Source organism: Vitis vinifera, chromosome 11, assembly GCF_030704535.1.
Source record: "Vitis vinifera cultivar Pinot Noir 40024 chromosome 11, ASM3070453v1".
In the NCBI taxonomy this organism is placed as follows: Eukaryota; Viridiplantae; Streptophyta; class Magnoliopsida; order Vitales; family Vitaceae; genus Vitis; species Vitis vinifera.
Genome location: NC_081815.1, coordinates 2,472,998 through 2,529,371, shown reverse-complemented (window position 1 = coordinate 2,529,371; position 56,374 = coordinate 2,472,998). Strand labels below are relative to the sequence as shown.

The window sequence follows — 56,374 nt, the reverse complement described above, 5'->3', positions numbered from 1 at the left end:
CTCTCTTTATCACTCATCATCATCACAATCTTTGTTATCGCTACAGATAGAAAAACCTCGAAACTATCGCCCTTTCTTTGTTGCCATAAAAAAACTATCTTTTATCACCATCTAATTTTCCGCCATCCCTTATGAGTTCTCATTAGAACTCTATAAAGTGGGATCCTTACTCCCAATCTCTCCCATCTCTCTCTGAAATAGTGTGTGTGAGAGGCATGACAAAGGTTGAAGAAATCGCGAGATTGAGAAAGGGATTCTAGGGTTGTGTGTTAATGTTTTTTTTTGTTTGAATACTTTTATATTAGGGTTTTTGGTCTAAAGAACTGTTTGGTAGAGCATTTTTTTGCATAGGTCCTATGTTCTCTTATGTCTTATGTTCTTTAATTAGGGCAAGCCTAACGTAGTTCTTTTATTATTATTATTATTATAGGCTTTCTAAAAAATGTTGCAATATTTGATTTTATGGTTTGTATTAGGAAATATTTGGATACATTATTATTATTATTATTTTATTATAGTCCCCTAATTGTAGTTACATACATACATATATATGTAATATTTTTAAAGATTTTTTAGCCATTTCTTTATAATTTGAATTAGAAAAAAACAATCATGGACTAGTAGTTTGAAGTATTCTATAGTCAAAGACCACTTGTTTGATGTATTGTACTTAGAGATTGACAAATCAAGGTATTGCAGAAATCATGAAAAAACATAATAAAAGAATACAAAATTTGATTGGTTTTGAATCAAGTTGGTTGACAAAAGAAAACATACCAAGTCATGATTATAGATTTTGTCATAAGTGGGCTCACAAAGTAGAGTAACCACAACTATAAAAATTAAGACATCATAATTTAATCCTACTTTAAGGATCAAGATCTATGAGAAGTCAAGGATCACTAAAGTTGACTACCTAGAAGTTATAACAATTAGCATCACTAAGGTGGTTAAGCTTGAAGAATTGAAATTTCCTATCATGTTTGAAACAATCAAATGAAGGTTTTGAAAATAAGCCATAAGAGAAAGTCGGAGAGGAACCTCAAGGAAGTTAAGACATCAAGTACAAAAAACAATGAACCATCAAAAACTTCGACAAGAATGACAAATAAATGTTGAGATAAAGTCCTTAAAAACATGACATGATGTAACAATTGATGAAATTAATTAATATTTATATTATGATTTTGTTTTTCCTTTTACTATCCTATATTTAAGCATTAGCTATTTTAAGCATTCAGACCTAAATCACTTGCATTATACATGACTTAGGTGTATTAATAGTTATATAGAATATTCAAGTCATGGGTTCTTTGCAAGTTGATAACTTATTCACAATTGGTTTATGAACTTAAACAATCTATCCAGATTATAGCCTTCTAATTAGATACTTATCTTAATCATCATGATGAGTTTTTCATGATGAGTGTACTAGTGTGTATGGTTAGACATTGGACAAAAACTAAGATGAGTTATAATATTGACTATTGGGTAGTTATGACTTCATCAAACTATTATGTTGCATAAACTCTTAACTTTGAGAGAATATTAAGCTAGTGTTGAGGTTTTCGATAGTTTTGACCTATAATTAAGACCTTAAGATAGTTATATATTCCTTATTAATTAGGTCCTTATTGATTAAGGCATGTGGTAATAGATATTTTTAAGATAGACATCATGATATTTGAGATAGTGTATCCCTTTAAGTGATCCTAAAGACACGTAATCATGAAATTTATAGTCATAATAATTTCTTAAGTGGAATTTAACATATGCTCTTAAAGATATATAGTATGTAAGTTTCACATAATAAGAAAATCTGAAACTCAAGGATGGTAAAGGTAACTTTAAGAGACTGATATCATTCACCTAATTAAATTACAAATACTAATTCATGGGAAGCTTGTATGTAGCTTTTAATAGGTCACAAACCAGAATATTCTATCACAATCTAATATCATAGAATACTAAAGTGTAGTTAATTCTTTATAGTAAGATGTTAAATCAATTTTAAAATTGAATAATGAAAGAACTAGTATTTTTCTATGGGTCCTAGTGATTCCCATTTGAACTCATATTCCTTAATGACATGTTTATTAAGAGATTTGAATTATTTATTCACATGTGTGTATAAGGTCATTTTTGTAGATATGAAAGATTACAGAATGATCTCTCTAGATTTGGGTAGTTGATTAATTGAAATCTAATAAGTCTAATTAATCAATCATGACTCAAATGAGTTGGATTAAGTAACCTAAGCCCAAGATGGGCTCAAATCACTTAAGCTCAATGAAAGCTTATATAAACCCACCTTAAAGGGTTAAGACTTTAGCTTAGTCTTTCTATTTATTGTAAAGATAGAAAAACCCTATCCTCCATCCTTTTATGAGGCTTTCACTACCTCCAGTACTAAGAGTAAATGAAAGAGCGCTATTGGGTGAAAAATCATGAGGTATTCAAAATCTACACTGCACTCCTTACTGATTAGAATCAATTTAGGAACATCTGAATCACAAGTATGTTATTCTTGTCACTAGATCTAAGAATATTATTCATTTTAAATGCTTGTGTAGTATAAATCTAATATCCTAAGATAGTTTTGCATGCAACCTAATGATTCGAGCTTAGAATGGATTAATCCAGAGATTCCAACAAGAAAGTTAAAAGTCCATGATAGAGAGTAGTAAATCACAATACCATATTAGAGGACCAACCAAGTTACTAAGAAAAAGTTGAATTACAATGCAATTGGTCATCAAAGCAATAACATTTTGATATGATGCTAATGTTGTCTTACCATAAAAAGACAATATAAGAGAATTAATGATATTTTAAGAAGCATTTTTACTAATAATTGATTTGTCACTTGCATTCTTATATGTTTATATTTGTTAAAAATTGTTTTTTTTAATAAAGACAAAAACCAACACCTAATTCACACTCTCACATCTTTCTCTAGGGAGTTCAACTTAAATTAATTAACACATAAACCTAGCACATTTGTATTCAAGAATTGCAAGTTATATTCATAATAACATATGAGAATTACTTCAATTTTTTTTATTGAAATAAATCTGCTAAAACATTAATGACTAGTTATGGAAATGGTTGGCTACATGTGAGGAGAAAAGTTGATTTTCTTTTCATTAGTTCTTTGTTTCATGTGAGGAGGAAAAGGAGTAGCATACTTTATATTTGAGGACTTCAATTTCATATATAATTATTCAAAGAAATTCATAACTAGTAAAAAAAAACTTGATTTACGAATGAATGTTCTGCAATTATATTTTAATGATTTATTATAATACTTGAATTTATAGTTATCATCTAACATAATAAAGTAGTTTAAGAATTTCAATAAAAAAATTACTTTAAAAAACCTTATTCATAATTACCCTCCTCTTTTGGCCATGGCTAGAACATATATACAACTACATCAACATTTTTTGCTATGGCTAAGACATGTTGACAACTAAAAGGGCTTTTAGTCATGACCTAAACATAAGTAGCTATATCATCCCTTTTGGTCGCAATCAAAACATGTTTGAAGTTAAAAAAAAAAAGACCCCTTTAGTCATAGAAGAATTGATTGCGGCTATAGTCTTCTGCACTACTAATGTTATCCATTGTCATAATCTTTTGTATTTATTATCTATCTTATAGTCATGCTCCTTTTGCCTTTAGTCATGGTCTTTGACTAGAGCCATATACATGTTATGTTTTTAGTCCAAAGTGAGTTAAAGCATAAACAAAAAAGATTCCATAAGGATTATAAATCTACTATTACATTGACAAAGAATCTGGTGTTTATAGTTGAAACAAATATAACTGTCAAGTTTGAATGTATGAAAAATGGTAAAATCAAGCTTAAATTTTTAAACAAAAATAAAATAAAATTGCGTTATAGATATATCTAGAGAGCCACTAAAAATAAATGCATTTGAAAAGTTAACGATGGTACTTGGTATGATTGACTTTAAAGCTTGGCTTAAGGGAGACTTTAGAAAATATTAATCCAAATTAAAGTCAAATTAGAAAAATTTTAGGAAAATATGAGAAATATTAAAATTTATTATTGAAGTAGGTTTCTCATATCATTTAGAAGCCCTAATTTAATCATGAATCTCTACAATCTACATACGATTAGTATATATAAATATAGGATTGTTTTTTGTGTTTGTTAATGAGTTTATTAAACTATAATATTTTTTAATGAAAAATATTATCAGTATCCATAAATGTATGGGTTCCACCAAGTCCAAACGAGGTTATCCTAAAGAAGAGTGAAATTCATTTGCCTACCATAATTCCCCTCTTTTATTTGTTATTATGATTCAGTTGTATTATCATTCCCTTTCTTGTGTATAGACTAAATACAACCGTTAATTTTAACTAATCACCTTCTATCATAACCACATTGTTCAATGGAGATTCCCACGAGGCAAAAGCCAACTGATTGTATCATAGTGAATAAAATTTTATTGAGCCAGAGAGTTATTTGACATGGGTTTAAGCCCAAGTTTTTCAAGCTTTTCATTAAGCTGGTGTTTGCTTTTGGTTGAATAAAAATTTTGGTTTTTTTCTATTCAACTAAAAGTAAATCATTGACATCAATCAACATAATTAAATTAAACTTATTGGTAACAAGTTCACTTTAATTGTGTTGGTTAATATCAATAAAGTACTTTTAGCTGAATATTCCTGACTGATTTATTCAGTCAAAAAACAAACACTATCTAAGTGCTTATGTTGCTAATTGATCTCCACCTTTAGCCTCTTATAACTGATCCACTGGACTCTGAAATCAGAGGAACCAACAAGTTCTTTATTGAAGGGGTTTCATTGAGCTGCAATAAGCCACCTAATACTACAAGATATGTAATCCCTCAGGCAAGAAGGGCTTCTCATACTAAACTGAGGGGTCCCCCACCATCTTTCAGAGCTCAACATGCAGCCCAACACCATTACAAGACTTTTGAAGTATCTATATCTATAAGCTACTTCTGAAGGCTGGCAAGATTGAAGAAGGCACCTCGTTTGCTTTTTAGTTGAGCATAGGTTCCACGTTCCACCACCTTCCCTTCTGAGACAAAAGCAATTGAGTCCAACTTCTTTATTGTGTTGAGCCTGTGTGCCACCACAATTGTAGTTCTTCCAACCATGATTCTGTCCAATGCCTCCTGCACAACTTGCTCTGATTGTACATCCAGAGCACTTGTTGCCTCATCTAGTAATAGTACTATCGGGTTTCGGATTATCGCCCTTGCAATCGTTATTCTCTGCTTCTGCCCCCCTGATAACTGTACCCCTCTCTCCCCGCATTCAGTCTCGTATCCATCTTTTAGTGACCTACGCAAGAGTGAAAGAATCCATGTCAGGTAACCAAGTTCCCACTACTACATTGCAGTATCAAATTGTATGTACTTACGAGATAAATTCGTGAGCGTTGGCAGCTCTGGCAGCCTCCACCACCTCATTCTCTGATGCATCAAGCTTTCCAAACAGAATGTTGTCACGAATGCTGCCTGAATATATTACAGGTTCTTGGCTAACCAGGGCCATGTGCATTCTATACCATCCAAGATCAAGTTCCCTTATGTCAACTCCGTCCACCTTCACTGTCCCCTTATCAGCATCATAAAATCTCTGAATCAATCCAATCACGGTTGATTTCCCACACCCGCTTTTCCCGACGAGTCCGATGCTTGTGCCTGGTTTCACTTCCAAGCAAAATTGGCGCAGCACTAGGCTCTCCTTCCGGCTTGGGTATGCAAAATCAACCTTCTTTATCTCTATCCCACCAGACATCTTCTCTAACTTGGTTCCGGCCATGTTGTCCCCCGCCTAAATACAATTCAAACCAGTAAGTCCGGCATAGTCTAAGCTTTAAGTTTAAGCAAAAATAAACTAGAAACTGGAGAACCTCCATTTGAGAGTATTGATGAGAATCAACGAAGACACAACTTACATTGTAAGACCCTGGAATTAATGATTGCCGATCAAGAATCTCGAATACTGATGCAACAGCTGTTGAGCCCTTTGCTAGATCAGAAGTCATGCTCCCAGCATCAGCGATGACCTTGCCAGTACTTACCAACACGAAAAATGTCTTGAACACATCCCCAGCAGATATCTGCCCAGATTCCACAAGTTTTCCTCCATACCAAAAGTCCAGAGCCCAAGACATAAAAGTTAGGCAGAGTGCAGACCCCATGCCAATTCCTGCTAGCCATGATTTCTTCATTGCTTCCTTCCTCGGCTCCTCCTGGGCCTCATCAAAAAGCTGAAGGACCTTTCCCACACTTCCAAATGAAGTCACAATTCTATGATTATAGACGGCTTCTACCGCAATTTGTGTGCTTTGGTTCTGTGCTTCAACTACATTATTTGAAATATTAGAAAGCAGAACTTTCCTGGTATAAAAGCATAGAATTGTGAGAGGTTGGACAGCTATCATAACAAGCGCAAGCTTCCAAGCCACAGCCAGCCCCAGCACCATTGCAATGGTTACAGACGAAGTGGTTTGAACCAAAAGAGAGACTCTATCAGCAACAAGGGATTTAACAATGGATGCTTCATTACTCAGTCTGGAGCATAAGACCCCGCTCGAGTTCTGTTCTTCATCAAACCAAGCGGCCTCAAAGGTCAAGATTTTGTTGAGCATACTCAATCGGATTCTCTTTGTTAGATGAGCACCCATATAAGCAAAATTATAATGTTGTATCAGATTCAAAATGATGGAAATCAAGGTAAGTGAGGAGAAAATAAGAGAATATGTTTCAACTCGGGCACGAATTTCAGCATGACTTGGTAAGAAGAAAGCTGAAATCATTCCACCTATGGTTAAGGCATAGACAGGTTGCACTGCCCCAAAGGCTATAGCTGAGAGGCTTCCAATCAAACCTTGCTTCCATTCAGGAGAGTTTAAAGAGAGAAGACGGGAGAAGGAAGGAGGGTGGTGAGATATGGCTGGTTTTGGATTGTCATCAGGTAATGGTGAAGCAAAGAGTGCTGGACTTGATGTGGCTGTGCTTGGCCTGCCGGCACTGCTTCTTGCAACCGAAGAAATCCATGTTTCGGAATTCTGTTCTTGGTCATCACAGCTGAATTGTCTCTGCATTTTTGCAAGTTTTGCATAGTGACCATTTTTCTTGTTGATAAGATCATGATGTGAACCTATTTCAATGACGCAACCACCATTCATGACTGCTATGAGATCTGCATTTCTTACTGTGGCAAGCTTGTGGGCAACTACCTGATCATATTCAATGAGAAAAAGAGATAAAGTCAGCTGGTTCTTATTCTATTCTTGATTAAATCCTAAGAGGACTAATATTCACCAATAAGAAAGGTACTGTACCAGTGTGGTTCTTCCCATGGAAGCTTGATCAAGTGCATTTTGGACCAGTGTTTCAGATTCAGAATCAAGAGCACTAGTGGCTTCATCTAGTAGGAGAATCACAGGGTTCTTGATAATGGCTCTGGCTATGGCGATCCGCTGCTTTTGTCCTCCAGATAAAAGTGCCCCTCTCTCACCAACCTGTTCCATCTTTCTGATTAGATGATCAGGAGATTAAAGATAGAACCATGGTACTTCAATAAAAAAGATGTCATGAACCCACCTTGGTTTCATACCCTTCTGGGAGTTGCCGTATGAAATTATGAGCATTTGCAGCCATGGCTGCGGCCACGACTTCATCCATGGTGGCATTAGGCTTCCCAAAAATAATATTCTCCTTTATTGAGGTCCCAAAGAGTGCGTGTTCTTGACTGACAAGACCCATTTTCCCTCTTATCCATTTCAACTGTAATGTCCTTATATCCACACCATCAATCCGGATCACTCCATGGTCTGCATCATAAAAACGTTGCAGCAATGCAATTGCAGTGGATTTACCACTTCCACTTGCACCAACAAGAGCTACAGTTTTTCCTGCTTGGACTTTAAGATTGAAGTCTTTGAGGACTATGGAATCGGGGCGAGAAGGGTACGTGAAATTGACATGCTCGAATTCTAGTTCACCTAGAATTTTGTCTAATACAAGCCCCTTGTCATCTTCACCGTCAATTTCTGGAATTCGATCGATCCTATCAAATATTCGTGTTGCTGCAACTGAAGCTTCTGTGAAGTACTTCACATCCGGGAGTGCCATTCCAAGGGATCTGCATTGCGTTCATTGCATAAGGTTAGGAAGTTAATTTGGAAGCAAACATTCACTTCCATTACTTGTACTACATCCTCTCTTATACAGTTGATATCTTTTTCTTTCATTCCACTTGCTGCTTTCTCCTATCATTTGGCATATAGATTGATCAAGTTGTGGGTTGGTTTCATTGTTCATCGCCTTTAATTAACTATCCCAGTAAGAGTAAATTAAAGAAGACATGTAAAGCCCATGATGGGTAATGCAAAAGATCACATAAGCATAGCATGTGGAACCGGATTGATATCAACAGGAAAATGTTTATCTTCAACCATAACTTCTATCAAAAGCACACGGTTGCAGTAAGGTTTTGGTATATACCATTATTCTCTGCAAAGTTTTGAAGACAAATAGCAGCAAATGGAGCAGTACATACAATGAATTTGCAAATTCTTTGACAACTAATTCTCTAGGGGCACTAAGGAAATGGGAAACAACAAAAAAAAGGAATCCAAACCCAAGACCTCTAAAAGGTAAAAATCTGATACCATATTAAAGTAGGGCTCACCCAAAAGCTAAAGAGCTTGGATTGTTAAAGAAGTGAGCAAAATTGCTAATGCCATACTACTGATACTAGTAGTAACATTGAAAAACCCTAGTTTAGTTGAAGAGCCACTAGTACTTTCCAAACTCTTATTCTGCTTTATTTTCAGACAATGATATAACAATCAGAAATCAAAAGCTTAAAAAAGTAAAATATGAAAAGCAAATTTGATGAAAGGAAACCACATACAGTCCACCCAAGATGAAGGAAATGCCAGCTGCATAAATCCGCCCTCCGCTTTCGCCTTTGTACATAACCAACCGACTTCCATACCAAGAGAGGAAAGCCCATATTGCAAAGGAAAGCCCTGTACTTCCTACAGCAAGACCTTTGGCAATCCCTTGCTTGATTCCCAGACTAGTTGTTTTATCCAATATTGCTGAATATCTTTCAACAATTCTCCTCTCAGCAGTGAAGGAGTAAACTGTTTTTATGGAGCTTAGAGCCTGCTCAACAATGCTGTTTGCTTTGCCATATTCCTTGAAGCACTTCTTGGACAAATACAATAAGTACTTTCCATAAACCATGCCGGGAATAATCAGTAGAAGTAGCAGTGGGAAGGCTACTAAAGACAGCCTCCATGAGAAGTAAGTGGCAAATGCAAGTCCTGAGATGAATACTGATGCATGCATCAGAAATGTGGGAACCTGAAAGGAAAACAATGATGTTGAAATCAACAAGTTCAACTTATTGATTATGATGGAAAACTACACTCTCTGATCATAAGTAGATTTAGAACTTAAACTACTTGAAAACATGCATCCAGAAAAGAGAAGCCGACAAATCATGAATATTTCAGATCTGATGTAAGTACCTTCTCACTAAGAACTTCTTGTATAAGAGAAGTATCTTTCGATATGCTGTTGATGATCTCTGAAGTAGTTGCTTCTTGTGAATCAAAAAACCCTACTTCTTGTCTGAGAACAGCTTCCAAGTACTTGTATCGAATCCTTAGCACCTGGCGTTCACTTGTTCGACTCCAGCAATACCCTTCTGCAAGCATTAGTCCTTCGAAATTTAGTCTAAGACCCATCTCATTTTTGTCCAATTTATTCAAGGATTACTTCGGATGGAGGAGGAAATTGAATCAGTCCATTGTGTGCTTGATAGCATTAAATGACTATTTATTCTTCTTAAAACTTTCGAAAATAGAACACAGGATTTCATGAAAAAGGCCCCATCATCCTATTTTTGTCATTGTGATTGTGGTGATGTCCCCCCATTACACTACCAACTTATGTGTCTATACCTCACGGAAAACATCAGTAATAGACTGATTCCATTTCCTCGGAATGTCCAAACAATCCCCTTAAAACTAGACAGCGAGGGAAATGAAGAAAAGTGCTCATTAGAAATTACCCATAAAAGCGACCACCATGACTGCTAGAGCCAAGTACACAAAGTATAAACTGCACTGTAGAAGAAAACCCAAAAAACAAAATATGAGAGACAAGAGGGTAGAAAAAGAAAAACAGGCTAGACTGCGAGAGAGAGAGAGAGAGAGAGAGAGAGAGAGAGAAAGTGTGTTGAATGCCAACCTTTTCAACCTCATCCATGAAATTCCCATGATTCTTTTGGGTGTTACCATAGCCCAAGCTATTCATAAGACGGCTAACAAAGACCAGTAAGCAGTTTGTGGACATGCCATCTCCAATAGCTCCAACAGTACCCAGAAACATAAGCACAAGGTCTACCCAATCAGCATATCTGAAAATTACCACTATAGATTTGCTCTCCTTTCTTTCCATCCCTCTTTTCGCTAACTCACCCTTCTCTGGAGAACCCATTTATCCTCTTAAATAGCCTTAGTGCTGAGATCTAAGTAGCAGCAAGAGGAGATAGGAGCAAAGTAGAAGAGCTATTGTACACACAAAAGTTTATTGGCTACTTAGCTTAAAGAATAATGTGATACATATATGAATATATGTATAAAGGAAGTGACCGGTAATTTTCCATGAAGCAACCCGCATATGACATAATCTTTATGTGGGGGTTATTAAATAGTCTTTTATTTTTGGTGGTTTTTACTTTCAACACCACCACAACATGGCTATTCCATTTCTAGTGTTGATAAAAAGATGATTCTGACCACTGTCTATCAGCCCTTTTTCATTGTTCCCTTTTTCTTCTGGTTAGGGTTTCGTTATTGTGATGTGAGGTCACTTTGATCACATGTCGTTTATCGCAGACCCCATTTTTAATTATGGGAATAATTCTCTATGTTTCCCAATGCCTTGATCTCATTAGCACTAGTTGCATTTCTTCTTAGAAAATTAGGCCGCCCTCCTGCACAATACTAATGACTAATGAGCATCCATTCACACTAGTAGCTATAATATTTTTCATTCATTTACACCACATTTATGTTTACAATCATACTTCTCACATTTATATATACGATATTTATGTTCAGAATCATAACTTTGTTCTGCTGTATGTTGAGGAAACTATTTTAATATTTTCTATTGAACCATATTCCTCCATTGCTTAAATGGGGTTAGCTGTAGAGATCATGTTTGATATCCTTAGCTGTACTTGTTGGATAGCTTAGAATTTACAACCTCTTTCCCTCTTTGAATGAATATATTCATAGAATTGAGAATCTTGCCTAACACCCTCTTCCCAATTCTTGAATTACCATGAAGATCTTCTAATAGATCTTCTACAACCTAGCTCCCCAACCACATCAATTTTCTTTGTATAAATGATTAGACCAAAGAAAACCCAAATCAAATCCAATAATTGATCATTCAAAAAAAATAAAATTAATAGTTCTTCATGTACTCCTTAGAGACAGAAGTCCATCATAGGTAAAGCTCATTTCAGGAGATATGAAACCGATTTGGTAGGACCATCACACATGCACTACGACACCCTCATGAAATATTTCCCTTTTGGACTAATTGAAAAACTGTACAAGTGCACACTGATAAAGTCGAACTAAAAGATGTCAAGGGGTTGAGCCATCACTTTATATGCCTAGTGGGTGAGCCTACTTTGTTCAATAGCGCCCACCACTCCTAGTCTAACTTCATCTCTTGTCCCACTCCAAAGTTGTACGTTCTAAATACTCTCTAGCTCGGTAGTTTTTCTTTCAGAAAATATAATTGATGTATGAAATTTTTTCCCCATTTGGCATTATTTCAACTTTCAGTCGAAATCCTCTCAAAGTTAGACAATAATTTTACTTCAAATTGTTTTCATTTCAGTGTCATGTCGTAGCAATTCTTGCATAGGCTTAGGCCAAATTTGACGCAAAAGCTAATAATGTTATGGGCACAGAGCAATTTGTGTATCACGTGTTCTGGGAAAAAGTTAGAAAAAGAAATTAATTTTTTTTTTTTGGAATGACGTAGTTATTTTGCATAATATTGAATGACGTAGTTATTTTGCATAAGCATATAAAGACGTTACCTAAAAATAAAAAGTAAAATGTGAATCATGTGACAGAGTCGATCATGGAGACACATATAGAACTGACAGACAATTTAAAGCATCTAAGTTACAAAATCATGGATAAGCTTTAACCTGGCTGCAGTTTATCCACCAACTTCTAATTTTTCAATACATTAAGTTTAGCTAATTGGGTACCCTTTGGGATTGTTTGGACACCATGAAAGTGATTTTCTCAAGAAAAAAGAAAAAAAAAAAAAAACCAAATCAACCAAGATTTTGAAAGGGACACAGTATCAATTTCATGGTTAATTTAAAGGCTTAATTTGGGTAGGGTAGGTTAGGGCATGACTAATGCATCAAACAATACATTTAAATTAGTGGGCATATTAGAATATTGATATTTGTGAGACAATGTGGAGGTATGAGCGAGCTGAAGCCCCACTTACAATAGCAAAACTGCAGTCTTTATTATTTACATATCATTAAAAAAACAGACCCACATCAAAAGTGGTTGTGGCATTCATCCCCACAAAACTCATGCCAGCATGGTTCCTTTCGCTTCAAAAAATTAAAGAAATAAGAGTTCTTAGAAGATGTTTTTGGTATAACCTTGTGAACCATGTGTGCTATATATTTAATAAATAATATGGTTATGGAGCTTACTGGGTTTGGCACCCATGCTTAGAAGACAGCAGCCACAGCTTTTGCACAATCCCTAGAAAACATGTAGGTAAAATGGAGTGCCACAGTGTATAGGCCATGTCTAAAGTGGTATATTTGTTGGTTAGTTAGAAGTCCATCATTCAGAAATGGGAGCCTAACAAAAAGTTTAATGTCTTTAATGACATGTGAACTTTGAAAACCATTTTTTAAGGGTACCCAGATCATGATCTTCCCTGGTTTTGAGGGGGAAAAGAGAAAAAAATGAAGAGAGAAAGCAGGAGGTTTAACAGGGTTGGAGCCACATCCATTGTCTTGTTAGTAGACTAACTTATGTGATTGGCTTCATTAAAATGAAACCCTTGGATTCTTAAATGATGGTAGGTTTCCTTTTCTTTAAAAACTTAAATGATGAAAGTAAGAAGGATGTCATAGTAAGACAGCAGCAATGATATTTAAAAATAAACTAAGACATGGGATTATTTTCAAAACAAAACATAATCAATCAAGGAAAAGGAGAAAAAGAAGAAAAGATGGTGAGATTAGCTTTTCATATGCACAGAGCTGTTGATAGTAGAAGATAATGCAAGGGTGGGACTCCCCTGAGAAAGTAGAGAAGATGCAAATAAAAGAAGCTGGTTTTTATTTTTATTTTTATTATTCTTATTATTTTTTGACCTCCTTTCTATGTTGCTTCCACATCTTGAGTTGTTGGTCTTACATAAAAGAATTCCTATAAAGAAACACTTTTATCACAAAAGAAAGAAAGATAAAAAAATTTGTATTTCATTATATTTTTTGGATGAAAATTTTTCTGTCCCTCCTTCCTTTCTTCCTTTCTTCCTTTCTTTTGTGTTGAAAGCAACATGGATATTGTCATTGATCAAGCAAAAGGTTAAAGCAGGAAAATAATTGGGCATGGGGCATCACCTTTCTTGGTGAAAGTAGAAGCAGGGCCCAAGCTTTAATGCCTTGATCTGCACGCCATTTCTTTCCATTTTGTTTTTCCCAGGCCATGCAAAAGGCACAATGATCTGATTTCTTTATTTTTCTGGTATCTCCCAAAAGCCTTCTCTCATGGTAAAGGGGATTCATAGGAGCTAGGATTAATAAGCCTAGCTCCAACAACCCTACTTTGCCCACTCCATAATCTCTCAATGGAGTGAATGAATTGGAAAGAGATGGATGTGACATTCTACGCGTATTTAACCATTCAAAGGCTGGATTCCACCAAATTAATAATAGTCATAGGATGATGTATGCATAGAAGATCTCTTGTCCAAATTAATGAATAATAAAATAAATATTCTCAGATACCACTAAACAGATGATGGAGCTGCCATAACAAGAAAGGACAGTCAGTTTCTCATTGCACAATAAAGGAAATCCTTGTTAATCAATCCTCCTGTTGAGAAAAAGTGGATGCGAGATATGGTAGGTTTCTGGCCCTGATGAAATTACATTGAAATTAAAACAACACCCAAATGAAACCTGAAAATCTTGGCTTTGAACAAAATGCCAAACTAGGGCTGGGGAGAGGTCCACAGAGCTTTAAGGAATGCAGCTGTGGCTGTAGAATGTATGATGGAAGACACTTTGAAGAGAAGTGGTACAACATGGATAATTTGGCCTCTTGTCCAACAATGCAAGTCCAATGTGCTCTCAAGGTAGTGTAATGGCACATGAAAAAGGGAAGGGGAGCTCCAGATATAAAATATTTTCACGTTGAAAGTAATCTCTTAGTTTTTTATTTCTCAGGAGAGCTGATGAAATAGAGTTGCAAAGACTTCATTGTAAATCATCCATGGATTTTCACAGGCAGCTACTTCCATCAATTCTGCAGAGGTCTTGTGGTTTTTGTTGCCAACATGTCCTACAGGAGTAGAATCAAAAGGCTTCTCATGAAACAGAACTAACTCTTCCACCACTAAGAAAACTAAACACCTGCTTCAGATTTCCTCTAGATGGTCGGGCATTTACTGCATATTTGCAGATAAATACGAGTCGTCTTCTCATCTCCCACTTGGTAATACATGTTTCACTGAAGGACTTCCCATCATCAAAAGTACCTAGTCAAAGTTTGAAATATTAAAGAGAACTCCAGAACACAGAAGTGGAGAAACATTGTAGTTTCTGTTTTCATGATTACATAGAAGAAGCAAGCAAGATCGATGCAAACAACAAACCGACATGGATAGCAATTAAAATGTCAACTAACATTGGTTAAACTCCAAAAGTTTTTGAAGTCTTAACAATATTTTTGTTATGTGGCTGTTGGGAAAACAACAAAGGAAAATCTTAAGTTACATAACCAAAGCAGCATCATTTGCCCTATACACGCCCCAAAAGAAAAAAAATCATAATAATAATAAATTTTTCTATTTGTCCCTTCTTTGTCCTGGGCCATCAGAAACGAGTCTATTGACATATCAAAATTTTAGCTCTAAATGTACATCATATTTAAAGCTTGAAGAAGTGACAGAAATATGAAGAAGGTGCCAGATAAATACCTTCATCATTGAACAATGATGTCAAGATTGCTAGACATACACATATACTAATATCTTCACCTGGAAATAGAAATAAAGATATATTAGCTTCCTTTGGATGTAACTTGTACCCAGGGATTAAAAAATCGCCAAATTTCAGAGAAATTCCAGCTGAAATGTCAGATTCTGATGACCATTGAAATGAAAACAGTGGCAGAAACTCAACCAGGCAACTTTCAACGATTTTGGTGAAAAATCACTGAAAATTGGCAAAAAAATCAATAAAATATCATGTGGTAAGAAGATTGTCAAAATATCACAACAAATGACCATTATTTTGGCAATTTTATCGGCTGCTTAAACAAAATTGCACCAAGGAGGACTCGATCATAGCCTCCACTAAAAGGGTACAAGGACTTTACCACCAAGCCAATTTTCATTCATATATCGTTAGCACAAAAACTATATAACCCTCATTTTATCTCCTCTAAAATACTAATTTTAAATCCATACAGGAAATCAAATGTTAAAAATAAATCTTTTTATACTACAAAATAACAAATCAATAAATTTAATAATCTTTTTTTCAAATCCCATTAAATTGCTTGTTGGAAATATAAAAATTATCATGAAAATATTTTCAATGAGATTTCTTATATGTTTTTTGTATAGTAGTTAAATACAAGAGAAACATAAAATTGTAAATAAAATTATAAACACTTTTAAAAACTATCAAAGCAAAAGGAAAAAAATAAGAATAATCATACATATATCATCATTTCATTTATATGTTCAAATACATTCAAACTATATTGATCATAATTTTAGCATTAAATGCATTTTCAAGTATTGCATATTATTTGCCTCGTCATACATACCTATATTCTTTTTTAAAATAAAATAAAATAAAATAAAAACACTTCAACATGTGTATTATTGTTTATTTTAGAGTTTTTTAGAGTTTTTCCTAATATTTTTATGAGCTTTGAGTAATTTCCATCCCATTAAACTTTTTCCCAGTTATTTTTATCCAAGATTTTCATAAAATCCAACCATTGGTATTCCACGAATATTCAACATTTTCATCCTTTCTTGTAGTTTCCTTATATTCATTTTCCTTCTTATCTTGGCATAAAAAATAAATAAATGAATACTCGGCATGCATTCAAGGGGCATTTGAGCATCTCATGGAAATGAAACTATACCTTTTCATCTTTCATAGCTTTAAAAAGCACAATTTCTCAAGAATGAAGCTATCATAAAACAAGTGAATAGTAGACTAATTCAAACGCTATGAAATAAAAAAAAAAAAACAAAATACACTTAATTCAAAGCCCAGGTAACATGGAATAAATGATTTTATTATCCAAGGAATGTCCAAATGCTTGTAAAATACAAAACTATTATAGATAATAACTCTATTAAAAAGTGAAATTCAAGATTGCTACCCCTTACCATTATGACAGCACACTAAAAGACTCTTCCCCTTGCTTAGGTTCGACTTTGCAAAGTTGAATGCAGAAGGGAGGTTGCTTAGCAAGGAAAACCGGTCCAATTTTGAGTTCTGGCCAAAGAAAATTAAGTGAAACAAATATCAAAATGAAAGAGCTAAGAAGTTGTACATATGAACCAATCAAACCACTAATAGAAATTCAATTTCCTTTCATACACACCACAATAGGAAGATGCAGATATGCTATAGCATTCGGAAGACAAGCAGAGACCAACTCCGGATGACAGTTCAATATACAATCAACCTTAGGAACATTTGTGCCTGCACTAAGGAATACCAACTGAAAGGATGAGAAATGTAGAAGAGAATAGAAAATGAATTAATGGTCAAACTATGTGGCCAACAAAAGCAAGAGAGACAACAAAGCAAGTTCACTAAATGATGAATGAACATACAAGAAGAATAATGTCATTCATAAAACAAATGAGCAGATGAATGGATTCCTACATTTATATTCTATGGGAAGGAAATAATTTGAGAGTTGGAAGTCGATCGGGACTCTAAAATGCCATGTTAATCCTGTTGCCTACATGCCATGTCAGCACCAACTCCACAATGAACACTTCATCGCATGCCTATTTTAGCAATAGCTTTTCACTTTAAGCCTAATACATTGTAGTGAAAATAACATGCCATTAGATTGCTAATGTAATCAACTTCTCCTGTGGAATTTTTTCTTGGAAATCTTTCTAGAAAGAACTAAGGGAATTGAAAAAAACCAATAATACTTTTCCCTGCATTGATGCTCTACCCCACAAGAAAAACATCCACAATTTATAAAGAAATAACAGGAAAAAGCCTAAATCAGCTTACCAAACTGAGCTATGCCCACAGCAAGGTTAGTTGAACCCAGCCAAGATATTATGCAATCTTCATGGGCAGAGTTCATGTTTGAAATATCAAAGTATAATGGTGGTTCTTGTTCAGAAAGACGGCCAGTGCTTGCTAACTTTGAAAGCTTGACAGTGACTTGAGGAGTATTCTGTCCCCTATGAGCACGATATACTCTGTCATTTTCAACAATAGTAGCTACCTTCTGGTTACACAAATCAGGCCCCGAGTTTATAAGCTCACTGGCGTGATTCCAGAAAACTTTAGGTGATAAACCCCTTGCCCAGCTTTCTTCATCATCTCCAGCCCCAGGTATATACTTCCAGCTAAACTCTGAGGTAGTCCTATTCTGGAAAATGCCGGTTGAGGAAGATGCAGATACAAGTATCATGGGAGTGAAATCCCAAGAATCACAATCAGGAACTTCATTTAACCAGATGACAGTCTTTTGAGAAATCCATAGGGGGCGTAAGGGCTTTTTCAAAGACAATGCAAGAGATGCAATATCAGCTCCACTAGCTTCCAACTCTTTGGTCCATTCTTCTAAGCGGTCCTCAATGGCTGCTTTCTCTGTTTTTGAAACCCACAGTGGTAGGTGCAAGGAACAATCCCAATCATGAGAGATATGCCTTGTATTTTCACCATTTCTATTATAACTACTTGAATCCTGTTAAAATGAATGACCACAAAACCAAGAAATCTTTAAACATGTTCAAGAATTCTGGTCAACATAGATCCAAAGATACTGACATTTGAGAAACACGGAATATTTTATTAAATCTTATGAGAAAAGCATTTTCTAAAGCAATTTGCATTGAACTCATAATTATGAAGAACACTGAAAGTTACAACACAAAGACTGGATTCCAGAGATGTGTTTCATACAAGCAAGACTATTAGGACCAAACGTACCATGCCAAAGTGTATGAATTACATGTATAAGTTCAAAAAGAACTCAAAAGTTGTGTCTTTTCCAACTATGAGCTCATAAAACAAAGGAAGGTGCTCTCAGAATAGAGGGCCTTGTTGACTAGGTGGTGTTTGTTTTTTGGCTGAATAGAAAAAGCCAAATATTTTGGCTTTTTCTATTCAGCCAAATATTTTGGCTTTTTCTATTCAGCCAAAAAACAAACAATATTTGGCTTTTTCTATTCAGCCAAAAAACAAACACCTTAAGAATATTGTTTCACTCAACTATATTTCTTACATAACATAATATTCGTCCATTTTTGCTTTCTGCTCAAAACTTTCAATCAAAGTGTCAAAAGAGGACTGTAACGAACTGTATTTGATAATTAAACCACAAAACAAGCATTATCATTACTTACAGCATCAAAACCAGAACCGCTTTCTCCAATTCTGTTGAAATAATTGAAAATAGCCCGATTCAAAACACAAGTCCAAATTGGTATGGTTTTCGTCAAGCTATCAGGAAACCGCTTCCCTCTCCTTGTGGAATCCACAATAATGCACCCTCCCCTCTGTCCTACCCATTATAAACAAGGAAAATCAGAATTGAAACACATCAAATCACAAACCATAACCATCCGCCTCTACTGAGAAAACTGGAGAATAAACAAAAATTTAAATCATATGTTCAATAAACCCCTGTTGAGCTAAAAAGGGTCTTTAATTTTCCCCTATCCCAAACAAGGAAAAATGCAAAACCCAAAACTTTAATTTTAATTATTTTCCTTTCTCACGTTTTCCCAGCAGCTAAACAGGAAAAAGTTGCAATCTTTTCAGGATGGTTTAGCGGGAAACAAACCAGCGAGTAGGGCAACGTGGAAGTTGAGGCGAGAAGTGTTGAAAGAGCAGTTGTTGGTATGACCATCGGTGGATTTGAAGTAGCAGGTGTACTGGAAATTGGGGGAGTACCAGAGGCCACAACGGAGATTAGCGAGAAGGGGCAATTGAGGCCAGAGCTGAGAGATCTCCCCGACGAAGATGGAGTCCTCGTAGATGGACCGTAGGGCGTTGTAGAGACTGTTCTCTTTCCGCTTTATGCTTCTCGATACTCTGTATATGCTTAGTCTCTCTTCTGCCATGGTCTCTCTCCTTTTTCCTTTCTCTGCTCTCTGCTCTCTTCTAGGGCTGAGTTTGGGTCTGTTTGGTAATAACGGATACTAAATGTATTTTATTTTATTCTCTTTTTTTTTTCCGGGGAAATTTGGAAATTTGAAAACAACAAAATTGGGTTTGGAAAACAATTTCAAAGACGGTCGCTTAAGAATTTGCTACGCCTTTGGGTTTTAGAAAATCTGAACTCCAACGTAAGGGAAGAGAGAACTTCATACTGAGGATTCAATTTTGGTGTAATTTTTTATTTTTAAAAAATTAGTTTCTATTTTTGTTTGGTGTTTTATATTAATATTTTGCTCTTTCAAAGATACCAGGATTCTCTGTTTGGCAGTCAAGAAAATTTAAGATATCCAAAGAAATTAAATGTGAAGCAGAGTGAGTTGATTCAATTCAATTCAATTCCATGGCAGTGACATAAAAGTTGCAGGTCTTGATGATGCAGAGAACCATTAGAAATACTAGAAACAGATGAAATGGAGAGATGATCACAGTTTTTTAACTAATCTGTTACAAAAGCCCTTAAGAATTTCTTTTTCTATTCTTTGCTGCATTCTTCAATACCCCTGAAGTAACAGATGATGCTGGGTTGATGGCTTTTCTTATCTTGAAGATATTCCAAACTGTGCCAGCACAATGCCCCACTGTTGCAAATGCATCTTCTGTTGCCTCCCCTGCACTCTCCCCATATCTGTCATCAAGCATGATCGGTTGAAAAAACCAAGACCAAAGACCAAAACCAAAACTGAGAATCTACTGACACTGGAATAAATGCTTTGATTTGTATAGTCCAGTTTGTGTTTTTGGGGTCTTTACCTCTTACTGACCATTCTGGTGGCAGCACCAGAGGTGGCAGAAAAAGCTTGTTTTTCAGCTACTTCTGCTGCATCTAGAACAGTGTCTGTGGGATCAAAAGGGGAAATGTGGTCAGTTCATCTTCTTTCAATTCAATAATAAAAAAGGTATGGAGAGAGAGAGAGAAAGAGGGAGGGAGGGAGCTTCACATATTTGAGAGTTGGCTTTACTTACTGACTGCATCAAGTGAAGCCAAAAGGACCTCTCCAGGAACCATGGCTAGAAAGGCCTTTCCTGTCTGGGACTTGACCAAGGGGGCCATCACTGAACCAGTGGCGAGACCAACCCCATCCAGCATAGCTTTGCTGATCTTTTCTGTCATCTTGGACAGTTTTCTAACACTGTGACATAAACAAACAGCAAAAGCAACAATAATTTTCTTTGACTTTAGGGGAAAGAGTATGTCTATATTTCCATAATATTCTTAAGGAAAAGATAAGTCTTATTATTGAGTACCGTTTCAAGCTTTTATGGGCTCCACTCTTCTTTGTGGTTCCCACACCTTTGTTTTTATTCTCCCTTGCTGTGGCACCATTTTTCTCCTCTGCAGCTTTGGTTAATATCATTTCTCCTCCTTTTTGAACCTGCTTTGCCCCCAGTTTTTAGATTAAGAAAACCACAGAAGGTGAATTATTGCATACAGTATAACATGAAAAAGGTACAAGGCACCAAAGAAAAAGATGAAAAGGAGACTAGTTTACAGATGATGCTGTGCTGTGATTGACTGCAATCCTTGTATTGCAACTTTATTCTATTCCTGATGAAGAATCTCAAGATAAAGGTGTAGTGGCTAGAGTCTAGAACCTCGGATTAATTTCCATGTCATTGTATGTTTGATACCCTCTCCTAGTCATGTAAATATTATTCTCCTAGTAATGTAAATATTGTTCGCTCTGAACTCAAAGGAGGTTACAGAGTTAAGAGGAACCTGAGGGTCCTTTGAGGCCAACATCTACTCGGTTGAGAATGGACCGTTACATTATCAGTTTCATTTATAGTTTTTTCCACCATCAACTCAAGAAAAAACTAAGTTTGATTCCTTACCCATTGTTAAAATAACTAAAAACAAACCTGGTTGGTGTAAGCATTGCTACATTTGAAGATCCCCTTGACAATCTGACCAGTACCTCCTCCAATTGCCTTGGCCAGAACTCCATTATAGTCTTCAATCCTCGGAGCATACTCCTTCCAGTCAACACCTTTGTTTCGAGCGGATGACAAACCCGAAAAGCAAGAGTGTTCCTTCAGGAAAGAATCCAGCAAGCCCAGATTGCCACCATGCTGTTCTGAGAAAGTCACTCCATAGCTCAGAGGATCACCATCCTTCATCGGCAGGGAGAAGAGATAGTGAAGAGAATCAAGCTTCACTACTGGTTCATCCTTAGTTAGAGGCCACTGAAGATCATCCCCAACCTTGATGATGGTAGCAAGAAAAACATTCTCATCAGAAATCCTGAGAAGTGTGAACTCACCATTGGCAAGTTCCACAGCTTCTCCTTCCTCCATAAGATGGACAGTACATGCAGGAATTTGTAGCAGAAGTTCTTGCTTGAGACTCTTGGGTTCCAGGTTCCCTTGGTTGGCTGGAAAAGCAGCTTCTTCATAGTCGGAGGTTTGGGGAGGAGATGGGGTTTTAAACTTCTTTTGTCCAAAACAGCCCATTTCTATTGTTTTTGCTCTCTGTGTTTGGGCAACTGATTGTTATATAAAGGAAGGGAGAGGTGGATTGATTCCATGCTTGTTTAACTTTATTCTATTCCTAGAGAATAATTTCACTTGAGGGTAATGTAACTTTATGAGTGTTTGACAGACTGTGAACACCTCATAGCTCTGATAAACTCCTCCCCCTTTATCAAAATTTCAAAGTAGGAAGATCCTGGCCTACCATCAAATCAGGTGAGCTTGGTTTCAATCCCTAGGATCTAGGTAAGGGATAACAAACTTGTTTTATCAAATATTTTTCTTGTTATTCTTATTTTTAATTTTGAATCACCTCCCCTCACACTAAAAATAAAAAACTAGTATTTCATAACATTTCAAACCTATGAAACTAAATGTATTTAGCCAAAACTTTTATCATTTTAAAAAAAAAACCTTTTTTTTTATATTTATACGAAAATTTGAGTGATAAGTAAGATAATATTTTAAAATAATAACAAAAATAAATAAATAATCTATCCATGTTTCTAACAAGGTAAAAATAAATCGGTTTCCTTACAAATTAAAAAAAATAAAAAAATATATTATTAATGTATTATTATTATATATGATAATATAAATTATAAATATTATAAAAATATTTAATCGGTTCAGTCTCAAGTTACTTGGAACTTTGCTCAAGCCAATTTAAAATAAGTTTGAATTGAAAAAATTTAATACAAACTCAATTTAAGTATTAAAAATGATTGTTTAATCCATCTAAATATAAAATTAGGTTTAGATTAGATTAAGGCGGGTCCTCCCAAGTGATATCCCTAGTAATGATATTCCCCAAAATATTGTAACGAATTTTGGAGTAAAAAAAAAATGCTCAATTTACTATCAAATTAAATTTAAACTATATTTTAGTATACTAAAACACTTCTAATATTGATTTTGATATAATCTAATAATAAATTTGATTCTTTCAGATGGGATAATAGTAAGACAGTGGAATTTCACAACTATTAATCTTATTCATGGGTTTCAGAAAACCTAAAAGCCTAAATAAAACCATGAAAATAGGAATATAACTATGTAACTTATTAGACTTTTCTACAAAAATTAAAAAATAGAGACCTTTGTTTTTTAATTAGAAACCTAGGTATGTTTGGTTGTTATTTTTGAAAACTATCATGGAAAACAGTTTTTGAGAACAATTTTTTATGTTTTAAGGAAAAAATAAATTGTGTTTAGAAACTGAATTATAAGAAACAATTTTTATTCTCAAAAACAAAAATAAAAAATAAAAAAACATGTTTGGTTGAGTTAATAAAAAAGGTTTTTAGAATAAGTCAAACAAAAAACATATTTGAAAGTTATTTTTTAAATTAATAAAATGTTTTCTTCCATTAACTTGATATTATAAATATATAAATAATTTGCATATGCACAATTCATTTAAATTTTAAAAAAATTATTTCATTTTGAAATTTTTACACCAGTTATAATTTTTTTAAACAAATGATGACTTTGTCATCATATATAAGTAAATTAATTTCAATAATTTAAGGAAGAAGAAAGGGTTTGCGGGTAGTGATGTGGTGGTTAGATGGAGTTCACCTTTGTGAAAACACAAAAAAAATATCTAAGAAAACACAAAAAGAAGGAAGAGAAAACACGAAAAACAATTAATTATTTGAACAGTAAATAATCAATAAAAACATCTTTTTATTATTCTCAAAAAAATAGTTTTAAGAACACAAAACACACAAAAAACAAAAACACACCCCCTTCCTCAAACAAGCTTTTTGTGTTTTTTGTTTTCAAGAACAAAAAATAGTTCTTGAAAACATGAACCAAACATACCCCTAGATTTTATAGAAAATTATTGTAATAAGAGTTTCTAATAAAGAATTGTAAATTCTGAGGGTTTAAGATCAAAACTTAAAAAAAAATGATTTAAAAATAAAAAGCTTGAAAACTTCTCTTTAAAAAAAATTCTAAGCTTTCTAAACTCTAAATAAAATTACTACTAATTATAACCATGGGGAACTAAAAATACTCTTGATAAAATAATTTAACATTTTTTATTTGCCCTTTTTTGGGGGGCAGATTTGGTACATTCAACCCTATCACAAATACCATCCATTGTAGGGGTAGAGAGAAAATGAGACAAAACAGAAAGCCTAAAATTACAGGATTGATACAACTGAAATCTTAAGTCAGATTCCAAGAGAGCAGGAATTCCACAAATTCAATGTCTACATTGGCATTTAAATCCCCTATAAGAATTTAAGGAATTACAGAAGAACATGACAGGCACAAATTACAAAATCAGCCCATACATGTAGGGTGGGGCTGAAGAATCAAATCGATTGAATAAGAATTAAAAAAAAAAATGAGACCGATCCTAGAATATTGAAATCCATCAATGCCATAAAGGATTGGGCATGTAATCCCAGGATGACCAGGCAAGACCAAGCGATCTGCCAAAAGTTTTACCCTTGAAGCTGTCATTACTGATCATCACATCTGGCCAAGAAGATAAAATTATCACAATTTCTTGTTTGTAGGATATATTGCTAGACATCGAATTTCTTGGGCTGGTGCCACTGTTGCAAACTTCTTGCCAAAGAGCTTAGGAATGACACTTTTGTTGGGGCACCTTTCTTACCATATAAATGCTTTCCTCCCAGGTCAGTGTAGTTGGAACCAATATCTTTGCCTCTGTCAATCTGCATCACATAAATGGTGAAGAAGTGAAACAAAAAGCTGGCTAATTATGATTTGTTTTATTGCTTATTTCTAATTTTTTTTTTTTTCCTTCTGCGAGAAATGGCTGATATTCAAAAAGTAGTGAAACATGAAAAGGGCTCATTATGTTTTATCACCTATAAATTTTTTGTTTTAGTGGTTTTGATTTCATAATAACATATGCAACAAACTAGAAGCTACGTCTTCGATTCTTCCAACAGAACCAAAAGTTCTAAAACAATTGCCTAGCTTGCTCCCACCCCCACCAAAGAACAGAATTAACTAAAAAATATATTATAGAAGGCTGTTTTGTCCATTACCACACCCTAAATCCCTTATTTATTTATTAAAAAGAAAAAGCAAATAAAATATTCTTGCCAGTCATCATCAAGAACTGGAATTTAATGCATAGAATCCTCAGCCATGGCAATGATTAAAATATCATTTCAAAGGAAAAATATCAAGCTAAAATTGAATTTTTAGGATTTAAAGGCCTCTGTCAACATACCTTGCTTATCTTCCCATCTTTCAAGTGGTATCTGATACCAGACCAATTGATAGATTGAGTCAAATGTGAACGGAATGCAGAAACAGGGTACAAAAAATTATCCACCAGCAATGCAATAAACACCTGCTCAAATTGAGTACCAATTTATTTACATTAGTAATTATTGAACAGCATCATCATGATATTAACAACCCCAAGCTTCTACTAAATTGAATGACATACAGGTATCATTTATAATCTTAACCTATTTTTCAAATGCCTGCCAGTTTTTATAATATTTCTTAACAAAGCATTACATCTTTTATTTTCCCAATTCACACTTAAATTTTCCCAGTATCTGTTCAACTCCATCCTTAGCCACACCAACTGATAGATGATCATGTTAGTCAAATCAAAAGATGAATCATGAATGGCACTTTGAACATTGAATTCTAGCTTCAATTCATGGAGTACATATCCAACATTTCTTTTACTCTCTTCAACTTTACATTTCAAGAGTCAATTCGCATATGCTTATAAGAATGAAGAATCAGAATTCAACAATTGTAAGAGGCTATTTAAAAGTATTATATAATACAAAATATTACTAAAGGATACTATAACATGTTGGAGTATTTACAGAAAGTCCTGCAAACTCTCAAATGACTAAATGGTGCATCTGAAATAAAGAGCATCGTCTTTCTACTTTATGAGGAATAGTAGTGATACTTACAAGGCCCCAGTTATACGACGCAAGTGACAGTGGGCTTGCCTCAGGAGATAACATGTTGCATAGTTGAACTTCTATCCTTGTCAAGTTCCACATTGACAGAAGTTCTACAATAGTGCATATAGCAAGGGAGCTAACCAGCAACAACCCTGATTGAAATAAGTTTATAAAACTGTAAGAACAAAAATGTTATTGCATAAGATCAACAGTTGACTTCTCTAGCTTGTGCTTTCCTAATGCATACATATTCTTCGTAAGAGAAATTGTTATATACAATTCAGAAAGTTAAAATAATGTAGACAAACATTCACATTGGAAGTGGTTGTTTGTTACTAAATTCCCAGTTAGGCAAATGCCACCAACCAACCTGACCTCCCACACGACCCAATGTAAATAAATTAGAAAGCACCTCAAATGAACTGACAAAAGATCACACAAGGGAGGGTTTCTATAATCAAGAAAAAAAAATCATCACATTTTGTTTAAATATTCTGACCTAAGTTTTGGAGGCTCTGCTATTAAATACAATATTCAATTTTTAGCATTGAAAAAGGTTGGACAGTAAACATTGTCCTGTATCAGGATCCTGCACAATGATTTCATCTGAATAAACACTTACAACCTACCTAAAAGGGAAAAGCAGTGTGCTCACCACCAGAAGCAAAGGTTGTTTCCTCAGGCGAGTACTCTTTAGAAGCAACTCGTAGTGCTGCTGCAATGTGAATTATAGCCATCAAGTAGGGTGCTACAAATCCCCACGATAGATAGCAGTGGGAAGAAAATAATGCACGATTCATAACCCAGTTAACCTTCGAAATGTATGATTCAAGAACAAATGTTTGCTTCCTCAAGTAATTCCAGTATCTACACAAGTCAAAAAGGGAAAAGATCAACAAGGAATACCATGTGAAAAAACAAATTTTGAAAAGGGAATATCAAAAACCTTGAAAAACTAAGATCACTTGCAAGGGGGTGAGGAAAGACGGCAACTGGCGGAGATGTAATCAGCCTCTTATGATTCCCTGTAAAGACACAATGACATTAGCAACCACCATCTCAATAAGGAAATAGACTATGAAAAAGCCATCAATTAACCAAAGAAATAGTCCCCTTCCTTTCAACAGTTAAAAGAAAAGAAAACTTGACAAAACCTTGAGCCATCCAAAAAAAAAAGGGGTCAACACAGGACCGTTACGTAACTACACCTAACAATATCCAGTATGTACCATATCTTAATTACTATACAGCCATCAACTATTCAATGACAATCTCAATTGACGTTAAATATAAAAGAGTTTGTCATTCCAAGAAGAAAAGAGCTACATATGTAGATGTATAATAACCAAACAAGCATACATTCACATTGTCCTGAAGTTGCTTGTGTCAAATGACACTGCATAAAGAAGGTTAGAGTTTGGTTCTCTCAGAGTTAAAAGTAAAAAAGTAGACAAAGTTAACCAGCATTTTATTGGTCAAACACATAACATCAAACAGGCAGAAATAAAGGTCCACAGATAAACTGGTTCAATAAATGTGACAAAGAAAATAAGGTAGATCAAAGCATTACCAGCAATTGCTGCAAGAGTCATGTCATCAGAGTATCCACCGTCTCGAAGTCCCGAAACCACTCCATAATTATCATTTCTGAAATCATCCGCATGCATCTGAAAATAATTTATAACAATCAGAAAACATTATTTCATAGTTCATGCATGTGCCACTCAGAAAAGGATAAGCAACAGCTACTTGCCATCATACACCCTCCCCACAAAAAGAATGTTTTTCCACCTGTAGCGAAACCCATCGAACAAGGCTGTAAATCAGAAAAGACAAAAAAAATCAATCTAGACATTTTCTCTAATAAGTACAAATCAATCTATTCAGGAGTTGAAGGATCTATCACCAATATGTACAGCCACAAGTTCCACGTTTTTTTTATCAACAATCAAACTGAAAATAACTCAACAAAGGTTTATCCAGAACTACTTGGGGTTGACCAAAAGCTGGAAAAGGAAAAAGTGATCCCCACCAGCCAATAATACTTTAAAATCCAAGACTTGTGTCATAAGAGTTGGCTCTAGTTCATGCTGCAGGATTCAATGCTAAAACAGACTTTTATTAAGTCCCTGTTTTGTGGTCTAAGAAAATTTCAGAGAAATGGTTGTTTGTCTTCATTAGAATTCATTACATAGGGCCATGTTAGTATTTCTGGCTTTTCCTTCTTTTTTCTGCTTGGGGTGCCTTTGTATACAGCATGCCTCTGTATGCTTAGGTTGCACTCTCTTTTTGTTATGCACTTTTAACATTAATCTGCATTTGCCTGTCAAAAAAAACATTTTGTTGTTTTCTTGCTATATGGAATCCATGAGAGAAATAATTTTTCATCCAAATGTTCTTTAGAACATAGCACATAACCACAAGAACAATCATCATGAATAGACTCAATTCCCTTAATACATCACATCAGCAGGTTGGAAATGAAAGAAACAAAAACTTTATTTATAGTTAAAAGCATGTAATATGTGTATGAATAAAAGAAAGTTTAAGGCCTAGATGGTGGCATACCATATGATATTCGTAAATGCAGTAACTTCCTAAACTTCCAGAAGGCAAATCAAGAGGATATCCGGTTTGAATAAATATCTGCACGTCTCCAGCAAAATCAGACCATTAAAAGGGCATTCCAGAATTCCAATCAATGCCAACCAAAATCATAAGTACACATATAAAAAAAACACAAAAGGGGAAAAAATATCAAACAAGATTAGATAAAAATGCAAGTTACATAGATAAAAGGCATGGTAGTTTATGTGCATAAATACACCTCAGGATTTTTTTCCATCTCAGCAACGAGGGCCCCAATGGTCCCAGGATGCAGCCTGACATCATCATCCAGGAATAATACATACTTGCTGTCTTTATGCATTCTATCCACCCCAACCTGTATTAGAGAACCAGAATATACATGATAAAGCACAAAAAAACTACATGATTCTAGAAAAATACTTCAACCATTACAGGGAACAGGTGTATACAAATATGAGTGTGTGCAAGTTTCTATTGACTGCAGGTGTTGGGTGCCTCATAGATACATTACATGAGAATCAATACAACTGATTGTCCAGTCTAAATGAGAAACTATGTTCAATTTAGAGTGTACAAGTAAAATAGGTGGATTTTGGAAAATAAAATGGACAGTGAATCATATTTCTCAGCAGAGTGAGGGAAGCCATAAGCATATTACATACCAACTGATTATGAACTTTTTGACTGCAAGTTGTTGACAAATCAGCCACAACAATCTTAATATCAACATCATCCTGTGACCATTAGACATACCATAAAAGTCAATGAAGGAAGACATGATGAAAAAATATCAAATAAATGCCTCCATCACATAAAAATGTGTATAAGAGGGAGTCTAGTTCTTTCTGTAAAGCAAAATGAAATGGTAGAAAAATAAATGCATGCCTTAAAATCTGATTTCAACCGAGTTACAGCGTGGTAAGCTGGGTCTTCTGTACTTTCCACAACAAAAAGGAATTCTAAAGGACCACCATACAGAGATGTGACCTGCATTTAGTAATTTATGAATCAAATTGTAATGAACATTTGTGAACATAGAAATTCCTGCATTTAATGGGAACTAAAGTATGGAAAAACTTAATAAATAAACTTAAAAGTAAAAAAATAACTATAAATTTTTAGCTGATAAAATTTTAGGAACAAAGTCCAAATGTCTAAAGTATCAGTTCCAAGAAACTCAGAACAGTTAAAACAAGCATATAGTAATCCAAAAAACTACTACCACACAAACATCTAGTGATCCCCAATATGGAATTCTTTACCTGTGTTTACTGATGACAGAGAACTATACATTTAAAATAGAAATGGAGATAAATCTGGAACTCCAATATATAATGACTAAAATTGACAATTCTTCCAAAAAAATAGTTCAAACAAATTCGACACTTCTGTCAACCCAAAGAAAGCAACCAGCATCCTTGTGGCTACTAACTAGATTAGTGCTGATGAAAAAAAAAAGAGGCACAAAGTGGAAGAAAGAGGGATGGCAGGGGGGTTGTGGGTGAAAGAATCCAATTTCTCTATTTGTTTCCAGTGAAAACAGCATGAAGGAAGCATGCTTGATAGGAGTATATCCCATAAGAATCTCACCTGACTCCTCCAGTTGTGTAGATTATGTTCTCCAAATCCCTTTAAAGGCATAACAACTGACACTCTTGGGAGCTTAGCTTGATTAGAGTGCTCAAGGTCATTGATATCATGGTAAAGAAATGCAAAGCTATTCCCACCTTTCATATTATCCTTTATTCGCTTGATCTCTCGATTCCTGTGGGAAGAAGAAAATATTTGAAGATATCTCAAATAAAAAAAGTAAGTTTCTGTATCAAAATAACAGAGGATGAATAATAGACTAAAAGCCAAGCTATTTCCATACTGGTCATCAATTCTTGGTACCTGACATAAGCTGCAAGAGCCCACCCAAGAGCAAGAGTTAAGCAGATTACGCATCCCTGTGGCACAAAGAAAAACTCAGATTGATACATGACCACACTGTGATAATACTATCCTAAAGGGCCACTAAAACATAGCACACAATGTTTAAACAAATATTACATATATTTTTTTTGATAGGTAAACAAATATTATATATATATAACCCACAATGAACCAAGATTAATATAAGATTATAATTTTTTGTTGATTAAATAGTGTCATTATTATTAGCATTATGCTTATCAGACAAGGTACATATATGCAGCAAAAATAAATCCATTACGTAAATAGCTCCCAATCGAATCACTCAATGATACCACACAAGGTTCACAATGAATTATCTAATGTGGCATACGCCAGTTTTTGATAATATGGATAAGCTACTCATACCATAAACCTTTCATGCATTTTCCAATGGCCATGCTAGGGTGGGTAAACAGTTATTTTAACTTCTTTTTTAACTCTCTCTAATGGGGCATCTCAAACGGATAATGAACACAAAACATGGTGCAGTGTTCTTCTTACAACTGTAGAGATGAGCACTCCCTAAAATTCCACACTATAAGAAATCAAAATAAAACTGCAGTAGCCAATAGATATCCAAAGGAAGCCAGCCAAATTTACAGAGATAAAAGCCATTCACTACCTAATGATTCTCTCGTAACCCCACCTTAAGGAATCCAATATATTCCAAGATATAAGGTCCAAAAACCCAAAATTGAACCCCGTTCAGACTGGTTCTCTGTACCTACATCTGCGATTCTGACCAAAAATCAAGCAACCGACCTCCTTATTATCATCCACGCACAAAACTTTCTTTTCATAAAAGTTATCATAAATTAAACTCCTAAACCCGATTCTGATTGAAAAAACAAACACCTTTGACATCCAGAAAACTCAAAAGTCACCCAATAATAATAATAATAAATAAATAAAAACCTAACAAGAACAACAACTCAAAATTTTCCAGTGTGAGAATCACCACACAATCATTAAGAAATCAAATCCGGTCACTCACTTGCAAAAAAAAATTAAAAACCGAGATTCAAATTTTGGGTTTCTTTTCTTCTCTCACTGTCCCAACAACAAAACAACTCAGATCCAAACCACGAAAACAAAGAAAAAACAGTCACAAAAAACGAACCTGGATCTGGATAAAAATGGCGAGAGGACTGCAACAAGCTCTGCTGGCAGAGAAGAGATACGAATCGAATGCCGACACTGTCTCTCCCATTGCGCGCTAGGGCAAATGAGGGAGCAGAGAGAAGAAGAGAAGGAAGGAAAAAAAAAAAACCAAAACCCTAGAATTCAACTACAGTCCCTCTCTACCTCCGCCTCAGATCACCATGGAAAGAAGGAACAGAGCTAGAGAGAGAAAAGGTCGAAATGATAGAGACCGCGTAATTTTATATTTCGAACAGCCCAGGTTTTTTTTCCCCTTTTCCGTTCTTACTGCAGTAAAAGATTCACCATCCGTTTGTTTTTTTTCCTTTTTACCGCTAGAGAGAGAAAGAGAGGATTGCGAGAAGAGAGAGAAGAGAGAAGAGACAGTTGGAACGGTGGTTATTTATAGGTAAATGTCTGAGAAATTGGAGCGTGTGAGGTGTCACGTGCGGAGAGGTGAAGGATCTTTTGGAGAAGATGCCGCTTTTAGGTTGGGATCTTCACTTGCTGTCGCTTTTGATTACAGCTCCTTTCTGCGCTGGGGGTGGGCTACTTCCACCTCACTTTTTGCTGGTCCCACGCCCCTCTGTTTCCATTATGAGAGGGAGGAGTTTCAATTTCATATATATTTATAAACACAACACAAACCTTCCCAAGCAAGCTTTGATTTGATTTGAATATTGACTCGATTTTCATAATTTTTAATATTATGATTCCACACGTCACACGTTTCCACTCCATTTTTAAATATAAATCTCCTAAAATTTGACTTCGATTTCATCTAAAAATGATTTTGATAAAATAATTTTAGAATTTAGTAGAACTTTCATTATAAATGCTTTTAAAAAATACTTGGAAGCTCTTATTTTGATAGATATTTGAAAATCATTTTTAAATTTTTTTAGACTCATCTTTTCAAAAAATTAATTGTAACAATGATTGATTTGATTTGAAAATTGATTCAAATTTGATAATTTTTAATATTATAATTTAACACATTTTAATTTCAATTTAAAAAAAAAACCTTTTAAATTTGACTTCAAATTTATTTGAAAATGATTCTCGTTCAAACATTTTTAATTTGTAGCAGCTTTTTAAAATGTTCAAAACATTTTTAAAAAATTTAAAAACAATATTTTCAAAAAAAAAAAAACTTTTTTTTTCATATAATATATTTAAAACCCACTATTAAAACACTTCTTTGAATTTATATTCAAACATTATCTATCTTTTGGATATACCCTTTATTTCATGATAATAATTTCTATATAAGACTAAAACCTACCTTTTTAAGATAATGATTTTTAAAAGCTATTTAAAGAGTTTATGAATAAAAAAAAAAATTATACCTCAAATTTTAAATTTTTTTACCATTTAAAATTTTTAAAAGTTATCGTTTTTAAAAAAAAAAAATAATTCTTGAAAATTTTTATATTTTATATAAAAATTATCAATATTTTATATGTTTATAAATGGAAAATAGGAAGTGTATAGAATAAGGATAAGTGTCATAAATAATCAAAATCATATCCAAATTTGGTTTTTCCATGACTCCATCCTTATTTAATAAAATAAAAACATTTAAAATACAATTTTAAATGGAAAATAATATTAACTTTTTTTTTCTATCTATTCATAATTCAATATGGAAACTAACTATCATTTCAATCAAACAAATAATCCAATATAATTTATCTCTATTTTATATAATTTTTTTTAAAAAATAATTTTTTAATTGAGCACAATACAAGAATTTAGATTTAAAATTTTCAAAATTATCATTATTTTTTCTTAAAACTACTTCCAAACACTCAATTTCAAATACAAACTCAATCATTCATATTTTTAGCATTTTATCACCTAAAAAACAACACTCAATGTATTTTTATTAAATAATAAAATAATATAATAATTAGATTAAATAAAATAATATAATAATTAGATTATTAAAGTAAGAGTGTGAAAGTGGTTTTAGAAAGCGTTTTTAACATTTTTAACACTTGAATAATAAAAAATTTTAAGTATTAAAAATATTAAAAACGCTTTTTAAAATTATTACCAAACAGACTTTAAATCATCTATGCTATCTTGATATTTCCCCGCTCTTATGTTTTAATATATAAAAAAGTGGCATTAGTGAATAAATCCATGAAAATAGTGAGCCATTGATCATCATGGTTGTGGAGGGCATGGAAGCCGATCATAATTGGCGGCATGTCTCCCTTGTTAAATAGATTAATAATTAATTTAAGAATATATATATATATATATATATATATATATTATTTTATTTTATTAAAATATAGCATAATAATTAATAAATTAGGTATGTCAATCTTAGAAGAAATCAAACAAAGCCCAGGGGGGACCACTACATTTGAATCTTACAACATTCAAATGTTTTTTAGCTCCATTTTAAGGAATGAACATGCATCCATGTGAAATTTCCTTAAATTTAAAGTTTTTCAAAATTTTTCTTGTTCAATTTCAAGTGTCCATGGCGGCATCCAATGGACAGATGGACACGCTGACAATTTAATTTTGAGGAGAGATTGCACACGTCACGTTACCAAAATTAAATTAAAAATTGTTTTAAATATTTATCCATTGCAGTCATTGGGAATCTTCTTGAAGCTCTCATGGATATTCCAAAATGAATTGGTGATTTTCAAAAGGAAAATGAAAGAAGGAAGTTTCCTCGAAGAAATGGGTTGTCATTCGTCAAAAGGGGGGTTTGGATATGAGAAGTGATGATGCAGAAAGGGACTTTGAGCTAAGTAAGGAAGATGGTTATGACTTCTCCCACATGCTTTTGCCCAGCTTGGCTTCCAGGGGCCACGTCATCTAAAGATGATTGCAGACCCCATGTGGCACATTACTGGAAATTTGGATTCTTCAACTGAAATGGATGTGGCATGATGGTCCATGTGTCTCTGGTCTAGGATAATTCATAATTGTCTCAGCCCGCTGGTCCTTTCTTTGACCTACACCTGCATTTCATGTTTGAATGGTTGTTGGCCACCCATGAAGTCTCTGCAATTTCCTTGAGACCCAATGCTCTAGATATGGTCTGAAACAGATTGGATATAGAAGTAGGACCTGCAATGGCATCTGAGGAGATTGACCAGTGGAATGGCAGACATTGTTTACCGTGTATCGACTGCAACTCCATGTGGGGAAAAGAATATCTGTAATGGTCAATCTTTGAGAGAATGAATCAAATTTCAATTGGGGATGGACGGCCATAACTGCAATTACCGAGCAATTCTACTGATTAACAGACACTGCATTTCTCTCACAACAATATAAGCCTTGCTACCCTTCAGCTAGAAAACAACTTATTGCAGAAAATGGGGATTAGAACACAAAGATGGCCATGGATGGCAGCATCACTGGTAGTGTCAATCTGTGTTTTTTGCATTCTACCACATCATTTGAGTTTATGACAAACATTTGCAGCGTTTCTGTCATGATCTTGAGCCAAATGGGCACACCTGCTGTCAAAATATGGACCAACATATGGGCTAGCAGAGAATGAAAGGGGCAAATTCATGCTAACATTCCAAATTTCATATGCTCTTTTGTTACACAGATTAAAAATGAGTGAAGCACAAATGTCAGGCACACACCACAAGAAGATGTTTCATTTTTTACACCTACTGAAGAGGGAAAATTGAAGGTTTTGAACATTCAACCATGTCTCGTAGAATAGGTATTAGATGGATCTCACATATAGACACACTCACATCTGAGATACATGTTCAAGTTCTTGTAACAACATCCAATGGTGGAGGAGAATCCAGGTGATTTCTCTAATGAAAAACTAGGACCAGCAAGTGAAGTATGCTAATTAGGGCAAGTAGGGTCATTGGTTGGCAGGTTAACTTTACATTTGTGAATATTAGAGGGTAGAAAAGCTGAATTGAAGGTTATCAGGCAGCGTCTCATCCTGGCCTGGAATGAGGTTTCCCATAGAATTATTGGTAGAACAAATGCTGAAGTGGTCACTTAAATGACTATTCCTTAAACTCCCCCATGGACCCTGATGGTGCTCTTATCAAGGATTTCTGTGTTTGTTGACGGAAATGAGGACTTTTGGCAGGCTTATGACTTAAGCTGTTGTTTGGATGCCGGAATCTGTGAGAGAACAAGGAAAAAGAGAAGAATGAAAGGTAATCCTTGGTTAAAAAAATAAAAGTTTGGTTCCTCCATCCATTCTTTCCCCAACTATCTTTGCTGTTTTAAGTATAACAAATTTTTATCATATCTTTGCTTCTTTTTTGTTTTCCATTATAAACAAACAAGAGACAGATTTTCCTTCTTTTTCTTTTCTCTTTCCCTCCATTATACGGGCTCTTAAAGTTCAAATAACCTCACTACTTCCAGAATTCTGATCCCGCAAACCCACCTGCACAGTGAGCACACACTTGACCAAAATAACAGAAGTACAGCTGTTGCTAGAGGTTTTGATGCTATGGTTTACCCAAGAACACAAAAAATGAATGGGAAAAAAAAGGCTTGGTCCACCAAGCACGTGTTTCAGCATTTCACATGAAAAGCTTGAAACAGGCAATAAGTAGTCCACAGTGCAATGATGTACAATAATATTCATACCAATATCCAGCCAGATTTTTATGCAAAACTTGCCAATTTGTTTCATACATAAAGAGTCCAACCATACAATCATGCAAGTTATAGCATTTGCACACATATGACTGGAACATGAATCAATGCATCAGTCTCTAGGCTCAAAATTTGCAGGGAACGAACAGTTATGCAGAGCATCATAAAATAGAACTATGAAAGCAGATAGGTGTGGTATTTGTGACATACCCATCAAAATCAAAGTTCATTCTTGCAAACTTGAGTAGCTTGATAGGTAAGAAGTGATTTGGAATAACATCAGGATCTAGACTCCAAATTTGCTGTAAATGTAACAGGGATGACAAAACAAGCCAAAATAAAGCAAGGGAAAGAGCATCTGCATATCCATGAGGTCATCTTACAATAAGTTTGATCCAATTTCATGAGTGCACACATAATTGTGATTCTCTGTTCATCTAAGCTTGTTACTGAGCCAAAGATACTTAAAGTTGTGCAACAATCTATACTATTGAATTTTTGGTAACTAAGAATCAGCCCTCCAAATGCCAATCAGATGGAATGATTATATTCGGAAAAATAAAGATTGAAAGAAAGAAAGATAATCAGTAATTTGAGATACATATCTAAGTACTGAGAAGAAATAGTTTGATGCTGATCATAGAATCTCATCCAAATCAGTCACATTGCCCATCATTTAAGTGGCCTGTGTTATCATTCTTCTTTCCAATCAATCAAGTAATGAAAAGAAAATAAACCTTGTAATCTACTTCCAGAAACTTACAGGAGGGCCCTACAAATGCCATATATATATATAGTTTGATGCAAGGGCTCGGAATCTCATTGAAGTGCATCGACTTGCTTATCGCCTAAGAGGCAATTGTTTTCATAGCTATTCCCAACCAAATGGTGAAGAAGCACTCCAGCAGCAACACTGACATTCAAACTCTCAACTGCCAAAAAGGACTGGAAGTCTTCAGTCAAGCACCTACGATCCATCTCTGAGGTATCCACATCTTCAACTTCTCCTGCAGTTACATGCACTGGAATGTTTCCAGGGATCCTAATTAACTGAGTACATGACCTCTCCACCAAAGGTCTCAACCCAGTGCCCTCACTGCCCAAAACAAGAATTGTGGGTGCACCAGGTGAAATCTCATTCAAAGGAATTGCTCTTGGAGATACTGAGCCTCCAAGAACCTGCCAACCATTTTCAGCAGATGATGTTAAGAACTGCATCATATTCTTGCAAAACCTGAGCTCCATCAACTCGAGGGAGCCTGCACTTGCTTTGCTCACAACGCCACTCAATGGAGCTGAGTTCTTTGCACATAATACCACCCCTGAAACTCCAAAAAAGTAAGCAGACCGAATAATTGCCCCCAAATTCTGAGGATCTGTAACCTCGTCCAGTGCTACCCATAAGGGACCCTTCTCTCCCTCAGTTAAAACAGGGTCCAATTCCTTTATTTTTACCATCTCCAATGGAGAAGCATCTAGCACCAGTCCCTGATGGGGTCGGTTATCAACAACCATATTGAGATCATGCTTTGATAAGTCTTTAATGCTTAAACCAATTTTTTCTGCTAGCTTCAAAACCTTCTCAAACCCTTTCTTGTCCTTCTTCTTCCTATTATTACCACTCAAATCCAATCCTTCTTGAACATACAATGCATAAAATTCTCTTCTTCCAGCAGACAATGCAGCGAGAACAGGACCAACCCCATAAATTCCTTCACCAACAATCTTAGGTATTGTTGATTCAGTAGCTTCTTTCCATGTCTTTCTACCCCAATTTTCCTGCTTATTCCACCTTCGTAATTCTGGTCTCTCATATCTGCCTTTGACATCCCCAGTTTCCGTATACCTATTCTTAATCTTATCCCATCTTGGATCGTCAATAACCTCCATTTCTTCTTCAGCACTTTCATCTCTCTCCATATAACCATTTTTCTGACTCTCTACCATGTCTACCATTATATTCTTACTTCCCTCAGTCCCCGCTCTAAGTGTACCATTTTTTGGAAGAAGCTCCCTTGAACTGTGATTTTTCCCAAATCTTTCTGCTGATTCCTCCCAGGAAGAGCGACTAGTTTCTGCAGTTGTCACTTTCTCTGACCTTTTAGCTGATTTCTCCCAATAAGACTGATTATTTTTCAAATTCACCACTTTGTCTGAGCTTTTCCTTTCCTTAGCTCCCTTTGCTGTTAACCAGGGAAGTGCTTTCCCAGTTCTCATTGCACCACTGCCTCCAACAACTCTCACAGAATATGAACTCGAAAAACTTCTACCTCTTAAAAAATTGTAACTTTGCACAACATTTTTGAGACGAAATCCACAGGAGACGCTTCTGGGTCTTCTTGTTGTGCCCTTTTCAAGGGCTTTATGATGCAACTCAATCAAAATCCCAGTGGATTTCAACGAATGGGAGTTCTCATGGGGTTTGCAACCAAACCCACATGAGAGGGTTGCGCATTTCACCAAAATGGGGTTTTGTGAGGGTTTTGGATGAAATCCAATTGGCAAGAACTGGGTTTTCAATGTGTGGAATTTTCGGAAGCATATGGGCTGTGATGAAACCCTAATAGCCAAGGGAAATGCCTGGCACTTTGTGAAATTACAGTACATGGTATGAATTAAAAGGAGAAACTTTCCAGAAGATGAATCTGAAAACTTGAAGTAAAGGAGTTCAGAAACAGAAAAATCTAACCTTGATTACAAGTTAAGAGGAATACTGAGAAAGTTCTCGATTGCATATTTGAACCAGAACCATGACTCGAGTCTGCGCCGTCTCCTCCTCTGTGAACCCGTGCTCAGGTAACTTACGACGTCGTTTAGCTCTTATCACAATGAAAACTGTCTTTATATTTTTTTTCAAATTAAAATAAAAATGGCAAAAACTATATTTGCTTTTCTTTAATTTTTTTTTTATGGTATATCCCTAAAATTCAATTATTTCATAAGGTATTGAAATAACTAAACTTGCAAGATAAACTATTCTTATAATTTTTATTTTTATTTTGTAAAATTAAAAAATGAGAAGAAGAAAAAAATGAATATGAATGTTTAAAAAAAAAAAAGGATACTATGAAATAAGTTGAATCAATATTTTATTAGACGTTTCTTTTTTTAACAAAGAGTCACCAAAAAAATTTGTTTATGATCATCAACAAATTCTCATAATTCAATAAATTCTCATATTTTATAATACTCCTCATCGGATGATTATAAGAATATGTATCGTTACAACATTACTATGAAAAACTCTATGGAAAAAAATCCTAATGAAGAAAAAATAATATAATGTTCTTTTGAACTACTACGATTCCCTCGTTAAAAATTTTGTCTGTAAAACTTAGTGAGACAAAACTTGTATGAATATAATCTACAACATACATTAGTGCACGAATGACATTGAAATAAAGGTACTTTTTTACTAAGTAGTTTTTTGTTATCTTTTTTAGGATGAAAGAAGTCTTTTTTCACTTTAGTGAATGAACTGCGTTTTAATGGATGTGATTTGTTTGAAAATGTTTCAGGACTTTCTGTGTTAATTGATTGATTAACATTTTATTTGGAAAGTGTTTGATTTACAAATCAAGACAACATTTTGATTTTTCAAAATATTTCATTAGATAATTAACCACTCTTATACACTCTTCAAGAGTTCCAATAAAATTATAATAATTATAAACCTCCATTTTAATACATACAAGAACGTAGCTCAATCAAATATATTACGTAACATTATTTTAAATATGTTATGAGATATTAATCCTTATGGGAAATTATTTGCTTCAAGCATGTTAATTACTTAGGGATTTGATTGTTTCATGCATTTTGAATCTTTCTGGATTTTAACATATTTATGAATCTATATGCATTATATAATACATATTAAGTCATTTAGGAACAATCAATTTTGATAGTTAGAACTATGATTAAGCCATTAAAAGGGTTGATACAAGGTTTCTTGTAGAAACCTTATGCTATAATTTATCTTAAATACACTTTTGTATAATAACTCATTGATATCAAATACTTTTTTGTCTTTATACACTAGACTTCAAGTTCATTTACATTCAACAAGTTTGATGTCTTATAGACTACAAGTCTAAATACTCCTATTTGGTCGACCGGTCCAACTTGTTTGTATAGCATCTTCCATTTGGGTCACTTTTTTTTTTTTATGTCAACATTCTTCCATGATTCATTATTTGGAATCTTTATCATTTCTCATTATGTCAAAGACCGTTTGAAAATAAGACAAATGCATTATTAATGACAACATTATTTTATTATCATCCTTCTCTTATCATGTTTATAACAAATATATGTTACTTTTACTTTTAGGTATGTAGATATTCATACCTATTCATTCAATCTATAACTCTTTAGGGGGTATTTATTCAATATATGTCTCTTTAAGGACTATTAATTTAATATGTCTCTCTTCAAGGGCTCTTTATTCAATAATTATCTCTTCAAGGGTTATTTATTCCATGGTTGCCTCTTTAAGGGCTATAAGTTCCTTAATTTTGAACTGGTAAATCATTTTGTAGCCCATTTTTCATGTATATTGTGTTTTTCTTTTCCAAGAAATTACATCATTTGAACCGACAAACTATGTTGCAAGTGATTGTGGCATTCATTTGTAGTTATAATAGCTAATATTAATGTTTGCTTCAATTATTTTACTATGCTTCATGTGTATATATACTATGATGTTAGTTAATTATTCTTCATCGATATTAACACTTGTATAAAAAAAAATTCTAAGAATTCTCACATTGTTCTTCTAAAACCAGCTTCTTCCTCTTAATGGTGAGAAAATTTATCTCATTGAAATAATAATTTCCAAAACATGTCATACTACCCTTTAAAAGTATAGATAAACAAATCACTAAATAAAAACTTCTAGTTTTATAATATATCTGCATGACTTGTAATTAGTTGATGCATTATTATTTACCTCGGGACCATGTTGGTCATATCAGATTCTTTTGAATTTGATCAAATGTAAAGTATCATTTACATGAAATTTTATGTCATTACTAACATAATTTTATCCCTTTAGGAGTTCATAGTCAAGCTTACTCGATATATATTAACATCAACTAGTACATATTGTCACAGACTTAGGTGGTGTTTGTTTTTTTGGCTTTTTGTTGAAAACCATTTAGTTTTAGAATTTAGGTTGTTTGTTTTTTTATTTTTTCATGACTTATTATAAACTTTTTACTAAATAGAAAAAGCCAAAATATGTGGCTTTTTCTAAATAGAAAAAATAACACAATGGTTTTTTTTTTACTTTTTAATACTTAATAGAAATAAAATACTACAAAAACAAACAACCTAATATTTAATACTATTAAGTATTAAGGTTCTATTTAGAATTAAGTAAAAAAACAAACACCACCTTAGTCTTTTCCTAAGTTTGTGCGACATTTAAACAAGTCAAGACACTTGATCTTGCTAAGTCAGTCTTACTCTTAATGCTTAGCTTGCTAAGCTAAAATGCTCACGACTTGGAAGCTTTAGAAGCCGTAGTAAGCAACTCTTAAAGAATGAAAACTTTTTATTATTTAAATAAAGTTTTACAAGTGCTTTGGAACTCACTTACTTGGTTGGTTAGTGATCGCTCAAATTTTGTCGTTTGTTGGATCAAAACAAAATTTATAACCTAATTCACTCTTCTATAGCAATTTGTACCTGATCAAAAAGTGGTTTTAGTACAAATTACTGTAGCATAGTGGTTTTTAGGTATCGTCCACAAGGATGGATTATTCTTGGTAATTAAGGCTTGAATGAGATGATAAGAAATGATTGTGATCAAATGAAATTGGTTTGAAAATGCATGATAAAATCTCAAAATAACAATGTATTCAAATTGAGAGGAAAATGAAGTGTAAAAGAGAAGAAAATTAATAAGATGTGAGATTCTCGGAATTAGGATTTTCTAGAGAGCAATTTCCATAGTGAATAGGTGTTAAGATCTAATTTTCATCAAGTTAGATTGAAAACCTAAATTTTCATCAAAACTGATTTTTGATTTAGCTTTAGATCTAGATCTAATTTCTCTTCAAATTAGGTAATCTAATCCAAGAGATCAATTTGAATCATATATTCAATTCATCTTAAATTATCTTCCAATGATTCACACAATGCAACTATTCAATCTCATCAAATCTAGCATTAAGAATTTGATGAATCTACCTAGCTTGCATTGTAGTAATCATCCAAGACAATTTGAAGAGAAAAATCTCCAAATTTCAATTAATCAATCAATTGGATCAAATTACCTTAGCAATTCAAGCTCAATTCTCTAATTCACCATAGATCTTGCCTCTAGATCCTCCCTCCTCCGAGAAAAACGAGATTTAGCCACTCATGCTTGGAGATTTGATCTCACAAGACATGTTTGGCTACCGAGAAAATAAAAAAAACTGAAGGAAAGTGGAGAATTATATAGAGAGAAGAAGTATGAAAAGTTCTACAATTAGAAAATGTATCAAAAGGTCTTTAAGTGAGTAAATCCCGTTTCTATTTATAGGCCAAAGTAAAAAGGACACTTGGCAACATTTTAGAGGTCTTCCGGATGCTTCTTCATCAAGGAATCTGGAGAGAATGCATTTTCGCACGAGCCCCTAGCAATCTCGCATGATGGTGCGAAGTGGAGAATCCATAAGCTTCAATTTCGTTCTTCTGGAGCGTTTCGCATGACTGTGCGAAAATTTCGCATGGTCATGCGAAATCACTTTGTCACAATTTCCCTTGGTGCTGCAGCCACAACCATTTTGTCTCATTTCGCATGACTGTGCGAAATCGAAAATCATGCTATTCCGGCTCCTCTTTGCAATTTATCTCATTTCTTCATGTTTAATCCATCTCCACCATCTTCAATTAAGCTCCAAATCCCAATCCAAACTGATTGCATTGTTTCTTTCATTATGCATTTGGATCATCATCAACTTTATTTGTTTTCTTCAATTTGATTAATCTCTTTTGTCACCAATTTATCAAAATTATACCTTGAAATGACTCCAAAACTTCATAAAACTTGTTAGTAACTCTTGCAAGGGCAACAACATGCTAATTGAGTGTTTTAGGCATAATTACTACTCAAAAGACATGAAACTCATGAGAATTATTATCTAAAATATGCTCTTTTTAAGTAGTAATCAGTTAGGTTATTGGGTGGTTTTAGGGAGGTATATTGACCAAATGAAGTCTTAACCTAATTATAGGCACCAATGGAACTCTCTGAAACCTTGGAGGATTCCTTACAACTCAATAATAATTTAGAATCCTCTACACTAGTCTATGTACAAGATGATTTTGAAAGATTTTAGAATACCCCATATCTCTAACCCTCCTCTAGAAACTTCCATACTCTTCCACTTTGTAGCTAAGTGTAGATGTCTCCAAAGAGTCTTTAGAAGTTTTTCATCTCCTATATAAGCCCATGAGGAGGGTCATTTGAAGCATCATGTGATAATATGTTGTGGAATATATGAGATAAATATATTAGAAATAAATCTACTTGATATTATAAACACACGACTAATAAATATAATATATACATGTATTAAAAAAAATTATTTCACATAAATTCTGCATAACTTATGATAATGAAAATATATAAAATTTATAAAGCTTCAAACTATAAGTCATAATTTTTTTTTATATGAAATATATAAGATAATAGCTTGAGATAGCTTTTAGCTATATAATTACAGATAAAATTTTTATATATAACTTCTAGTTATGCAATGGAATTATAAATTATTTGTATATCATATCATATCTGTTAGGAATTTGAGGCTAATCCAAATTATGGTAATCACCCTAGAGGGGGAGGTAAATAGGGTGATGGTCTCTTTTTCACAAATTTAAACTATGTAAAAATAAGAGACAATTATATGCAATATATAATAAACAAAATAAATACAATTGCATATAATTTAAAAGAGTTAGGGAAGAGAGAGTGCAAACACGGGAGTTTATAGTGGTTCGACACTTCCTTGCCTATGTCCACTCTCCTCAACCTCCTAACCGAGTGAGGGTTCCACTATCTTGAAGCTTCAATGAAGCTTCCAATCTCTTTACAATTGGATTATGGTTCCAATTCACTCTCTTGGACTTTTGGCTCCAAGCACCCTTTACACTTCTTAAGAGTTATCCCACTCTTGAACAACCTCTCAAGTGATACCCCTCACTTGAGAAAATTCCTCTCAAAGATATACAAAGATTGATCTCACAAAAATCCTAGTAATAGAACTTTAGACTCAAAGATACAAGAAAAACTAGGATTGAATGGTGTACTAAAAATATGCAAGTTATGAAACAATGGTGCACTCAAAAACACTCTTCCAAGACTCAAATATATTCAAGAATGATTTGGGAAGGTTAAGCTTATAAAACAATGAAAATTGAAGCCTTTTTATAGAAGAAAAAAGTCAGACTAGTCGTTGGGGGTTCGACCGGTCGAGCTAGGAGTTGACCGGTTGACTAGCCGTTAGCATTAAATGCTTGGCAGATGACCGTTGAGCCTCAACCGGACCTCGACCGGGAAGAGAGTTACCTCGATCGGGAAGAGAAGGCCACTGGGAGAGAGAGAAACTTTTGGCCTCCCTCGACCAGACGAGCACAACCGGTTGACCGATTCCTCAACCGATTGAACCGGTTGAGCCATTTTTTGGCTCAATACCCAACATTTTTCAACTTAAAACCTTTTAACACAAGTTTGAAAATTATTTAACACAAGGTTTTAGTTGAAAACATGAAATCATCCAATTTTAAAGATATTTAAAACAATATTACTCTTGGATGATTTTGGTGCATAAATAAAGAATGAAATGCATGAAAGTCTTAGTGCACCAACAACCTTACAAAGAGATCTTAAGAAGCTTTGGTCTTGAAAAACTCTTCTCTTTGAGGTGGTCTTCTTTTTCATGATTTCTCCTTAGTTTGATTTGTCTTTGGATTACCACTTTGGAAGTCGTCTTACCTAATCACACTTGAAATATGATCATGAGTTCTAAACCTTGTTTTGTTATCATCAAAATCAAAATTAACCAAACCTTGGTTTCACAATATCATATGCAAAATATTATTATTTTTTATTATAAAAATATATAAATAATATTTACATATTTGTTTTTTATGGTATGTTAGAATTAAAAATGATTTATATATCATATTTGTGAAACTAAGGTTTGGTTAGTATTGATTTTGATGATAACAAAATAACGTTTAGAACTAATGATCATATTTCAAGTGTGATTAGGCAAGACAACTTCTAAAGTGGCAATCCAAAGACAAATCAAGTCAAGGAGAAATCATGAAGAAGAAGACCACCTCAAAGAGAAGAGTTTTTCAAGACCAAAACTTCTTAAGATCTCTTTGTAAGGTTGTTGGTGCACTAGGACTTTCATGCATTATTTTCTTTACTTATGCACCAAAATCATCCAAGAGTTATTTTGTTTTAAATATCTTTAAAATTGGATGATTTCATGTTTTCAACTAAAACCTTTTGTTAAATAATTTTCAAACTTGTGTTAAAAGGTTTTAAGTTGAAAAATGTTGAGTGTTGAGCCAAAAGAATGGCTCAACCTATTCAACCGGTCGACCGGTTATGCTCGTCCGATCAAGGACCGGTTGAGGGAGGCCAAAAACCTTCTCTCTCCCAATGGCCTCCTCTTCTCGGTCAAGGTTGAACCTCAACCGGTTGAGGTCCGGTCGAGGCCCAACGGTCACCTACCAACATTTAATGCTAACGGCTAGTCAATCGGTCGACCCCTAGCTCGACCGGACAAACCCCCAAACGGCTAGTTTGATTTTTCTCTTCTATAAAAAGACTCCAATCTTCATTGTTTCATGAGCTTAACCTTCCCAAATCCTTCTTGATTATATTTGAGCCTTGGAATAGTATTTTTTAGTGCACCATTATTCAAAAACTTGCATATCTTTAGTGCACCATTCAATCCTAGTTTCTCTTGTATCATTTGAGCTTAAAGTTCCTGTGCTAGGATTTTTGAGAGATCATTTTATTTGTAAATCTTTGAAAGGAATTTTCTCAAGTGAGGGGTATCACTTGAGAGGTTATTCAAGAGAGGGATATCTCCTGAAGAAGTGTAAAGGATGCTTGGAGCCAAAAGTCCAAGACGGTGAATTGGAACCATAATCTAATTGTAAAGAGATTGAAAGCTTGGTTGAAGCTTCAAGATAGTGGAACCCTCACTTGGTTAGGAGGTTGAGGAGAGTAGACGTAGGCAAGGAAGTGCCGAACCACTATAAACTCTCGTGTTTGCACTCTCTATTCCCTAACTCTTTTAAATTATATGTAATTGTGTTTATTTTGTTTATTATATATTTGCATATAATTGTCTCTTATTTTTGCATAGTTTAAATTTGTGAAAAAGAGACCATCACCCTATTTACCCCCCTATAGGGTGATTATCATAAGTTGGATTAGCCTCAAATTACTAACAATATTATATGAAAAATATTAATTTTTTATTATTATGAAAATATGCAAATAATATCTACATATTTATTTTTCACTTTCTTCATTTTATGAATAACTAAAAAAATTATTAAAAATCCAAATGGTATCTACAAAGATTAAGAGTCCACTTAAAATTTTTTATTTTTCAAGTATTAAAAATATTAAAAACTCTTTTTAAAATCATTATTAAAAACACTCTAGGTATAAAATCACAATTTAAGAATTATGTGGATTAAACCCTAAAATGATTTGAGAATATCATGTTTATTCTACAAATCAAAGGAATAGTTTATAACACTTACCGAGTCTACCCCTCCTCCAAGACAACCGATTCTCTCTCTATAACGCTCTCACTCTCTCGATTAACCCCAAAACCCTAAAGCCCAAAATCAGAAAAATCGCACACCAAGCCCTCCTCTCATCATCATGGGCACTCCGGAAACGTCCAGGGAACCCTGTCCCGATCGGATCCTCGACGATGTCGGCGGCGCCTTTGGCATGGGCGCGGTCGGCGGCTCGGCTTTCCACTTCCTCAAGGGCATCTACAACTCCCCTAAGGGCGAGCGCGTCATCGGCGGCTCCCAAGCCGTGAGGATGAACGCGCCGCGGGTTGGTGGCAGCTTCGCCGTCTGGGGAGGCCTCTTCTCCGCCTTTGATTGCACCATGGTCTACGTCCGCCAGAAGGAGGATCCCTGGAATTCTATCATCGCTGGTGCCGCGACCGGCGGGTTCCTCCAGATGCGTCAGGGATTAGCCGCTTCCACTCGATCGGCCATCTTCGGCGGCGTACTCTTGGGTCTCATTGAGGGAGCTGGGATCATGCTGAACAAGGTCCTGAGCGCTCCTCAAAATCTTCCAATGACGATGGAAGAGCCCGTGCCCGGCATGACTCCCGGTCCCGTATCCGGATATCCGATGGGTCAGTTACCTGGCATGACGCCGCCTGCGCCGCCGGCGCCGGAGCCTTCTTCTGGTTCAAGTTCGTGGTTTGGAGGGTTGTTTGGCGGGGGAAAGAAGCAAGAACCGGCTGCGAATAGTGGAAGCAAGACGGAGATTTTGGAGAGCTTCGACACGCCTACACCGATGCCAAGTTTTGAGTACAAGTGAATTATGGGGTTTTGAGGTCTTTTTTCTGGTAAAAGACCAAAGGAGGGATTTGAAATTTATTTATTGCTAGGATCTGTTATCATGAACTTGGCCTCTGAAATCTAATATCAACTCTTCTTTTCGCTGTTTCCATCATATAGAATATAGTTATAGGATTGTATAATAATGCTTTTTGGTATTAGATGAGGTTATTTTGAGAAAAGTTAAATAGTGATTAAGTATTATTTATTGATTCATATATTTTCTTTAGGCCTTGTCAATGTTATTTTGATTTCTTTTCATATTTATGATACACAAACTGTGAAAGGAAATTAGAAAATTTTGTTAGTTCTGCTTCTCTCGTGGAGAATAAAAGAACTAGGTTGCTTGCTAACCATTGTTCTCTTGTATGCTTCAATCCATGGGGGAAGGGAAACAACATCGGTGGCTCAAAACTGATTATATTGATTATTTTGTGTTATGATCTCTTGATTCAAATTGGTGGGAGACCTTTTAGTGTCCTTTTGTGTGTGTGTATGTTCGTTCTCATGGTTGAGTTTAGTGATCTTTTTGTTTTTGTTTGTGTGTGTGTGTGTGTTAATTCTCATGGTTGGGTGGGTTAGTTTGGTTTGGAGAGGGAGGAGAGGGGAGGAGACCTTGCCCAGATCCATATGTGAGACGAAATTCTCTTTCCAAAGGTGAGAGTAACTGACACAACAATGAGCCTGAGAACAAACCCTGTCTCATAGGGCACACTTTCATGTTTGTGTGTTGCTAGTCTGTTTACCATCTTCCTTACCTTTCCATAGGCCATGGCGAAAGCTCTCATAGACCTGTCTCCTACTCAGAATCCTTCTATTGATGGGCTAGAGTTATTTCTAAGCTAAATCCTTTATTAGCCAGGGAAGGAAAAACCATTTATTTCTTCTTCCCTCAAACTAACCATGTTTAACCTTATTAAGATTGAAATTCCTGACAGTCCCAACCTTGGCTCAGTTTTGGTCATGCTGAAAATTAGCATCCTCAGTTCCTGATTCAACCATAGAATTCAAATCTTCAAAGAGGTTTTTCCCCTCGTACTATAATTTGATGTTCCACAAACAGGTCTTTCCACCTTGTGGAAAGTTAGGCCTCCTTATATATAAGTTGAATCTCTGTTATCTTATGTTTCTAATTTGACTTGTCCCATATGCAAAACTGCAACATATGTGCTTAGCATCCTCATTCAATTCAAGCATGCATTCATTTTCTTGCTTAGAACTTGGAAATTTTTGGTGCCCGAGTGTACATTTGTTTCTGGATAATATTTACTCTTTATAGGTTAATTATTTGAGTAGATTGGATTTAATTTGCGTAATACTGCTGAAGTAGAACAGTTGGTGGAATGTAACTTTCAATTTGACAGTGGGTGCTTATGCTGAATATATCAAATTGTATCCAAAAGATGCTTCAGGCTTGTTCTTGAGATGGGTTAACATCATCAGTACTTGGATTTAACCCTTTTTTAGTGGAGTGTCTTTTAAGAAGATTTTCATTTGCCTATCAAAAGAAAAAGTACTTTGTTCAATTTTTGCATTAATGCTCATGGTGGAAATGTTTTGACTGTGATATTGTTCTTGTTGGTGTTTCTCAAGTTTGCTTATGTCATGTTTAGGGACTTCAGTTTACACTACTGGCTAAACCTCGAGGAATGGAGTGGTGGTGTTAGATTGACAGTCAGATATAAAATCTCAATCTTCCATGTATGAGCATTAATTCTGAGAACTTTTGAGATTGAATAGGCTAGCTGATATAAGCTGCACTGTTACTCAGATAGGTGTCATAACATTGGAAACTGGCATGTAATGAGAAATTGGCCAGGACTTCTGAGTCCATCGCATATTCCAGCTTCAAATCTGATGGGAATGACAATTTGGTCTTTAAGAATTTAGACAGCTTATAGTTGGGTTCCCAGAAATCATGAAGTTTGCTCTCTGTCTTGTTTACATGCTTTGATCATTTCAAGGCTGACAGGCGGAGGCATAGAGACTCAGTGGAAGTGAAATCCATCAGGGATGGAATGCAATGGTGGTTACAGAAGGTCTGAATGTTGGTTAACTTACACAAATGTCTTAATATTATCAAAGCTTCTTCTTCTTCTTCTTTCTTTTTCGGTTACAGGATTCCATTCCATGCGTGATCTGACTGCCCTCGTAATACTTTTCCCGAGAAAAAACCCATATCCTGATTTAAGAATATGTTAGGACCAGAGTCTTCTTGAAGACTCAGTCATTTAGATTATTTCTAAATGATATTAAGCATTGTCTATTGTTTTTCTTAACATTAGTCTTTTTAATCAACTGGATTATAATGAATTAAAAAAAATATATATTGAAAGGAACTGTCTTATTAATATATTATTTGTTATCTGTCATATTTTTCAGGATTAGATCATTTCTTTGTTTACATTTTTTTCTTTGGTTATGGAAAATTTGAAGGAAAATGCGAAGGAAAGAAAATAAAGAAAAAAAGTAAAAGAAAAATAAAAAATAATATAAATTTAATAAATTATTTTTATAGCTGTCTTCCAAATCATTTTACTTATTTTTCTTTATTATAATAAGATTAAATAAATTTAAATTTAATTTAATTTTCTTTTATATCTTTTTTTAGGGTAAGAAAATTATTTTTCTTGATATTTTTTTTTCTAGTATTTTCTAGGAACTAGAGATAGTCTATGTTTGGTTCTTCAAACTCATTTCACTTCATTTTTTCCATTATATAAGGATTAAATAATTTTAAAATCTACAAAATTTTAACTAATTTTAATTATATTTAATTTTCTTTAAAAAAATTTATAGTGAAACCAAACATGAGAAAACTATTTTCTCTTGCATTTTTTTTTCTTTCCTTGGTACTTTCCAAGGAACTAAACACAACCTTAAAAAGAGGAAAATGTTTAAATATATTTTTTTTCAACATTTTCTTTACTAATTATTTTTCCTTTCCATTTTTCATGTCAGTCAAACTAAGGAAAATGATTCTTTAGCATTTTTCTGTTCCTTTCCCAACCATTTTTTGGGACCAAACATTCCCAGTAATCTTTGTTTGCCACTTGGTATTCAAAAATTAATCTTTTATAAAAAAAAATGCCTTTCGATATATTTCTAGAATTGGAAAGTGGGAAAGATATAACCCCCCTTATTAATTACTTGTTATAAAATTGAAGGATTATTTTTATAGATGAAATTATTTTCCATGTATTTATAAATTTAAAATTACCAAAAAACTAGAAAGAAAGTTAATTACAAATTTTAAATTCTAACCAAATAATTGTGTTCTGACAAAATGAGAGGGCTCACATGTTGTGGGGGGGCATTTTTCCAGATCTCAATAATGGTGTAAGAAATTTGATTTGAAGGGGTGGGGGGCCAAATATTTTTACAATAGTAGAAATTGGAAACAAAAAAAAAAAAAAAAAAATTGATGCAAAAAGAATCAAATGCTTCAATGAAATGATTTCTTAAAATATTATAAAAATTTCAAACCATATACATCAATCATAGGGATAATTGTGTTTAAGAGTCTCCACTTCTTATAAATGGGTTTAAGATTTCATATAAAATACATATTTGAGCTCAAATAATAAAAGTTTATATGTAATTAATATAAAGGATATTTGAAGAATTTATCAACCGAAAATATCAATAATATTATTAACGTGGGTTTTTTTTTCAATTTTCTATATTTATTAAAAAAAATTGTATTACATTTTAATATTTTTTATTAAAAAATACATATGAAAATTGTATTACATTTAACAATATTTATTATTAAAATATTTAAAATTTATAAATAATTTTTTTCTATTATATTATTCAACATATAAAAATAATAATTTATGAATTAATGAATTTTATAAATATTTTTTAGTATTTTTATCTATGAGGTATGTATATTTATATATTAAAAATAATATGAAAAAAAAAAATGGATGATACATCTTATTACTTATCCGATCAATATAAGATATGATAAGATCTTATCATAAAAATAATATTTATTTTTTTATCATAATACGTGTTTAATTGGAGTAGAAAAATAATAATATTTATTTATATATTTAGGTAAATAATAATTCTCGTCAGTACATAGATTTGTAAATCAAAAGACAATCATACCTAAAAATTGGCCCTCGGTCTCAAGTCTCAACCATTGATTGGATAATACGATAAATAAAAATAAAAATTAAAAAGGAAAGGGTGGATCATGCCATTCCTAAAGCTGTTGCTCTCACTCCCACTCCCCCACTCCCCATCCACTACAATACCCCTCACCGCCATTTCAATCGTCGCCCATCTCCGCCGATCCATGGCCACCGCTGCTGTCGCCGAGCCCGTTTCACCGTCCAACACCCGCGTCGGCTGGATTGGAACCGGCGTGATGGGGCGGTCGATGTGCGCTCATCTGATGAAAGCGGGTTATACTGTAACTATCTTCAACCGCACCATCTCCAAGGCACAACCCCTCCTCGACATGGGGGCTCACCACGCCTCCTCTCCTCTCGCTCTCGCCTCCCAATCCGACGTCGTTTTCTCGATTGTCGGCTTCCCCTCCGACGTCCGCTCCGTCCTCCTCGACCCCTCCTCCGGCGCCCTCTCCGGACTCCGCCCCGGTGGAGTCCTCGTCGACATGACCACCTCTGATCCTTCACTCGCAGCCGAAATCGCCTCCTCTGCTGCCTCCAGGGGCTGCTTCTCCGTTGACGCCCCCGTCTCCGGCGGAGACCGGGGCGCCAAGAACGCCACCCTTGCTATCTTCGCCGGCGGGGACGAGTCCGTCGTCAGGCGCCTGAACCCCTTATTTTCCCATCTGGGCAAGGTTAACTACATGGGTGGCCCTGGAAAAGGGCAATACGCGAAGCTCGCGAACCAAATCATCATAGCTTCGACTATGCTTGGACTGATAGAAGGGATGATGTATGCTTACAAGTCTGGTCTCGATGTGGCTTTGTTTTTGAACGCAATTTCCACCGGCGCTGCCGGCTCAAAGTCGTTGGATTTGTATGGGAGTAGGATTTTGAAGAGGGATTTCGAGGCTGGTTTCTTTGTGAATCACTTTGTTAAGGATTTGGGGATATGTTTGATTGAGTGTCAAAAAATGGGGCTTTCTCTTCCTGGTTTGGCACTCGCTCAGCAGCTCTATCTCTCACTCAAGGCTCACGGGGAGGGCAATTTGGGTACCCAAGCTCTTATCTTGACGCTTGAGCGTCTTAATAACGTTACTCTTCAACCTTCTTCTGCTCCTTCATCTTAGATTGGTTAGTATGAGAATTTGATCTTGCTCTACTATTATTAGTGTAATGGGGTGCTTGCTTGGTTTAATTCAAGTTGTATGGATTCTGATAAACAATCTGGTAATTCCTTTGGACATCTTTTAATTGAGCGTACAATAAATGTTTGCTAGATCTTTCTTCTGTATTGGGTTTCTTTTGCTTTTTTTTTTCTAGATATAGCAGAAGTTACTTTTTCTCCTTTTTTTCTTTTTTCTTATAGGTCCATATTGCATATAGGGGTTGGACACTTAAGCCACTAAGAGCATAAGTTCTTATTATGTAGTGAAAATGGATTTTCCAAGCACGGAGAGAATATAGAAGATAGAAGAGCACAAGGAAGCGAGTAGAGATACATGTAAAGAAATTATACCTGTCTATGAAAGGGACTGTAATTGGTGATACACATGGTGGAATTTTCTTCTTGATAGGCAAATAAAGATGTGTTAAACAGAACCTGGCAAAAAAAGGAGGCTTACTCCATGAGCAGAGGAGGTATCGAAAGGGAACCCACATGTTGGAACTTTTTTCAAGTTATTAAACTTAGGTCATGCTGGTGGTGGAAAATAAGCCTCATATGAAACCTGATTCTGCAATCCCCCACAAAAGATGCACCTTTGCGGCCTTGGCCACAAGTATATAGTGTAATTTTACAAGACCTTGAAACTATGGTCTTTTGGTGCATTAACAATCATGGTTGAGTGAACATCTTGCTTGTTTCTAGGATCCATGGTTGGAGGGCTAATGGAGAGTCTAAGCTAATAAGGTAAAGATGAAGAGAACCCACTGGGTTTTTTCCTATATGCTCCTGAACATAAGAGAGAAAGAGCTTTCTTCTTGAGCCCTTTTTTTACTTCCTATTTTTCCTTTTTCCTTTTTGCCTGGAATCAAACCTGGAACATCCTCAATCCCTTGTCATCTGAGCTAGGCCTTATGGCCTCTTGTCAAGCTTTTCTATTTACGCTTTGATATCAAGCTTGATGCACATTGCAGTCCAAGGGATATTGTTAAAGGATAAGCCGAATAATCATTTCTGAATCAATGAATGCTGCTATTCTGTTTCCTTAAGAAAAGGTTCCAAACATGTAACAAGAAGATGGAATTTTTAACAAGAATTTTTTTTATCTTTTTCTGTATATTGATGCTGGATGATGACTATGCATTATGATATGATATGTCGCATCCTAATTATTGTGAAAAAACCCTACTATAAAGCATAAGCTGGAGATATGATGAGCCAAATGTTGAGTGACTATTACTCACCATGACATGTTTTTAGATTTTTTTTTTTTGCCTTCTTACAACATGTCATGTTTTATCAACACCTTGGCTTCCTAAATCCTAAAATCTCAAATGCCCAATTACCAAGACTGAGAACTATTTGGTTTTGCATCCAATTTGGCATCATGTGAGCATTAACACTAAAATCAGGAGCATTTGGACGGTTTGGAAGGAAAGGAATAGGTTAGCTTTTAGGGGGGGGGGGGGGGGGTTTAGATATTCAAAAATTCAAGAATTTTTTTGTATGTAATTTGTGGAGTTGGGCTAGGGTGTACATTGGTGAGGATACCTATTCTCATAGGCTTTTTGGAGTGGCTTGCGGCCACTTGAGGGTGGGTGAGGCTCTCCCCCTCTTTTGTTCAGTTCTCCTTTTTGGGCGTTTGTGTATACCCCCTGTATACATGCGGCTTTTTAGCCTTTTCTAATATATTCTGATGTTTATCTATAAAAAAAAAACACTAAAATCAGGAGCAATTCCTGCTGAAGCTTCAAGATCAAAGGATGTACAAGGATGAGGAAGATAGGGTGGTTTGGACAAAGTCGAAGAGCAGTAAGTTTTTGGTAAAATCCTTCTATTATGCTTTGGAGTCGGGTGACCCAATTTTGTTTCTGATGAGTATCATTTGGAGGTCATGCGTGCCACCTAAAATGACCTTCTTTGTTTGAATGGTGACGTGGGAGAAAGCCTTAACATTGGATTAGGTCCAGAGGAGGGGGGGTGTTCTCTGGCAAACAAATGTCATAATGAAGAAGAATCCGTGGATCACACCCTTGTCCATAGTGTTAAGATAAGAGTTCTATGGGCAGCTGCTTTTTACTCTCTTTGGAGTGTCTTGGGTTCCATCTTCTTTAGGTAGAAAGATGGTATGATTCCTTTTTGGGTGGTATGATTCCTTTTTGGGCTGAAATCGTAAAAAGAATTGGAAGGCTGCCCCCTCATGTATCTTTTGGACAATTTGGAAGGAAAGGAATATGATTGTCTTTGATAAAGTGGAGTTTTTGAATCAAATGATGAAAAACCTTTTCATTTGTAATCCATGGTCTTGGTCTAGGGTGTTTGTAGATGAGGCTCATTATCTCTAATTAGCTTTAATGATTGGTTAGGATCTAAGTGAGGGTAGGTGATGGTTTTTGTTTCTTCCTCTTCTCTCTTGGTTTTGTGTATACTTTGGGACACTCTTTTAGCACCTATATTTTTCATATTCTATTTGTTTTTACCTATCAAAAAAAAAAAGAAAAAGAAAAAAAACACTATTAAAATCAATTGTTGCTTTAAATTTTTTCTCATGTGCCTTGTAAATTTATTTCCCCAGCGAGTGTAAGAGATTGAAGTAGAGCTGCAGTACTTCAATTAAGGCACATTAATCTTTCTGTTTCTGCACATTTTTAATATAAAAAAGCTTTAGTGTTGACTTACCAAGACAGAAGCTTTTCTCTTCCTTTGCCCCTCACCAAGAAAAGTTTAATCACCTAGGTATGGCCTAGGCTCCTAGTTTCACTAATTTTTCTTAAGCCCAAAGGTGATTCCATGCAATAGGAAACTTGAAGATAATAGGAATTTCAGATGCTTTATACCTGCTGCTGCCTTTTTTGTATTCTTCCCCTTGGAAATTTTAACTTGGAATCTCTTCCATCCCAACATTTTGCCACTCAAGCCAGTCCAAAAGGGTCAGCCTTTTTATTGGCTGGGTAAGGAGCGGTTGTCTGTCATAAGGGCCA

The 56,374-nt window shown here is 34.7% G+C and overlaps 7 protein-coding genes across 8 annotated transcripts; 2 read left to right on the top strand and 5 right to left on the bottom strand.

The window, feature by feature from the left end:
- Positions 1–4,804: 4,804 nt before the first annotated feature.
- LOC100249029 (putative ABC transporter B family member 8) lies at positions 4,805–10,642 on the bottom strand. The gene is made up of 9 exons (XM_002280417.5): positions 10,287–10,642; positions 10,108–10,162; positions 9,563–9,741; positions 8,938–9,395; positions 7,623–8,163; positions 7,361–7,540; positions 5,969–7,255; positions 5,429–5,844; positions 4,805–5,349 (listed from the first exon to the last, which is right to left on the bottom strand). The coding sequence occupies exons 1-9, from the start codon at positions 10,533–10,535 to the stop codon at positions 4,998–5,000; spliced, it is 3,717 nt and encodes a 1,238-aa protein (XP_002280453.2). The 5' UTR covers positions 10,536–10,642; the 3' UTR covers positions 4,805–4,997.
- A 3,415-nt stretch (positions 10,643–14,057) lies between these two features.
- Positions 14,058–19,972, bottom strand: LOC100254132 (uncharacterized). Of its 2 annotated transcripts, none has more exons than XM_002280408.4 (7): positions 19,406–19,972; positions 18,966–19,123; positions 17,620–18,304; positions 16,967–17,067; positions 16,749–16,857; positions 15,315–15,374; positions 14,058–14,873 (listed from the first exon to the last, which is right to left on the bottom strand). In XM_002280408.4, exons 1-7 carry the CDS (start codon positions 19,683–19,685, stop codon positions 14,704–14,706), a joined length of 1,563 nt encoding a protein of 520 aa, XP_002280444.1. In that variant the 5' UTR covers positions 19,686–19,972; the 3' UTR covers positions 14,058–14,703. The 2 variants fall into 2 exon arrangements, with proteins under 2 accessions (XP_002280444.1, XP_010656267.1); XM_010657965.3 differs by having other exon boundaries at positions 18,966–19,118.
- A 106-nt stretch (positions 19,973–20,078) lies between these two features.
- Positions 20,079–22,265, bottom strand: LOC100259546 (senescence/dehydration-associated protein At4g35985, chloroplastic). Its single transcript, XM_002280398.4, has 5 exons — positions 21,643–22,265; positions 21,028–21,155; positions 20,746–20,912; positions 20,533–20,617; positions 20,079–20,407 (listed from the first exon to the last, which is right to left on the bottom strand). The coding sequence occupies exons 1-5, from the start codon at positions 22,231–22,233 to the stop codon at positions 20,239–20,241; spliced, it is 1,140 nt and encodes a 379-aa protein (XP_002280434.1). The 5' UTR covers positions 22,234–22,265; the 3' UTR covers positions 20,079–20,238.
- A 2,147-nt stretch (positions 22,266–24,412) lies between these two features.
- On the bottom strand, positions 24,413–32,461 carry LOC100264719 (ceramide glucosyltransferase-like). Its single transcript, XM_002280383.5, has 14 exons — positions 31,846–32,461; positions 30,663–30,718; positions 30,360–30,534; positions 29,655–29,756; positions 29,432–29,503; positions 29,008–29,124; positions 28,749–28,826; positions 27,934–27,996; positions 27,751–27,847; positions 27,127–27,205; positions 26,836–27,047; positions 26,187–26,332; positions 25,475–25,597; positions 24,413–24,947 (listed from the first exon to the last, which is right to left on the bottom strand). Exons 1-14 carry the CDS (start codon positions 31,933–31,935, stop codon positions 24,795–24,797), a joined length of 1,563 nt encoding a protein of 520 aa, XP_002280419.1. The 5' UTR covers positions 31,936–32,461; the 3' UTR covers positions 24,413–24,794.
- A 4,552-nt stretch (positions 32,462–37,013) lies between these two features.
- On the bottom strand, positions 37,014–39,762 carry LOC100242436 (uncharacterized). Its single transcript, XM_002280371.4, has one exon. It carries the CDS (start codon positions 39,093–39,095, stop codon positions 37,308–37,310), a length of 1,788 nt encoding a protein of 595 aa, XP_002280407.1. The 5' UTR covers positions 39,096–39,762; the 3' UTR covers positions 37,014–37,307.
- A 7,438-nt stretch (positions 39,763–47,200) lies between these two features.
- LOC100259466 (mitochondrial import inner membrane translocase subunit TIM17-2) lies at positions 47,201–48,286 on the top strand. Its single transcript, XM_002283601.5, has one exon. The coding sequence runs from the start codon at positions 47,404–47,406 to the stop codon at positions 48,082–48,084; it is 681 nt and encodes a 226-aa protein (XP_002283637.1). The 5' UTR covers positions 47,201–47,403; the 3' UTR covers positions 48,085–48,286.
- Positions 48,287–52,131: 3,845 nt separating this feature from the next.
- Positions 52,132–53,522, top strand: LOC100264642 (probable 3-hydroxyisobutyrate dehydrogenase-like 1, mitochondrial). The gene has a single exon (XM_002283593.5). It carries the CDS (start codon positions 52,312–52,314, stop codon positions 53,356–53,358), a length of 1,047 nt encoding a protein of 348 aa, XP_002283629.2. The 5' UTR covers positions 52,132–52,311; the 3' UTR covers positions 53,359–53,522.
- Positions 53,523–56,374: the final 2,852 nt, after the last annotated feature.

Bases quoted from the DNA above. Each gene is read 5' to 3' on its own strand.
- LOC100249029 (XM_002280417.5), bottom strand. From the start codon at position 10,535: ATGGGTTCTCCAGAGAAGGGTGAGTTAGCGAAAAGAGGGATGGAAAGA. The intron at 7,541-7,622 runs GTGGGTTCATGA...AAGATGGAACAG, and splicing joins CAGAAGGGTATGAAACCAAG to GTTGGTGAGAGAGGGGCACT. The intron at 7,256-7,360 runs GTACAGTACCTT...GAATATGATCAG, and splicing joins CCATGGGAAGAACCACACTG to GTAGTTGCCCACAAGCTTGC.
- LOC100259546 (XM_002280398.4), bottom strand. From the start codon at position 22,233: ATGGGCTGTTTTGGACAAAAGAAGTTTAAAACCCCATCTCCTCCCCAA. The intron at 21,156-21,642 runs GTTTGTTTTTAG...GGGGCAAAGCAG, and splicing joins GCAATGCTTACACCAACCAG to GTTCAAAAAGGAGGAGAAAT. The intron at 20,618-20,745 runs GTAAGTAAAGCC...TTGATCCCACAG, and splicing joins GGCTTCACTTGATGCAGTCA to ACACTGTTCTAGATGCAGCA.
- LOC100264719 (XM_002280383.5), bottom strand. From the start codon at position 31,935: ATGGGAGAGACAGTGTCGGCATTCGATTCGTATCTCTTCTCTGCCAGC. The intron at 27,048-27,126 runs GTTTTTGATATT...TGACTTGTGTAG, and splicing joins AGTGATCTTAGTTTTTCAAG to ATACTGGAATTACTTGAGGA. The intron at 24,948-25,474 runs GTATGTTGACAG...TATGTGATGCAG, and splicing joins AAGATGGGAAGATAAGCAAG to ATTGACAGAGGCAAAGATAT.
- LOC100242436 (XM_002280371.4), bottom strand. From the start codon at position 39,095: ATGTACTGTAATTTCACAAAGTGCCAGGCATTTCCCTTGGCTATTAGG.
- LOC100259466 (XM_002283601.5), top strand. From the start codon at position 47,404: ATGGGCACTCCGGAAACGTCCAGGGAACCCTGTCCCGATCGGATCCTC.
- LOC100254132 (XM_002280408.4), bottom strand. From the start codon at position 19,685: ATGGCAGAAGAGAGACTAAGCATATACAGAGTATCGAGAAGCATAAAG. The intron at 18,305-18,965 runs GTAAGTAATGAT...TCATTTTAACAG, and splicing joins GCGGTTCTGGTTTTGATGCT to GATTCAAGTAGTTATAATAG. The intron at 15,375-16,748 runs GTAAGGGGTAGC...TTCTATTTCCAG, and splicing joins TTTAGTGTGCTGTCATAATG to GTGAAGATATTAGTATATGT.
- LOC100264642 (XM_002283593.5), top strand. From the start codon at position 52,312: ATGCCATTCCTAAAGCTGTTGCTCTCACTCCCACTCCCCCACTCCCCA.